The sequence below is a fragment of the Hyperoodon ampullatus genome, assembly GCF_949752795.1.
Source record: "Hyperoodon ampullatus genome assembly, chromosome: 14".
NCBI classification, from domain to species: Eukaryota; Metazoa; Chordata; class Mammalia; order Artiodactyla; family Ziphiidae; genus Hyperoodon; species Hyperoodon ampullatus.
The window spans coordinates 88,128,543-88,192,967 of NC_136927.1; the positions used below are offsets into that span (position 1 = coordinate 88,128,543).

The 64,425-nt window shown below is 59.3% G+C and overlaps 6 protein-coding genes across 6 annotated transcripts; 2 read left to right on the plus strand and 4 right to left on the minus strand.

Annotated features, from left to right (window-relative positions):
- Window positions 1-328: 328 nt before the first annotated feature.
- Window positions 329-1,905, plus strand: PPDPF (pancreatic progenitor cell differentiation and proliferation factor). Its single transcript, XM_079720201.1, has 5 exons — window positions 329-473; window positions 898-978; window positions 1,198-1,275; window positions 1,363-1,459; window positions 1,533-1,905. Exons 2-5 carry the CDS (start codon window positions 924-926, stop codon window positions 1,648-1,650), a joined length of 348 nt encoding a protein of 115 aa, XP_079576327.1. The 5' UTR covers window positions 329-473; window positions 898-923; the 3' UTR covers window positions 1,651-1,905.
- Window positions 1,906-3,441: 1,536 nt separating this feature from the next.
- LOC307063865 (protein-tyrosine kinase 6-like) lies at window positions 3,442-10,585 on the minus strand (the record flags this gene model as incomplete). Its single annotated transcript, XM_079720200.1, is given in 11 exon segments — window positions 3,442-3,622; window positions 3,856-3,935; window positions 3,937-4,017; window positions 5,154-5,335; window positions 6,598-6,759; window positions 7,598-7,673; window positions 7,675-7,728; window positions 7,730-7,753; window positions 8,286-8,446; window positions 8,734-8,855; window positions 10,386-10,585. Coding segments are annotated over 11 exon segments (1,323 nt in total).
- LOC307063150 (uncharacterized protein) lies at window positions 5,929-15,677 on the minus strand (the record flags this gene model as incomplete). Its single annotated transcript, XM_079719125.1, is given in 4 exon segments — window positions 5,929-6,410; window positions 14,085-14,358; window positions 14,361-14,724; window positions 15,237-15,677. Coding segments are annotated over 3 exon segments (1,017 nt in total). The 3' UTR covers window positions 5,929-6,410; window positions 14,085-14,146.
- A 1,239-nt stretch (window positions 15,678-16,916) lies between these two features.
- FNDC11 (fibronectin type III domain containing 11) lies at window positions 16,917-17,909 on the plus strand (the record flags this gene model as incomplete). The annotated part of the gene is made up of 1 exon (XM_079719660.1): window positions 16,917-17,909. One exon carries the CDS (start codon window positions 16,917-16,919, stop codon window positions 17,907-17,909), a length of 993 nt encoding a protein of 330 aa, XP_079575786.1.
- Window positions 17,910-29,470: 11,561 nt separating this feature from the next.
- GMEB2 (glucocorticoid modulatory element binding protein 2) lies at window positions 29,471-43,483 on the minus strand (the record flags this gene model as incomplete). Its single annotated transcript, XM_079718713.1, has 9 exons — window positions 29,471-30,371; window positions 30,886-31,008; window positions 31,297-31,434; window positions 32,058-32,129; window positions 33,954-34,111; window positions 36,524-36,627; window positions 42,204-42,331; window positions 42,886-42,983; window positions 43,353-43,483. The coding sequence occupies 9 exons, from the start codon at window positions 43,481-43,483 to the stop codon at window positions 29,713-29,715; spliced, it is 1,611 nt and encodes a 536-aa protein (XP_079574839.1). The 3' UTR covers window positions 29,471-29,712.
- A 17,500-nt stretch (window positions 43,484-60,983) lies between these two features.
- STMN3 (stathmin 3) lies at window positions 60,984-63,755 on the minus strand. The gene is made up of 4 exons (XM_079719989.1): window positions 63,668-63,755; window positions 63,250-63,425; window positions 61,858-62,049; window positions 60,984-61,339 (listed from the first exon to the last, which is right to left on the minus strand). The coding sequence occupies exons 1-4, from the start codon at window positions 63,747-63,749 to the stop codon at window positions 61,280-61,282; spliced, it is 510 nt and encodes a 169-aa protein (XP_079576115.1). The 5' UTR covers window positions 63,750-63,755; the 3' UTR covers window positions 60,984-61,279.
- Window positions 63,756-64,425: the final 670 nt, after the last annotated feature.

Below are 64,425 nucleotides of genomic sequence, written 5' to 3' on the forward strand. Positions count from 1 at the left end.
GGAGACAGGCCCTGCTCTAGGACTGGGGCAGAGGTTATTTAACCACCCCAAGCCCAGGCCAGGCCGGGATAGGCTGCCCGGGGAAGCCCAGGTCAGACGGACGCTGCCGGGCTGGACTTCCTCCAAGGGCGGCCAGCTAGGGCCAGGCCACGGGGGCGGGGCCGGGCGGGGCGGGGCCAGGCTGAGCTTGGGGCGGGGCCTAATAGGCCTCGCAGGGGTCCTGGGCGGGACTGGAGCCTAGCAGGGGCGGGGCCTCGCCGGGGCTGGGGCGGGGCCGGGATCGGGGCGGAGCTCGCAGGGCGCGGGGCGGTGCTGCCATATAAGGGGGGGCGCGTCCGCGCGTGCGCGCCCCGCGCGTCTGGGTCGTGGAGCCGTCGGCTGTGGTCTCCTTCGCAGATGGGCTCAGTGGCCTAGCGCCCAGGTCCCCGCCGTCCGTGATTGAGCGCCGAGGCCCGCGAGGGGTTGCCGCCGAGGTGAGGGCCCGGGCGGCGCGTGGGTGGGGTCTAGCGGCCCGAATGGGAGCGACGGCTGGCGGGGCGGACCGCTCGGCGTCCGGGAGGACCGAAGGGCTCGGGTGGGGAGGGGGCGGCGGGCAGGGCCCGGGGCGCGGAGCTGGGAGCGCGCAGGCTGCAGGCAGGGCTGCTTCCCGGAGCCCCAGGCCGGCGGCCCCGCGCACAAAGCGCCTTTGTTGTCCCGCGCGGCCTGTTCGGGCTGGTTAGAGCCGCCCGCGCGGAGAGGGCGGTCCCGGAGTTCCGGAGCCCCGCCTCGGCTCGGTAAACAAACCCGGCCTCCGCCCCTCCCGAGAGCCCACGCGGCTGACCCTGGGGTCCGGGTGGGGAGTGCCCTTCGCGAGAGGCATCGGTGACTGAAGGGGCTCCCCGACCCCCGCGTGCGCAGGTTTCCACCAGCCCACAAGCAAGAGCATGGCAGCCATCCCCTCCAGCGGCTCGCTCGTGGCCACCCACGACTACTACCGGCGTAAGTAAGCCCCTTGCCCGCCCCCCCACCAAGTCTGACCCGGGCTCCCCCACCCAGCTTGTGGTGTCAGCTCCAGTTCCTTGAGAATCCGTATCCGAGCGGGGGGTGAGCGGCTAAGGACCCCTGGCACCGGCCCTGTGCTGCAGGCAAAGCCCGCTCTTGGTCCGGTGGGCTGGGGGCTCAGTGCCCTGTGGAGCTGACCTGGCCTCTTCTCTCCAGGCCGCCTGGGCTCCACTTCCAGTAACAGCTCCTGCGGAAGTGCCGAGTACCCTGGGGAAGGCATCCCCCGCCACCCCGGTGAGCGCAGATCCACCCCTGGCTGTCCCCAGGGACTGACTGGAGGGAGTGGGCAGCAGCACCCTGACCTCACTTTGCTTCTCTCAGGTCTCCCCAGAGCTGACCCGGGACACTGGTGGGCTAGCTTCTTTTTCGGGAAGTCCACTCTCCCATTCATGGCCACAGTGTTGGAGTCCCCAGAGCAGTGAGTCCACCTTCTTGGGGGCCAGTGGGGGCGGGCAGTTGGTAGCAGCCTCTGACCACGTGCTCTCCTCCAGCTCAGAACCAGCCCAGGCCTCCACCGGCATGATCACCTGTGACCTGGCTCGGGAAGCCGTGGGGAAGCAGCAGCCTGGCGGCCAGCCTGGCCAAACCAACTACAGGCCCCCGTCCTGAGCGGCCACCACCAGCTGCCGGGCTTCCTCCCAAGGCGCTAGGCTCATCAGAGCCCCCCCTCCTTCCCCTCCCTGAGAGTGAGCAGGCTGCAGCCAACAGAAGCAGTTGGGTTTTTAATATCAAAACAGCAAAACACCAAAAAGAAGTTGAGAGAACTCCACTCTTTACTATCCAAGCCACATGAGAGCCTTCCCGGCACCCTCTGACCTGTGCCTTGCACCGAGTGGAAAATAAACTCCAAGCAGCCAGCAGCCACATGGTGTGTGTGTGAGCTCCATGCCACCCCCACCCCCATGGGAGAAGTCACCAACCCCTCAAACTTCTCACTTCCTGGGCGATGGGGAGCTGGCCCTCCTCCCTGGGCCTTCCCGGGGTCCCTCCCTAGGGGGCCACCTCTGAGATCTGACTCAGGTTCACGTGCGCAGACAGCTCCGGTGAGTGTGGAGCCTTGTATCTGAGAAGAGGTGGGGTGCCTTGCTATTCTGGGGAGCCGGGGAGAGCAGGCAGTCCCAGGGCAGCCACTGAGGTCAGGGTCCTCTGAGTGAGCCCGCCTCGGCCCCTGCTGCCACGGCAGGAGACAGGGTCTCTGGCTTGGGTCCGGAGCCCTCGAAAGACCTCGAGGAGGCCGTCCCCAACCTGGTGTGGAGCAGCTCACACGCCCTGCTCTCTCCCACGTGCCTTCCAGTAAGGGCGGCGTCTCCTGTAGCCTCTTGTAGGGCACACTCTGGGCAGGGCCCCCGGCAGCCAAAACTTCCCGGGTGAGGGGAAGGGGGTGTGGGAGGCTCTGGCGGGCCCCCACCCGGGCAGCCCAGCTTTGGGCAGAGTCCTACTCGGGAGCTCTGTGTGAGGCTGGGGAGTGGTCTCATCCTCTGCTGGCCTCCTGGGGGCAGGCGTGGGGGGTAGGCTGGTGGCGTCCACATGCCTCAGTGGCCGGCAGAGACTGGCCGGGGCCTGGGGGTCAGGAGAGGGCAGTTCAGTGAGGGGGCGGACAGAGGGTGTGAGGGCGGTGGCTTAGAGGGGTGGCCTCCACTGGTAAGCGGGCTGGGCTCAGCTGGCCACCCCACCCCAGCTCCGCTCTAAATCACGGGAGTCCATCCCAAGGCATTTGGGTGGCTCGTGGCCCCCAAAGGCTGCACCTTCTGTCCTGCCTGCCCTCAATGTGTCCAGGCACGGTTAGCCTGACCCCCACCCAGTCCTTTCGGTCACAGTGTCCAGACGTGGCCCCCAGACCCCCCGGTGGCAGCTGCCGTTTGCCGAGGCAGCTGGATAGGAACAGCGGCTGGCCCCAGGGAGCAGGCATCAGTGCCCCTGTTTCCACAGAGGACTGGGGGGTCCACGCCCCCTTATATCCAGGTCTCAGGCAAGGCCAGAGGGCAAAGGGAGTGCAGCCAAAGCCTAGGTCCCCACCACGCACGGCCAGGGAGGCTCAGCCCTGATCCTGACAGCTGGTGGGCTTTGGGTCAGGACCAGGGACAGGTCCACTCCCTTAGGAAAGAGGGGCGACCTGGCTCCTGGAGCCCCAGGGCAGGTGTTGGCTGTGGAGGTCCCAGCACTTTCCAGGAGCTGGTGTCAGGCGAAGAGGCAGTGTCAGCTCCTGGCTGCACTGGGCAACAGGCGGGCCCAGGGCTGCCCGAGCCCCTTCTCGGGAGCGTCCGGCTGGTTCTGGGAGCTGTGGGTACCTTCAGCAAATCCTCAGTAAATCTGGGCCAGCGCACTCCCATGATCCGAGGTGGCTCAGGCCCCTCACGAGGGCTGGCCTGGCCTTCAGGCAGTGGCAAGGAGGCGGCCGACTCAGAGCAGGTTCTCGTACCTTCTGAGGCTGGAGAGCTTTTCCCGCAGCCCTTTGAAGCGGGGCCTCTGCTCGGGGTCCCTGTGCCAGCACAAGAGCATCAGCTTGTGTGTGGTGGGCGGGCACTTCAGGGGGCAGGGCATGCGGTAGCCCGCCTCTACCCTCAGGAAGGTATGGACATGCCTGTGGCGGGCAGGACAAGAGGGGCTGTGGAGGCAGGGAGGCCAGTGCCGTCCCCCCTCCCCCAGGAAGCCTTGGGCTGTGCCCCCGCCCTCTGCATCCCTGGCCCTCACTTCTAACTCCCTCCCTCTGGACGGTGACGCCTGGAAGGCATCAGGCACCCAGTGAATGGTGCAGGGGCCGTGTCCAGGTGACGGCCCCCTCCCGCCCTGCCCGCAGTCGGCAACACTGGGCGCCCAGTACCTGGATAGGGCATCTGACCCCTGCTGAAAATCTCATGGAGGAGAACCCCGAAGGACCAGATGTCAGATTTGATGGGAGTAATGCCCTCGGGAGAGTGCCTCAGGGGCGGTCCACTTGTAAAGGATGCTGTGGTCATGGGAGAGGTAGACGTTTTGCAATCAGACACGCTGGGGGCGGGCCTGGGGGCCGCCTGCACCCTCCCTCCCCGCAGCGTGGACAGGCTCGGGGAGCCCGGTGCTTGGTGGGCAACTGTGCGGTCGGGACCCACACTGTGTCAGGGCTTCCTGGGACCCGTGCTGCCCGAGCTGAGTAGGCAGAACCCGCCCCAAATGCCAACAGGCCCCGCCCCAGAGGACCATAGTCGCAAAACCCAGCAGAGAGCTTCCCAGGACAAGGGGCAGTTTCTCCAGAAGTGAGCTGCAAGGAGACACCGGGAGGGGTGGTGGGTTAGCAGCCAAGCTGGCGTGATGCTGGAGTCCGCTCGAGGAGCACACTGGCATGGCTGACACTTAGCTCTGGGGCATCAAGATTAAAGGAACCCCTCAATTTCTCAGTGTGTGACTGGGAGTCCCGGAGGTGCTGGTATCACCTGCCTGCTGGGCCACGCTGAGCACGGAAGCAGGACACTGGCCAAGGGTGAGTGAGGGTTGGGCCTGCTCGCCCCCCCGGCCCTGCCGCCTGCGCGCCCTGCCCTGCTTTGCTGCCCACCCACTCAGCAGGGACTTCCCTGCCCCCAGCCTCTGGGTGCCCGAGCTGGCCCCATTTAGCTGTCCTCCTGGACTCATCCAAGTGCCTGCACTGCCCTCCCAGGAGCCTCCTGATCCCATTAAGACCCAGCTCCGGGGGCTTCCCTGGTGGCACAGTGGTTATGAATCCATCTGCCAACGCAGGGGACACAGGTTCGATCCCTGGTCCGGGAAGATCCCACATGCCGCGGAGCAACTAAGCCCGTGCGCCGCAACTACTGAGCCTGCGCTCTAGAGCCCGTGAGCCACAACTACTGAGCCCACGTGCCACAACTACTGAAGCCTGCACGCCTAGAGCCTGTGCTCCACAAGAGAAGCCACCACAATGAGAAGCCCGCGCACCGCAACGAAGAGTAGCCCCCGCTTGCCCCAACTAGAGGAAGCTCGTGTGCAGCAACAAAGACCCAACGCAGCCAAAAATAAAATAATTTTAAAAAAAAAGACCCAGCTCGGGCTCCACAGCCCACATCTCACCTGAGGGCGGGAGGCCCACGGGAACCTCCAGCTCCCTGCACCGTCTGCTCTCCGCCCTCCCCTGGCCCTACCTTGATGAGCCTGGCCAGCCCGAAGTCCCCGATTTTGCAGATGTTGTTTTCCCCCACGAGGATGTTCCTGGTGGCCAGGTCCCTGTGGATGTAATTCTGCGATTCCAGGTAGCACATACCCTCGGCCACCTGTGCTGCAATGCCCACCAGCTCCGAGGTGGGCAGGGTTTTCTCATCGGAGTCTGCAGGGGCCAGGGGAGGCCAGGGTGAGTGGGGCCAGCCAGGGCCAAGTCCTCTGCAGACTCCTGCGCTCAGGACTGGGGCTGGGACAAAGGGCAGCTGGCCTGATTTAAAATTGGAACTGTGGACCCACTGCAGCCCTTGTGGAGGGCTATTAGGTATCAGAGCTACCACAGTCTATACATACCCTTTGGAATTTCCTTCTAGGAATCCACACTGAAGCAATAGGAACTCAAAGACTTATGTACAAAGATGTTCATCACAGCATTATTTACACAGTTAAAAACCTCAAAAGGTTTCAACAACAGGCGCCTGCGTGGACGTGGCACATCCACGTGGTGGTGCACAGACCGTCAGGATTTCATTTCTGATGAACAATTAGTGATACAGGAAACTGCTTGCAGTGATCAAGTGAAAAGCACTGCAAATGTTGCCGTATTAAAATATACCCCCCGGGGTGAGATAAGGAGGGTGGGAGGGAGACGCAAGGAGGAGGAGATATGGGGATATATGTATGCATATGGCTGATTCACTTTGTTATACAGCAGAAACTAACATAGCACTCTAAAGCAATTATACTCCAATTATACTTCAATAAATTATACTCCAATTATTTATTTGTTTAAAATAAATAAAATAAAATATACCCCCAGATACACACATATGCATACTGGATGTCATTTATCCTGCGGTGCACATTTCTTCCCATTTCAGCGTCTCTGAAATTGGGCTGCATCTGCATACAATGGCGCCTCCAGGAATTGGCTGCGATTGTCTGGTTTGGGTGTTAAATGAAACAATGGGGCTTGTTATAGATGATGAGGTCTGTGCATCAACGAGATACGTGGTGTGTGAGCGTGCGTGTGCAAGTGTGGGTGTGTAAGCAAACACCCGGAGGAGGGACAGCGCCTTCTAGGAAGAGAGAACAGCAGTGAGAAGCAGGCCTGTGTGTGCCACAAGTGGGAGGGGTGGGCAGCCACGCCAAGCGTTTGATTTACATGGCCTCAGTTCACCGTAGGTGTAGGAATGATGAGTGGCTTTTCTTGTCTTTGTTCTTATCTGTATTTTGTCAAATTCCTGCAATGAACGGATGGTACATTTATCACAAGATATTTTAAATCCTTTCTTAAAACAGAAAAGGCAATCCCAGGCTGTCTGGTGAATGGTATGCGGGGGCGGGGGTCGGGTTTTCTTTTTCTTTCTGTGCCTGTTTCCTGTTCCCTCCAGCGGGCACGAGTCATTCTGGTCCCCCCACCCCGCTCACCCCGCAGCAGCTCCAGCAGGCTCCCCTTGGGCAGGAGCTCTGTGATGATGTACACAGGGTCCCCCACGGACGCCACAGCGTACAGTGCCAGGACGTGCCTGTGCCGCAGCTTCTTCATGGCCTGGATCTCCGACTGGAACGTGCGCTGACGCAGAAGGTCAGCTGTCGGGGCAGGGCGGCGGCCTTGCTGGGTGCAGCCCTCGAAGGAGCTGAGCCCCTGTCTCACCCCACCCCCCGCCCGCACACAGCAGCGGCTCAGGAAATGTGGGCGCCCTCCCCGACGCCCCAGCTCCCAAGCCAGGATGCCAGGGCAGACACAGCCTGGTCCCCGACGTTCACACAAGGGTCCCCAGGGACCACAGACACACACACACACACCCCCCATGTGGTTTACGCCTGCCCAAGACAGATGTGGAGCTGGAACACCCCCTCCCAAGTGTGTTCCCTTGCACCCCTGGGCCCCAGGTTCCTGAAGTGGGCGATCCCAACCTCTGGTGGGTCCCAAGAAGATTTTAGATGAACCTTTTCAGATTTCTAGCGATCTACTTATTTTAATGGATTTCCTTCCATTTATATTAAGAATTTAGGGCTTCCCTAGTGGCGCAGTGGTTAAGAGTCCGTCTGCCGTTGCAGAGGACACGGGTTCGTGCCCCGGTCCGGGAAGATCCCACATGCCGCGGAGCGGCTGGGCCCGTGAGCCATGGCCGCTGAGCCTGTGCGTCCGGAGCCTGTGCTCCGCAACGGGAGGCCACAACAGTGAGAGGCCCGCATACCAAAAAAAAAAAAAAAAAAAAAAAAAAAAGAATTTAAAATTCCCTTTTAAGATAAATGCATTTAGGTAACAGCATGAAAGGAGAATGCCACCCGGACACTGCGATAGGTGCCACAGGTGATCCAAGTTAGGGCGGCGAGTGGTTGGCAGGGCGTCAGGGTCCAGGGCTGGTGGGCTGCCCCACCCCCGTGAGTAAAGCCAGAAGTCCCTGGCCTGGAGCCCGCTCACCTCGGACGATCACCTTGATGGCCACTCGGACCTTGTCCTTCCGGAGCCCTTCGAAGACCTCCCCAAAGTAGCCAGAAGCCCAGCTTCCCGCAGAGCGTGAACTCTTCCCGCAGCCTCTCCCAGTCGTCACAAGTGGGGCAGGGGCTCTGGCTCATGCTGCAGGGACACGGGGCGGGGGCACCCGTCCTCGGGAAGTCAGCCCCTGGTCTATCCTCAAATGTAGGGCCGCGTCCTGCTTGGGAGAGTCCCAGTGTCCGGCATGTGGCCAGGCTCTCCCAGGGGCTGCCCCAAGCCTGGCTGACCCCTGCTGTGTCCTGCAAACAAACGCCACCCCCCTCCCCCACACCTGCTCTGGGCCAGTGACACTGGCCTGAGTGCCACTCACACAAAACTCCTGTCTGGCTGCTCGCCGGGGCACGTGGCCCAAGCTCCCACCAGCCCAGAGAGACTCAGGACGTAGCAGGAGCACAGCTGACCTCTAGCTGGCCCAAGGGTGAGAGTGACTGGGCAAAGGAGGACACGTCTCCTGCCCACCGTCCCCCCGTGCCCGGCTCTGTACAACCACGGTTCCCACGTAGCCAGAGTCCCTGGGCTGAGTGTCCCTAGGGGTCCCCCAGCCAGTCATGGAGTCAGGACCCACACCCACGTCCACCCGAGGTCGTGTCACTGTAGGGGGCAGGGGGCCTACCTTTCGGCGGGGCGAGGTCAGCCACAGGCCATGGGACAGGCTCTGGGCCTCGTGGTGGTCCACGAGCTCAGGCAGGCCAGGGAAGGACACAGCCTCTTTGAGGCGCAACTGGCCGTCCTGCCACCAGATCCTGTAATGGCAAACGGTCTGCTGGTCCCACACTGGACGGAGGGGACGCTCATGCACAGGCGCTAAGAGGGGCCCACTGGCAGGGGTTCCCCCAATGCGGAAAGGAGAGAACCGGCCAGACCCCAGGGAAGGCACCCAGGCCACGGGGCCTGCACCCACTGAGGGTCAGAGCTCCCAGAGCAGGGCCTGGACGTCACAGCACAGTGGAGGGGACAGGCCAGAGGGGCCGGGCTCTGCACACACGAAGGGTTTAGGGACAGGAGCCCCAAAGTCAGGCCCAGGTGGGGCTGCGGAGCGGGCAGGGGCGGGAAGCGGGTACCCGAGAGGACGCAGTTGGCGCCCGGCTTCTCGCTGACCCGTATCAGGAAGGCCCCCAGCTCAGTGCCCGCAGCCTGCAGTCGGTGCAGGGCTTCCGAGTGAGAGATCCGGCCAAAGAACCACCTGCGGGGCGGGGGGACCCTGAGCGGCACGGCCCCTGCCTGTGCCCCCCACCGAGTCCCAGCCCACACCTGATCCCGCACCTGCCCCCAACCCCGGCCCACAGCCGCCCGCTGACACCCACTGACCCAAAGGCCCCTTCTTTGCCCATCACCGACCCCAGATGTCCCAAGTGGCCAGTTCTGGACCCCAGGAAAGACCCTGGTGACCCAGAAGTGGAGAAGGCCCCTCCCACTACCCTTCCCGGACTGTCCCCCGTCTGTGGGGACAGAGTCCCCCATCCTGTGGGTACAGCAGCCCCCCACCAGCCTCGGAGGTGGCTCTGTGGCGATGCTCTTGGACCACATCGTTCTGTGACTCTGTGGCCACCTCGTGCACCCGGGCCACAGGCACGCCATGCTGTAGCACCGTGGGACCTGGGGACGCACACGCACCCACACACGTCCACAGGCATTCTCACACCCCAGCTCCCAGCGCCAGGGCAGGGCTGGGCCTGCGGAGTTTCCCAGGGGACCTCTGCTGCCAGCCGCCCCGCCCTTGCACCCTCGGCTCCCTCAGGCCCCGTTGGAACATGGGTCCCTGCACGGAAGACCACTGCCCAGCACTGAGCCCTGTGGGGTCTGCGGGCCACCCCAACCAATCCAGCACCTCTGGAATCTCTCCCATTTGCCCCACCCCCTGCCAACCACCCGGCCTCCTTCCACTTCTCGAATGTGCTGGGTTCCCAGGGCCCGGGGCCTCTGCACTGGCAGTGCCGGCCCCTGCCTTATCACTGTCGGGAGCCCTGCCTGAGATGGTCCTGTCTGCGCCGTGCTTATGTGTCTCCCCCTAGGAGGGGCAACCCTGCCCGTGTCGGCTCCGGCACACAGCAGGTGCTCAATCAGTGGCGTGCACAGGCACACGGGGGGGCCGTGGGAATCCCTCTGCCGGACCCCCCCCGTCCAGAGCTCAGGGAACCACCTGGGGTCGTGTGGACACACGCACGCTGGGCTGCGCCTGTGGCCCAAGCTTGCTGGGCCGCCCTCAGGCCCACAGTTGTCTCTGGGAGCCACCTTGCCAGCGATGGGCAGCCGTGCTGGTACGGGCAGCAGGTCTGTGGCCCACACCCGGGCGGGCCTGTCGCAATGGCCTTCCCGCTCCCTCTGACTAGGCCAGCAGGCTGCTTTCCGGTGTTTGGAAGGTGAGCGAAGCTTCACTCCCCAAAACGCCCGGGCTCTGCCTTGGACTCACTGTCAGCTCGCTGCTCTTCTCTGGGTCCCGGCACGGAGGAGGGGCCGGAGCCTGTGCAGCCCCCATCCCCAGATGTCACACAGCAGAAGCCCGGCCAGGGATCCCAAGGCCAGGATGGTAGGCCCAGCCCCACTGGGGGGGCAGGGAGATGGAGCCACGGGCCACTCCTCCTTGGCAGCCCAGGGTCCCTGCCCGCACCCAGAGCCCAGCCACAGCGGTGCAGAGCTCTGTCCTGATAGACGCCCTGCAGGGCCCAGGGACGGGCAACTTGGAGTGACCCACAAGGGCCGTGGGGAGACTCACGGCTCCAACCCCACCGTCTCCTTCTCGGCCAGGGCCCTGCCCACCCCGTCCAGCAGCACGGTCCACCGCCACTCCTCCTCCTTTCTGGCCACGTGGAAGAGGTCCCCTGCCCGGAAGCTCAGCTCCTCGGCTGTGTGGGCCTCGAAGTCCCAGAGGCCCACATACTTGGGGCCCAGGGGAGCCTGGCCCGGGGACCCCATGGCCAGGGCAGTGGCAGAGCTGGGCCGCCTGGCCTCACCGCCTCTGCTCCAGCGGGGAGCAGCATGTGGGCAGGCCTGACCCTCACAGGCCGTCCCCGCCCCACTGAGCCGCCGCTCAGTTCCGTGTGACAAGGCAGCCGGGCCAGCCACACCTGTGCCACCAGAGATGCCCCTCCCAGGCCTCCCCAAGCACCCTAGGCTCTACACCAAGGGCTACCTGTCTTCCCACCCCCTGGGCCAGGTCAGTCTGGGCGCTGCTGTTACCCACCCGCTGGGGGAAACCTGCCCAAGCGGCCACTCAGATGCCCCTGCCCGCATGGTCAGACCTAAGTGCCAGGAGGGTGGGGTCATCAATCAGACGGGGGCACTCAGCCAGGGGGCGTGGGACTCAGAGCTGGAGGGTAAAGGGCAAGGCACACCCTCCCCAACCTCCCAGGGCTGCTGGGACTGAGCCGGGACTCAGGGACGGCCGGGGGCGCTGCCTCTCTGCCCGCCCCCGAAGGAGCTCCCCCAAGGCCCAGGCGCCTCCTCCCAGCGGGAAGCTGGGGTGCCAGGGACTATGCCCCCTACAGAAGGGCTGTGAGGAGGATGACCAGGGGAAATCGCACACTAACCCTACTTGTTGGCGCTTTCCCTTTTATTGAGAAGAGATTATGGCACCACCTGCCTCACTTTGAGATCAGCAACAGGTATTTAACAAGCTCGTGAGCATATGGGGCAACCCGCTGACCAAGGAGGGGCGGGGCCCCGAGGGGAGGGGCGGAGCTGCTCAGCCTCCTCAGGCTCCCTCACCCGGCACGCCCACCCCTCACCGCCGGCCAGAACGGCCAGAACGCTCCGGGCCCCTCGGGCCTTGGGCTCCACCCGTGAGCCGTGTCCGGGGGGCCTCGGGGAGACGTGCCAGGTCCTGCCTGAACCACACGGGGAAGCGGGAGGGATCCGAGGCTGAGGTCTGGGCCCCTCCCAGGGCACCGGCATCAAACCTGTTCAGCTTGTGCTGATGACACGCCCCAGGGGTGTGCCAGTGACCCCCACGCACACCTGGCTCTCCTGTCACCCCGCCCAGCACGCCCCTCCCCTCGCAGGACGCCTGCCAGCTCTGCCCCCCGCACACCCCAGTCCCAGGACACAGAGTGAGCCCTTCAGTGTGTTCGGAGCCCCGAGCCCCACACTGCTGCTTGGTCTGGGAACCGCCCAGCACTGGGGGAGCCCAGCTCCAGCCCTCACCCTCGGGCCCCTCAGCTCTCCCAAGACAGGATAGAGGAGGGTCAGGGGCTGTAGCCCAAGTCAGAGCTGAGGCCTGGCTGCCCGGAGTCCCAAAAGGCTCAGGCGAAACCCTCCTGCCCCCTCCCCACATCTGCCTGGGTCAAGGGGACGGTGTCCAAGGCTCTGACCTACAACCAGGGTGGCTGGGGCCTTCCTGAAGTGGCCTGTCCTCACCTCCTCCCTCTGGGCTGCCTCTGCCCGAGGTGTCACCCCCCGCCGCCAGTTTCTCCAACCCTACAGATTCTGTTCCCTGAGCATCTGAGCAGCCCCGGCGGGGGGGTCACTTATCTGCACCTGAGGGTCCCAGCTTCCCCACCCGGTGCCAGCCCCCGGGTGGGACCTGTGGTCATGGTGAGGACCAACTGGCCACTGCGAGGCAGCAGAGCTGACCCTCCAGGGACTGAGGAGCTGGGGCGGCCGTGCATGCCTCAGCTGGACAGCAGTGAGCCTCTCTGTGGGGGTTGAGGGGTCTCCCCGGCCCGCCGGCCTGGGGACAGGAGCCAGGTAGCTGGGGCTGAGGACACCACGAGTGTGGCAGCCCTTGCATCTCTGCGCAGACACACAGTCATTAGTTCTTCCTCCCAGCAGCCCCTCCCCTCCCCCAGGACCCTGCCAGCCGCCTCCAGGAGCTGCTCTCAGGGTCCGTCCTCCACCTGGAGGGACCGTAGGCCCCTACCCATCAGAACGGTTGGCTGTGGGGTGGTGGCCTGGAGTCCTCTCAGAAGGCACCTTCCTGTGAATCAGGCTTTTCCCCCAGATGCAAATCCCCCAGGAGACTGTGGGGACGCTGAGGGGCCCCCAGGATGCTGGAGGTGGCCTGAGTGAAGCTGAGACCTGCTGCTGGTCGGCAGAGACTGAGCTTGGTGCAAGACCAGGGGCCCGCGTCAGGGCAGCTGAGCCTAGCTTTGCTAGCCCTGTTCACCAACCAGCTTCTGGCCTGTTCTCAGCCAGCATATCACCTCTTGGTGCTGGGGCTGGGAAGAGGCATCTCTGCCCCGAGGGTTCCCCAGCTGGCGCCCCCTCCATCTAGAAGTCAGGGATGGGACTTCCCTGGAGGCGCAGTGGTTAAGAATACGTCTGCCAATGCAGAGGACACGGGTTCGAGCCCTGGTTTGGGAAGATCCCACATGCCGCGGAGCAGCTAAGCCCGTGAGCCACAACTACTGAGCCTGTGCTCTAGAGCCCACGGGCCACAACTGCTGAGCCCACGAGCCACAACAACTGAAGCCCACGAGCCACAACTACTGAAGCCTGTGCGCCTAGAGCCCGTGCTCCGCAACAAGAGAAGGCACCAAAATGAGAAGCCCACACACCGCAACGAAGAGTAGCCCCTGCTCGCTGCAACTAGAGAAAGCCAGCGTGCAGCAACAAAGACCCAATGCACCCAAAAATAGATAAATAAAAGAAATAAATAGAAGCCAGGGATTACAGTGGCCAAGACATTCAGGAGAAAGACAGGTAAGGACCACACCCAGAGCGTGGATCAAATGTTTGAGGCCCATGTACTGTGTCCATAGCCACATGGCAGGGCCCTGCTCAGCGCTGGCACACAGCTGTGCCGGGAGGCTACCCTGTCCTGCGTACCCTGAGCCCGCGCCAAAAGGTCACCTCCTCTGGAAGAGTGCCCAGCCTCTGCTTCCCCCCATGATCACAGACTGGCATGCAAATAGACAAGTGTCTGTGCCAGCCTCTCCCCACCTGTAGACTGCCCTGGCCCTAGGGACCGAGGGCACTCAGGGCAATGGGTGGCTCCCCCACCTTATCCACCGCCCAAATGAGCCTCTTTGGGAGCAGTCCCAAAGGCCAGGGCCATGTCTGCCCCACACCTGGCCCAGAGCAGGGGGGAGGGGGCCAGGTGAGTGAGGACAGGTGAGAAGGGTGGGCGAAGACATCTCTGGGACCCAGCTTATCACCCCTTCCACCCCCGGGTCACCACCTCACCCCCTCACAGCACAAGCTCACTCCTGTCCTCACCGTCTCACTCAGAACTGCATCCCAGTCCCCAGTCCCCTGCCCTCCAAGAAATGACCCCGTCAGCAAAGATTGCTGGATGCCAGGCCTGAATCCCTGGGTGTGAGCAGGAGGGCCTGGCGAGTGTGGCATGCGCACACACCATCCAGCCAGCTCGCGGCTCAGCTTAACCACGCCTGCCAGAGTCACTGCCACTTTCCCTCCTAGCGGAATGAGGTGCCCAGGCACACCATCCCTGCACCACACCTTTCTGCTTGCTTACCACTGTGAGGCGGGGCCTGGAGGAGTGATGCTGGACGTGCAGTCCCCAGACTCTATCCTGGCTTACTCCTGTCTCCCCAGAAGGGGCGGTACGCACGGTTGGTTCCAGAGCGTCTCAGGGGCGGCCTTGGCCACGTAGGTGATGGGCACGAGACCCGTGCAGGGCCAGCCCGCGAGCCTGCGGGCGAGGATGTAGCCGCCCTCCTCCCTGAGGGCGTGCAGCCTCTCCGCGCGGCTGACACTCAGCTCCTCCGCGCTCCGCGCCGTGAAGTCAGCGCCCTGAAGGGCTGCGCGGGGGCCGGGGTGTTGCAGGGCTCCGCGGTGGGGGGCTCCGCTGCCGCGGGTTCCGGCTCCACGTCAGCGTGGGAGTCCGGGTTCGGGAACCGCGGCGCGCCCGCCGGCCAGATCTTGTCCCACAAGAAGGACAGGAAGGTCAGCTGCTTCCTGAGGAAGGGCTCCACGCCCGGCGGTGCGCCAGGCCCTGCAGGGGACGGAGAGGGTGCAGCAGCGGGGCTCGGGGACCCCGACGGGGAGAAACTGGAGGGGCGGCGCGACGGTGAGCGCTGGAGCCTCGCTGCGCGGCGCCCCTGCTGGCGCAGGGTGGGCGGGTGAGAGTCGCTCCAGAGGCCCCCGCCCGCTCCCTGCGGTGCTCACATCAGCGCAGGGTGGCCCTCCAGCTCCGGCCACACGACGGCCGCCGCTCTCCTCGACCTCTAGGGTGTCTCGCGGGCAGGACTGGTTCCCCAACCGCTCCGAGCCGCGTGCGTCTGGCGCGGGATTGGTCCCAGGACGGCGTCGGGGCGGGGCCTGGAAGAGGGTTTCCCGAAACCTGCGTCTGGGTGGGGCTATGGGGCGGGGTCTAGGTGGGTAGGGCTGTGGTGGGTGGGGTCTCGTGGGCTGTAGACGGGGACGCGGGAAGGTCCCTGTGGGGAAGGAGACGTCTGCGTCTTGACTGTCAAGGTCACGTCTTGACTGTCAAGGTCACGCTCGTGGTGTGATCTTGTAGGCCAGCTCCGCTAGGTGTTCCCCTTGGGGGAAATGGGCAAAGGGTGCCCATCTGTCTGAGCTGAAACCTGGGGGCGGGCCCGGGGCTGAGACTCGTTGGTTCCTTCAGTCGGGTCCTGGGGCGGGGAGCGAGCCCCTCGCGACCTGCCCGCAGCGCCTCAGGTCGAGGTCGCCCGACCCCCACGCCCTGGGCTCTCCGCGACCCCCCCCGCCCCCCAGCCCCGGGGGGCGGGACGTCACAAAGGCCCGCGGTCCCCATGGCAACCCGCGGAACGCCGCGGCGCAAGGCCGGGCACCCCGGCTCGGCGCGCAGTCGGCAGCCCTGCTCCGCCCACTGCAGGACGAAGGGCAAGTGGGCGCGGGGAGGCGGGCTGGGGGGATGGAGGACTAGGGTGGTGTGGCAGAGGTGGGCAGGCGGGCGCGGGCGGCGGGCGGTTGGGGGGAAGTGGGCCTGGGGCCGGGCGGGGGGTGGTGGTGGTGGTGTAGGGGGTCTCGGAGGCGAGGAGGGTGTAGGTCTCGGGGAGGAGGCTTCTTTGGAGGAGTTCACCAGCAGCCCCTCTGCCTTTTCCACCTGAGAGACGGTGGGCATCTGGAAACACCTCGGACCCGGACCCGTAGCCAGGTCTGGAGCTAGAGTTCTCTCCAGAGGCAGCTTGAATCTGCCCCAGGCTCCGGCCGCCGCCCAGATACCCTGTCTGCAGTGTCCAGGAGCAGGGTCTGCAGCCTCTGCCCCAGGAAGGTCAAGGCCTGGCATCGGGGGAGGGAGACCAATTGGGGCCCAGCCTCACTGCCCCTTAGCAGAGCAGCCTTGGGCGAGTCACTCAGCCTCTCAACCCCCGTTTGGGATTCATCCAACCCCTGACGCCACTGAGTCTGTCTCACTGCCCTTGGGGGTGGCTGGGACCTGGGACAGCAGCCGGGGATGCTGGTCCCTCCTGCAAGGAGCCCCAGCCTTGTGGTCAGGGCCTGCCAGCCTGGGAGCACAGCTCTGCCCAGCTGTGGGGTGCACTGGCCCCTCCCACAGACACTCAGAGCTGGGAACCCAGGTTGGAGAGGGGTGCAGAAGGACACTCAGGCTCTGGGGTCTACGGTGGGCTAGAAGCCTGGATTGAGAGCAAGCTACGAACTGTTCTAGCTTCAGGCACCCCATCTGTGGGGCAGGGTAACCATTCAGGGGCTTTACTCATGGACTCAGTGAGCTCCTGGAGGTCCTGAGGCCCCGGGACACAGCAGGGCTCGGTAACAAGGAACTGGCATGTTTCCCTCTCAGAGCTGAGGCCGGCAGCCACCCTGCCTCCTGGGCCAGGCCCCGGTCACCTGCTCTGCACCTGTAGTGGGGCGTGGAAGGTGTGCAGGACAGTGGTGTCCCCAGCTGGGGTCTGGTGCTGCTCAGACAGGATCACACTGAATCCTGTCAACACCTCCAGGGAGCAGCGTGACCCCCTTTCAGACACGGCCGCAAAGCTGGGCAGTGGCTGGGCTTTCCGCATGGGCCATCCCGGCCCAGAGCCCCCGTCTCAGCCCTGCCCTGTGTCATCACAAACGACCATCAGTAGAGTGTCGTGCTGGCTCCCGCGGTGTTCGCTTTTATCTAGATCTGCAGCCTGCTCACCTGGCCCTCCAAGCAGCCCCTTTCCAGAGAGACGAGCCCTCCCCACAGAGTCCTCCCCGCACCCCTCCCCAGCAGGCTAGAGGGCCCAGCATGGGGGCCAGTGGGCCTGAAGTCACCCCCACACAAACACTGCCCCGAGTGAGCCCCTGGGTGGGCGGCAGAGGCCAGTCTGACCGTCCCGCTCATACCCTGCCCTCCACCCGCTGCTCCCAGACCATGAACTTGCAGGTGACTGGCCTGGACCCGGACAGAATGAAGCTGGACAACCCTCAGTGCTTCCCGGACCAGGAGGAGGCGGAGAAGGCCGAGGATCAGCAGCTGCTGGAGCCTGAGACTTGGCGGACCCACGTGGAGCGCCGCAACGCTCTGCGCAAGTTCCTGACCTCGGACCTGAGCCCCCATCTGCTCAAGCGCCACCACGCCCACGTGGAGCTCCTCAAGAAGAGCTCCTACTACGTCAAGATCCTCCCCAAGCACCTGGGGCTGGGCAACCGGAACCGGCAGGTGCTGTCCACCATGTTCCAGTTCATCGAGCCCCTGAAGTTCCAGCGCATGAAGAAGGTGGGCGCGGACCAGGCCAAGATCCAGCTCCTGCTGCTCGGGGAGCTGCTGGGGCAGCTGGGCCACAGCTACTCTGAGCTGGACGCCCTGCTTGAGTCACCGGACCCTCGGCCCTTCCTGGCGGGCTGGGGGCTCGTGGAGCAGCGGCTGGCAGACCTGTCGGCCGTCATGGACAGCTTCCTGGCCACGATGGTTCCAGGGCGCCTGCACATGAAACACCACCTGGTGTCTGACATCAAGGCCACCAAGATCCCCCACATCCAGCTCATGCTGAGCACCAAGATGCCCGTCATATTTGACCGCCAGGAGTCGGTGGCCCACCACGACTGGGTCAGCCTGCGCTGGTATGTCACCCTCCAGCCGGCCGTGCCAGAGCAGTTTGAGCTGCACTACAAGCTGCTGGACCCACAGACACAGCAGGAGTGCAGGCAGTGTGGCATCATCACCGTGGCCGCCTGCGCCTTTGACGTCCAAAACCTGCTGCCCAACCGCTCCTACAAGTTCACTATCAAGAGGGTGGAGGGCAACATGCTGGTGTACGAGCCCTGGCTGGACAGCCTCACCCTGCAGACCAGGCCTAGGCCCCCTGAAGGGCCCGCCCCCCGTAGGCTGGGCAAGCTAGGCCCGGCCCTGACCACACCTTCCTAGAAATGATTTTTTAGTACTTATCCACTAATAAAGGGGAGTATAAACACACATAGACAATTGAAGAAACAAACCTACTTACTTTTTAAAGGAGGCGGCAGCCACATGAGTGTTTTTCCTGACTCAGCCCAGCCCACCCACAAGTCCCTGGCCCCCCCAGCTCCTGCTTCCTTTTCTAGGGGGCGCCCCAGGCTGGCCTTTCCAGGACACTGACCCCTGGAGCAAGAAGCCTCAGCCCTGGCACGGCGCCGCCACTACCCATGAGGAGAGCTGCTCCGAGGCTCTGAGGGGCGGCAGCCCCAGCCCCTCCCCCGTCCATCTCCCCCATCCCCATCACAATAACCAGCTGTAACACCTGGGCACAGGCTCTGGCCATCTTTCCTGCCTCTTACACTGGGATTCCTCAAGGGAGGGCAATACCCCCAAGTCCTGCCCAGACCCCAGTGGGGGCAGTCACTATCTGCAGTCACAGATAGGCCCCAGTACTGTCAGCCCCAGCTTCATCGAGGCCAGGGGGCCCAAGGCCAAGAGGACATTTTATTATTTTTTTTAAATGAAAATAAAAGTACTATCTTCTCCCCCAAAGAAGCTGAAGAACCCCCATTATGAGGTGGGTGAGGGTCCTAGCAAGGGAGCCTGGTAGGGTAACCCCCCCCCAGATCCACACAAATGCATACCTTCTGTTGGGGGGGGGCCTCCCTACAGCCCATCGCCCCTCCCCACCTGTCCAGCCCCAGACGGGCGACCTAGAGAGTCTGTCCTTGCCCGCCAGTGTGACCCCCAGCCCGGCCAGCAGCTCGCTCACTTCCTGAAGGCGACGCAGTCATCGGCGTCTACCTGCTCCAGCAGCTTGGCCCTCCGGGTCCAGGAGGGGCAGCGCCGTGTACCCTGGCTACGGCCGAGGAGGACGGTCCACGGGAAAAGGCCAGAGCCGCCCTCAGTACACTGCTGACCAGCTTTCCGTACGCACACCGTGATGGTCACTAGGACAGCAGGCCCCTGAGAAGATAAGGTGTGGCCAGGGCAAGGGGTCAGGAACAGGGCCCCTCCCCCACTGGGAAGCGGTTCGGTGAGGGGGGGCCTTAACTGGGTCGGAAAGGCCCAGCACCACCCACCCCAGCTATGGCCAGTGTCCTCTGCAGGGTTGGAATGGCCTCAGCCTGCGGCTCCCCCCCCAGGCCTCTCCAGCCGCCTGCGAGCTGCTGTATGCCACCCGGGGGGCCCAGCCACACTGTCATGCTATCTGTGGCATCGCGTGGCTATGAGGGGCTCCCTCCTGGATGTCCTGCAGATGGAGTTGTCCCAAGGCTCCCAGGGGTCCAGGGCAGAGTCACTGCGCTTGCTCCACGGAAATGTCCGGCGCAGCAGAGGGTGGGGCGTGGCCGAGAGAAGTCTGGGGAGGGCAGAAGAGCAGGAGCCGGCCAGGGGACCAGAGATGGGGGTTTGTGCTGGGTCACACTGATCCAGAGACCCGCACGCTGGGGTGAGGGCTCGCCAAGGGAGCTGCCCTCGGGTCCTGGGGCCTGGCACGCCGCCGTCCGGGGGACTTCAGGGTTGGCGCTTCCCTCCCCTGGTCCCGCCTCGCGACCTCACCGGGTAAGGCGGTGCTACTGCAGGTACCCGGCTGTGGGCGGCTCTGAAGCACCCTCCCGGTGTGGCCATGGAGGCCGGGGCACAGGTCCGCGTCCGCCCCGCCCCATCGTGCCCGCGGCTTTGTGCCTCGCTGGCCTCTCTCTCATCTGGACTCGTTGGCTGCCTGGCACACACAGCCGCAGGCTTCAAATCGCGCCCCAGACTTAAAAGCTTGGCCCTCACTGCGACGAGGCCCCGCCCTCTGCCCGCAGCCCCACCTCGCAGCTGTCTGATCGCGGCCCAGCCCCGCTTCCTGCGCCCTGCCCTCGGGGCTTCAACGCCTCTTCCTCCCCCAAGCCCTCCCTGACTCCAGGTTGATGAGGGCTTGGCTCCCTGCCTCGGGGCATGTGCTCCTTCCCCACGCCTCTGTGGCTGCCCTAGAAGAGAAGTGCCCTCTGGAGCAGGGCTCACCGGGCTGTCGCCACTGCGCAGAGGCCATGGGGAAGTGGAATGGCACTGAGAGCGGTTTCCCAGGTCAGAGCTGCCTCGGGAAGGGCTGGGGTCGGGGGCACAGGTTTCCACAGAAGGCAGGACAAAAAGGCACCCTGAGGGGCAGGGGAAGGTCCTCAATCCTGCAAAGAAACGCACACCCGGGCAGGTTGTCCCAAAGGCCCTGAGCAGGCCTGAGGGTGTGAGGGGGCTGCAGAAATCTGGGTGGAGCACATGACAGCCGCCTGGGGCACCTCCATCATAGCCCTGCACCCCCGCAGGGGTCTTGTCATCTGGTTCCCCTCCCAGGGCGCCAGCCCCTGAAGGACACAGGGCTGTGGGTCTGAGTTAGACAGGGCAGTGGGGCAGAGAAAAGGCGGCCTTTTCCAGGGACGCCTCCTTGAGTGCGGGCTGAGGACCCTGTTCCAGTAAAAGACACTGGCTTTTGGTGTATTTTTTTTTTTTAATGGGACTTCCCTGGTGGCGCAGTGGTTAAGAATCCACCTGCCAATGCAGGCGACACGGGTTCAATCCCTGGTCCGGGAAGATCCCACATGCCGCAGAGCAGCTAAGCCCCCTGTGCCACAGCTACTGAGCCTGCGTGCCACAACTACTGAAGCCCGCGTGCCTAGAGCCTGTGCTCCGCAACAAGAGAAGCCACCACAATGAGAAGCCCACGCACCGCAATGAAGAGTATCCCCTGCTCGCCGCAACTAGAGAAAAGCCTGGGCACCGCAATGAAGACCCAACGCAGCCAAAAATAAACAAATAAATAAATTTTTTTAAAAAATGAAGTGAGCCCCACAGACGGCACCCAGTGTGGTCAGGGACAGCCAGAGACCCAGGAGCAGCCCTGACAGGACTCCCTTCCTGACCCCAAACCTTCCCAGGGACACCAAGTCTCGTGCCGGTCCAGGACCCCCCTACCCCCGAGATGCTCCCTGTCACCAAATGTCCCAGCACTGCAGGTCAGCAGGGAGGGTGGGATCACAGACCCTACCTCCTTTCTCCCAAGTTTGCGCACCAGGTGCGGCCTGGCCTGCTCCCAGCCCTGGAGAAGCCGAGACAAGGAGGTGGCGACTGTGGCTGCGCCGGCTCCATGATCCCTGCTCGGTCAGGCGGGTGCAGGCGGCTGGGAGGTGGCCAGCATGAGCACTGAAGGCACGTGGGATCCTGCTGAGAGGGGCCCCCCAGGCAGCGGCAGCAGAGGGCTCTCCCTCATTGTCCTGGCAGCCTGAGGGTGGTGGGCGGATGGGGTCTCCAGGAAGACACGACGGCCCCTCTGGACCTGCAGACGGCAGGCCGGCACCAGGCTGTGCTGGGTCTCACAGGTGTCCAGGTGTCCACTCCAGAGTGGGCAGCAGCAGTGCGGGAGGAGCTGGTCTCCTGCCAGTGGGGGGAGGGGTCCGTGGAAGCCCCCACCGAGTGCCCCTCCCACCCAGGGAGCGGCCCCAGCCCTCCCCACCCCCCAGCAGTTCTTACCGATGACACAGAGCGCCACCTGGGCCCGGGTGAGGTTCATTTGTCCTCGTTGGCCGCGGGTCCAGGCCGCTCTCCAGGCAGGCGCAGACGGTGCTCACCAGGGTGCCGCGCCACTCGCTCCCTGGTGGGGGCTGGGGGGCGTGGTGAGGCCCCTGCCGCCCACCCACCTGACCCGCCACCCCCAGGCCCCTGCTGCCGCCAGCCTCACCCCGTCTCTGGGTGACGGAGCACACGGTCACGCCGGTGACACCAGCTTCCTCAAGTCTCTTTCTGATCTCCAACACCTGGGCGTGGTAGGGCTCGAGGCGAGGACGGCAATGTCCCCAGGGTCCACTGTCCCTCTCAGGGTCAGCTGTTTGGTGATGCAGACCTGAGGGACCAGGCGGTGCGGGTGAAGCCAGCCCTGGTGCCTGTCACGCCCTGGGCTCCTTCGACGCCTCTACGTCTCCCCCCAGGGAGCCACCCCTGTGCAAAGGGGACCAGGGAAGGTCCGGCTGACACCACCACTGCTGCCTGCTCTTTGTTGGCCTTGGAATCCTCGCCCCCTTGGTCCATCAACACCAGCAGGCTGTCCTCAGGGCTCTGCACATCGCCAAAGGTGTCAGAGCAGTTCTCCTTGCTCAAGTGGCCCAGGATGCTGGGCGGCTGCCTCGGGCCCTGCCACGTCTTTAATCTCTTTTTGTAGAACTCCACGGCAGGGAAAGCACAGACGCCCTCGTGCTGTAAGGCAAGTACCTGAGCCAGGGTCAGGGCCTGGCTGGCCATCGCCCACGCCGGGGCCAAGGGTCCAGCTGCTCACCATGCAGTACTGCGTGTCCAGTGGGAGGGCGTCCCTGTGGAACCTCTTGAACAGAGACCCGTCCAGGCCCAGGTTTTGCAGCTGCTCATTCTTGACCACAGGCCGCAGCTGCTTGTGGTCCCCAAGAAGAACCCCCTGGAGGGACAGGCACGCATGGTCCTGACCCCCCATGGCCATCACCGCCCCACCATGAAGCTGCCCTCCACGTGGTCCCTGCACCCCGGGCGGGAGGCCACACCCGGTGACATCTGCCCAAGCACCGAGCTCACTGCTCGCCTCACTTACTTTAGCCTGTGAGAAGCTCACCAGCAGGATGAGGGTCTTGGGCTCAGTGGCCGTGCCCGCCTCGTCCACGAGCATCTGCCAGACGTCCAGGTCCTTGAGGCCGGCGGAGGCTGCACGCGACATGGGGCACGTGGCCCGAGAAGCAGGCCCCTGGCCGATCTACGTGCTCCAGGCAAAGGCTGAGGCCAGGCGCCATGGTCCACAGCTGCAGGGCCCGCGCCAGGAGCCCACGCTGCAGGGCGGCGCTGAGCCACGCCTGCAGCGTATCCCCGTTGCCCGCTCCTTCTGGCGCGGCTCCCAGGCTCCCGAGGCCGGGGCTCCTTCTGGCGCGGCTGCTCCTTCGCTAGCTTCCAAGGCAGCATCCACGGGACGGTGCTGCGTGGGGCCCTCAGGGTGACCAGGCTGGCCCCTCCTTCTCTGCACCAGACACCCCCCAGAATCGCCCCGCGGGGCAGCCTAATCACAGCCTCAGGAGAGGCTACTGCAGAGCCCAGACCCCCGCTGACCCACCCCTGGCTGTGCTGACCCCTCACCTCAGAGTGGACAGTGAAGGTCCAGGCGTGCTGAGTTTGCTTCTCCTGGGCCTGATGCGCCAGGGGCTGGTTGCAGTGCATAGATACGCCTTCAGCAGTCTCAGCCAGCTGCACAGGGAAGCCTGGCCCCAGCCCTGCCCCCAGCCACTCTCTCAGCCTCCACTTACCACCAGGACCTCACTGCGGCTCTGCTGGTATTCGGCCAGCGGCCGGGCCTGGTAAGGCTCCAGCCCCTCCCGCCAGGTTGTGTGCTCCCTCAGCGCCACGGTCCCGGTGCGCTGGGCCCGCTCCTGCAGCTCCTGCTCTGAATGCGCCTTGGTGCACACGTCCCCGACCTCACAGGGGTTGGGCCTGGGGGGCGAGGGACGGGGGCGAGAATACATTCCGCAAGACGGCGCCTGGCACAGGCGGCTTCCCGACACCTCCCTTCCCCACCCCTCAGAGGCTGGGGAGGCGCTGGCCACACAGAGGGGACAGGGAACCCTGGGTCAAGCTGAAGGTGGGCGCATTCCACCGCCCCATCCTCACCTCGGGCAGAGCTCCAGCGTGGAAAGCCCAGCAGGCAGGCTGCGGCGCTTCCAGGGCACTGTCATGTCTAAGGGCAGCATCTGTGTATGCTCCATGGCGGAGGGCGCTGGAAGCGGGGAGAGCAGAGCTGGAGGATGGCTTCGGCCAGGCGCGCAGCTCACCCCGGGCCCCGCTGCCCTGCACCCGGGTCTTCAGCCCCAGACGGCTGCTGCAGTGCTCACGCTCAAAGGTCCAGACTGGCGCCTCCTCGGGGCTCCCGGCAAAGGGGCTCTGGTTGTGGTGGCGCCGGCAGCCGAGCCCCGGCTGTAGGAGCGGCAGACCTGGCCGCGTGAGCCGCGGGATGGTGGGCGGGCGGTCTGCCTCACGCCGCGCCCTGCTCCCAGGCGGCTGGCTTCAGGCGGGCCAGCGGGATCTCTTGGGGCAGTTGTGCTCCAGCCTGCTCAGGAGGTAAGTCTTTTCCATCAAGCCACTGGGTGCAGCGGAAGCAGCCCAGACACAGGTCCACCCGGGCGCGCAGGCCGGCCAGAGATAGCTCCTCGGCGGCTTTGCGACCCTGGCAGTGCCATCTCTGATGCTGGCCTGGCTCTGTGGGGCGGTATCTGAGGCTCAGCTGGTCCTCTGGGCTGTTCACCTGCGATGAGAAATCTGGGACATGAGGACCGAGGGGCCCTGCACGCCGGGCAGGGGCTCGGACACACACTGCCTCTCCCACAGGCAAGGGGACCGACGGTGACACAAAGATGTTTTATTTATTTTTATTTTTTTATTAGTTTCTGCTTTATAACAAAGTGAATCAGTCATACATATACAAAAGGTGATGTTTTAAAAGGAAATGGAGCGTCAGAGAACCCACCGCTCCAAAGGGAAAACTTGAGTCCACCTCCAGCAGGGGACCAGCGGTGCGAGCCCAGCCCGGGTTGACGGCCATAAACAGGGGCGGTTGGAGCCGGTTCAGGACCAGAGTCCAGAGATCGCTGACTCTCCCCTGAGCGATTGTGCCCCCAGCTGACTCAAACGTCTGAGTGTGGAAATTACCTCATGCCCCCCACTCCACTGCCCCCTCCCCCAGTCCCAGGGCCGCCCCCAGACCACAGCGGCCTCTCCGCCCCTGGGGTCGCCCCGCGATCCCTCTGCTGGTCCACGTGGGAGAGCCCCTGGGTCTCTGAGCAGAATTCCAGTCAGGCCCCGCCAGGGTCGCCGGAGGGCAGGGAGAGTGTGACCCTGGGCAGTTTGCTGAAAGGGCTGCAGGTCTGCGGGGAGAGAAACCCAGAAAAACAGAGCATGTGGAAGGGTGCTCCCAGCAGAGCTGGTGGGCGGCCCCCGCCCAGGAAGGGGCCCTTTCCTCAACGGCACCAGCCAGCCTGGGTGGGAGGGGACCTGCCCTCTAACCCGGAGAGACTCTGAGGTTATATCTACCCCCCTTAAATCCACCAAAGATGTCTGGCCTGTGCCAGGCATCACCCACCATTACTTGCCGTGACCTCATCCAGCCTCACCTCCTAGATTGTAGAGCTGCCTGGACAAGGGGAGGGCCGGCCGTGTAACCAGCAGAGACGGGGACGTGTCAGGGACCCCGTGCTCCTCCTGGCTCTCCTGGGAGACACCGGAGTCACAGACGCATCTCCCAGCTCCACCACAGAGACCCCCAGACTGTGCCATGACCGTTTTAAGCCACCACCTTTTGGGGTGATGTCTTGCACGGCAACAGATGACTGATATACCAACACCCACCCTCCCACAGAAAGCCCATTCACGTCCACCCATGTGGGTGTCCTGTTGGGAGGGGCGGCAATGGAAGATTCCCATTAAGTCAGGAAGTTGGCTGAGTGCCATGAACTGTCACGTCAGGAGCCTCAACGTATACAAACATCCAGCTACAGGAAAACATTCCAAAAATAACAGCAGAAACAGAAGACCTGTGGGTGAGCCTAACAACAAATATGCAAGAGAACTGAAGAGCTCCCGAGAGCCGCAATAGAACACCTCTGACGATGGGATGGATAAGGAGACGCAGTCAGTCCTTCCTAAATGGATCTAAGAGTTCAATGCAATTCCAGTAAAAATGCGAAGACGAATTAGAGGGCAGGTAAGCTGATTTTTTTTTTTAATTTTTATCTTTTTAGCATTTATTTATTTATTTGGCTGCTCTGGGTCTTAGTTGCGGCATGCATGCGGGATCCAGTTCCCTGACCAGGGGTTGAACCCGGGCCCCCCGCACTGGGAGCTTGGAGTCTTACCCACAGGACCACCAGGGAAGTCCCTGATAAGCTGATTTTAAAGTTCATTTGGAAAAGCACAACATAAACGAGCAAGAATAGGCAGGAAAATTATTACAAAGACAAGAACTAGGAAATTGAAGGAGAGAGAACACTCCCAAATTCAGCATTATCCTGATACCAAAGCCAGTTAAGGACACCACAGGAAAAGAAAATTACAGACCAATAATACCCCCGATGAATATAGATGCAAAAATTCTCAACAAAATATTAGCAAACTGAATTCAACAGCACATTTAAAATGCTGGGCTTGTAGAAGGGCTATACCACAGCATAACAAAGGCCGTATGTGACAAACCCCCACTTAACTCGATGGTGAAAAGTGAAAAGCCTTTCCTTTTAAGATCAGGAACAAGAGAGGGATGCCCACACTCGCCGTTTCATTCATTCATTCATTCATTCATTCATTCATTTATGGTTGTGTTTGGTCTTCGTTGCTGCGCGCAGGCTTTCTCTAGTTGTGGCGAGCAGGGGCTACTCCTAGTTGTGGTGCGCAGGCTTCTCATTGCAGTGGCTTCTCTTGTTGCAGAGCACAGGCTCTAGGCACGTGGGCTTCAGGAGCTGCAGCACACAGGCTCAGTAGTTGTGGCTCGCGGGCTCTAGGGCGCAGGCTCAGTAGTTGTGGCACACGAGCTTAGTTGCTCCGCAGCATGTGGGATCTTCCTGGACCAGGGCTCGAACCCGTGTCCCCTCTCCGCACTTGGTCTCTCCTGCCTGCCCAGGCGCTGACACTGCCCAGAGCCCCGCAGTGCGCTCTGCCCCTGGAGTGGCTATGCCCTGTTCACGGCCCTGGACACCTTCCACTCCCGACATGCCCCCTTGGGTGGTTCTCAGGCCACAGGAGCCAGGCTCAGAGGAGTCAGTGGGGTCCTGGGCAGGCCCCACAGCTGAGAACACAGGAGCAGCCAGTGGGAGTGGGCGGAGGTGGGTGGTCGCCCGCCTGGGCTGCAGAGCTTCCCCAAACACCTCGGCCACGGACACGGGCGAGGAGGACCCTGCGGCGTGGCCAGGGGCTTTCCTCCTGAGGAGTGGCGATGGGGGATGGTGGTCACGTGACCCCTAGAAAGGGCTGCGTGGAGATGCGAGAGACCGAAGACACAGAGGGACCCACAGCCTCTGCAAGGACCAGCCTAGGCGGTCAGCTCAGTCAGCAACTGCAGCTTCCGATCAGGACCAACCAGAGAGCCGATGTGTCCCCCAAACCGGTCGTGAAGGATGCCCCCTGCCAGCCCCCTCCAGCGAACCACACCGGCTTCCCTACCCCCACAGGCCTCCCCAGCGGCAGCACCGCCCCGAGGCGAGCCCCCTGCCCGTTCTCTGGCAGGGCTTGACGGCGATGACCCTGGGGCAGAGAATGGGTGCTGGGGACGACAGGCAGGAAGACCCCAGCCCTGGACGCTGGCAGGAGCCTCCGACCCGGACGTCCAGGGAGCCCCATTCCCACACCGGCCCTGCACCTGCTCCGGACAAGCGGCTCAACCTCTACCACGTGGAGGGGTCATCAGGCCATGGCCCATCAGCGCGGCAGCCCACGTTTGATTCCAGGACCCAGAGGCCTCACCGCTGCCCGTGAGCAGTTAAGCCCGACCACCCTCACGTGTGAGAACACAGAGCACAGCCCACTGGCCGTGGTCTGCTGGTCGTGGTGACTCCAGGCAAGTCCACTGCACGTGGGGGAGATCCAAGGCCAGACGCTCGACCTCAGGGCAGCAGAAGGGCTGTAGGCCCCTGGACCACCCTCTCCAGAGCAGGCTGGGGAGCGGGCAGGCACCGCCCCCAGGGGGCGCGTCCCCATGTCACCCACCCCCTCACAGCTTTTCATCACCAGACACACACACAAGTTATGAAAAACGTTTTTATTTTAAATCAAAGTACCAAGCAGATACTTGCAAAACAACATACAAAGTAGAACTCAGATGCCTCCCTTCCCCAGGCTCCCTCCGAGCCCCACAGATTCGGTCCTACCTTCCCAGACGCCCGAGCCGGGACAGCCTGCACGCGCCCGGTGGGTGGAAGGGGGACGTGGTGGGTGGCGACAGCGAGAAGGCCCGACCCCACAGTGGGCTGAGGTTTCCTGGAGGACAGTGGGCCCCTCCCCACACCACAGGCTCAGGGCCCGCCAGGCGCCGGTGTCCGCAGGAGCAGCTGTCGGTGGCTTCCGTCCCTGTGGCTCTGAAACCCACTTTCCTCCTGGTGCCACGTGTCCTGCGGGCGGGGCGGCTTCCGAGAGGTGGCAGGTCTGATCGGAGAGGCTCCAAGCACAAGCCGCCCGGTTCCACTCGCGACACGTTCTGATACGGTCTGAGCCGGACTCGGGACGGGCTGGGCGCCTCGTCCGCGGGCTCCCACTGCACGTGTATCAGAGACGCGCCTGGAAGAGGAGCGTGTAGCAAACAGGGAAGTGACATCGCACTGACACCAGCAGGCCCGAGACAACGGCCAACCAGACGTGACGGAAACAAAACAGCCTCGGTGCTTGATGCGGGGCGAGGGCGCTGAGGTGGGGTCCGGGCCACCTGACAGACGGAAGGACGGATGGATGGATGGACGGAGCCCAGTTCCCTTCAAAGTGCGAGGCGGGCAGTGGCTTCTCTCTGGGTCTCCACAGGTGACAGACAGGAGGCCCAGGGTGCCCGTGGGGACCCTCTGCTGCGGTGGCTCAAGGCCTGCAGGAAGGCCCCTCCCTGCTCTTCCTCCTGAGTCCGCAACCAGAAGACCAGAGGGCCGGCTGGCCCACGGACATCCTTCCCGCGAGCATCTGGGTGCCCCCACCTCACCCAGCACTGGCCCCGAACGCCCTGGGGCACCAGTGTTGGCCGGTGGGGTGCAGCCCGCCTCCAGGAGAGGGCCCCACCAGCACGCCGAACACAGGGGATCACGAGCCCTGATCTGAGGCGCGTCCCAACTGGGAGTGAACCCTCCAGAGCCCCTGCTTGTTCCTTCCACGCGCCCTCCTCAGGCCAAAGCCGCAGGGGACACCCACCATCTCGCTCCCCTGGGGGCCTTCCCGACAGTCCCTGTGTACAAAACACTCTGGAACCCAGAACAGATTGGGAAGCCTAGGCACTCAGCGTCGTTTAGGTTGAAAACACTATAAACCTGACTCTTCCTAGAAGCCTACTAAGGAGTTCACTTAAAAATACCCCCAGAGCGTGTGCAATGGCCCCTGAGCCCCTGAGCAACTGCCAGGCAGGAGTGGGGGCGGGGTGCCCCCCTCTGGCCTGTGCTGCTCAGGCCCCTCGGCCCCTCTGGCCAGGCAGGTGCCCCGGGGTCTGCACCCCGACCCCTGGGTGCCCTGCAGCCCCACCTGAGCCACCTGCAGACCTGCAGCACCACTGATGCCTGTTCCAGAGATGGGAGAACAGGGTGCTGGCCACACTAAACCTACAGAAAACTGTGGGAAGAAACCAAATCCATAGGATCCATGGGTTTCCACACTTGGGGACGGTTCCCAAGACATGTGTTAGTAACGGCCGACCCCAGCCGGCGGGCCGGGGCCCCGCTCCCTGCCCTGCTTCTGCTGCCAGCTGCACCTGGGCCCCCTTGGCCTCCCCGACCTGGCTCCTGACCAAGGCCCCACATGTAAACAGTATTAATAAGCAACAGATGGAAAAATATATTTCCCAAGAAAACAGGGGAGGAGGCTCAGAACCCGGAGACCCGTGTCTCAGGCTGCCGCCATGTCCCTCTCCTCTCCTCTCCGTCTGTTTTGGCGTTTCCTCTCTTTGGTTCAGCAGCCCCGTGTGGCCCGCCGGGCGCCAGCGCTGTGCTCCCGGCCAGCCACGGCCTGAGGAGAGGTGGCCAGCCCTGTGCCCACGAGGGGCCTTGCCTTCTGCCGACGGCTACTTGTGCTCGTGGCCCTCCGCCATGGCGGCCACCTCAATGGTGGCCGTGTGCTCCTCGGGTCCCGGGGCGGCCACGGCGCTCTCAACAGCTCCCGTGGGCACCGTCACGATGGTGCTGCCCCCCGGTGAAACCTGGGCCACGTTCTGCAGGGTGGGGCCCAGGCCGGGCAGGGTGAGCAGCTGCAGCGGGCTCACCACCTTGACCACAGTGCTGCCGTCCTGCATGGCGGCTGTGCTCAGGACCGTGAGGCTGGACGCGTCCGGGTGGATCTCCACCGTGCTGGGGAAGGTGGTGCCCGAGGAGGCCAGCACCGTGTAGCCCCCAAGCAGCGGTGAAGCGGGGGAGCTTGCCGGAGCAGCCTGGGGCATGGCCTTGCCCAGTATGGGGGAGGGCAGGGTGGACACCACTTTGCCCAGCGGCACGCTGGTGAGCTGGGAGACGGGCACACCGGGGGTCAGGGCGATCTGGGCGGACTGGGCGAGCACCTGCGAGGCAATGGCGGCTGGCCCGGATGTGGCCCTTGCAAGCCGGGGCCGCTTCACAGGCGGGGGCAGGGAGACAGGCGTCAGCGTCATGAGCACGTTGCTGAGGTGCTGCGACTTGTGCTTGAGCTCCTTGGCCCGACGGCGGTGCTCGTCACACTGCTGCTCCAGGGCTGCGGGGACAGCGACAGGGCGTGACTGCGGGGCACAGCGGGCACCCACAACCTGCCCTGGCCAGGGCCTGCGCTGACTTGGGGCCTGACCCGCATGTCCTCACAGTGATGCTCCGTCCTGTCCCCCACGGCCCTTGCAGTGACACTCTCTGTGGGGCTGCTCTGATGGGGACCCACTGCTCTGAGGAAGCAAAAGAGTCATATCCTGAGCAGCTGCCTTGCGCTGCCCGACGTGGGGACAGGACTTCCCTGTTCTCTACTGTGTTCCAATCATCCTAGCGCTCGCAGGAAATCTGCCTTGGTGACGTATTAAGATAAGGAGGGCACAGCACGTAAGCAGCCTGTCTCATGCGTGGCCACAGGCACCTCCCCAGGAAGGCGCCACCTCACAGGCAAATCGCGGGGCCGAGGGTGAATTCACGGGAAGTCTGGCTGGGGTCATCCTGGGGTCACCGAGCCCGTGCCCCCGCAGCTCCCGCGCAGCTGTGCGGGTCACAGCGCAAGGCCAGCGCACCTGCCAGGTCGCGGGCGTACTGCTCCCGAGAGCGGTCCATCTGGCACTTGTGGCTGGCCAGCACCTTCTTCACGAGGTCCAGCATGCCGAAGTTCTGCACGATGTTGTTGAGGAGGACGGCGTCTGCAAGGGCAGGGCGAGCACACGGGGAGCACGGGCACCCCACAGCCCCTGGTGAGATGAGGGATGGGGCCCAGCAGGTTCCTGATTCCCGGGCTCAGCTTCGTCCCGGTGGCAAGGAGGGACCTGGTGGGAGCAGGCTAACCGCCCACCCCCGCCGACGCTGGGGCTCAGCTCGGAGCCAGAGGAGCAGGCTGCACCCACGGCGTCCTGAAGCCGCCCACCACCGCCACCACCATGCGCAGAAGAGGCCTCCGGGCCCACAGACCAGGGCAGGGCAAGGCCGCTCACCTCGGAGCTGCAGGGGAGGGCCCTGGACCCGCTGCTGCAGACCCTTCATGGTCTCCACCAGCTCCTGGTGGAACTCCTGTATGACCTCGTCCAGCAGGCCTGCATCCTTCAGCCCTCGCCAGAAGGCAAACGTGTCATCTGTGAGAGAAGGAGAGGCTCAGAGATGGGGAGTCCTGCACAGGCAGCCCCACCGCCGGTTCCAACCACACGGAGGACCAAAGAACTGCCAGGAGGACACGGCTCTGAGGGGCAGCTGTGTCCCCCACAGCCACATGCGCAAGGCCAGTGGGTCGGCCCTGCGCTTCCTGCAAGAGGACGGCCCGGCGGTCTGCAAAGGCGAAGCCAGCCGCAAATCGGAGCCCCGCCCCAACACACTCCCCGGGTGAAAAGCCGCGGGAAGGCCCCGCCCCCTCCGTGAGATGCCCAGGAAAGCCCCGCCTCCCCACCTTGACAAGTCCTGGGAAGGCCCTGCCCCCGCCATGAGAGGCTCAGGAAGGCCCCGCCCCTGCCGCGAGACGCCCAGGAAAGCCCCGCCTCCCCACCTTGACAAGTCCTGGGAAGGCCCTGCCCCCGCCATGAGAAGCCCAGGAAGGCCCCGCCCCTGCCGCGAGATGCCCAGGAAAGCCCCGCCTCCCCACCTTGACAAGTCCTGGGAAGGCCCTGCCCCCGCCATGAGAAGCCCAGGAAGGCCCCGCCTCCCCACCTTGACAAGCCCCGGGAAGGCCCCGCCCCCACCGTGAGAAGCCCAGGAAGGCCCGCACCTCCTACGGCTGTGGTCCAGTCCCCAGGGTCCTCACAAGTCTCGATGGTGATAGTGGCAGGAGCCCCATTCACTGCAACCAAGATGAGCCCGGTGAGCCTCGCCTGCGACAGGCCAGCATCCCACCCACCACCCGCCCCAGCTCTGACTCGCTGCCCCCACCCGCATTTTCACAAAATTGACTGAGGTGCATGAGCACAACAGAGCATACATGTGCCTTGCGTTCTAATTTCACTGTTAAACATGTACAAAGAAGGAGCTGGAACATGCCTCCTCGCACCTGTCCACGTGTCCTCAACATTCTGCTGTCCTTGTCGCGGTCACGAGCTTCTACAGCCTGCTGGCCAGGGGCCCCAGGCCAGCCTTCCTGCCTGGCCTGCTCTTGGGGTCTCTGTCTCACTGACACCAAGCGTCCATCTCAGCAGCTACCATGTTTCCATTTTTGTAAATCAGAAGTGGGACTTAGAGATGCAAGCCACCCAAGCTGGTTCACCTCTGACTCTAGTGTCTGCAGGGTCCTGGACACAGTTTGGATTTGGCCATTTGGGGCTTAGAAACAAGCCTGGAAACCTAACCTCTGGGTAAGCTTTCTGACCTCATGCCAGCCTCTTTCACATCTGACGAAGACATCGTGCTGGGGTTGTTAGATGCCTGAAATAGCTCTTTCTTAGTCTGGGCTGATACAGAGCTTGTAACTCCACGAGAGGCAACTCAGGTGTTCTGAGGACTCTGGCTGGAGACCACCACGGAGGTGAGTTTAAGCAAAGCGACAGACCATCCAAGCCACCCAGGGACAACAGACTTCTAAGAGCTAACCCCCAAAACCCCATGTGGCCTTTACCGGACACGGCGCTCTGACTGGAGCGTCAGCGCCCGGAGCCTTCCTGGAGATCTGTCACTGCGGCCGCCTTTTACAAGGCAGAACAGAGAGTCTGGACCCAATGACCCGGAGGAGGCCCTGTTCCCACGGAAGCCACCGGCCCACCAGGAGTGCTGTCTCCCTGTGTCTCCTGGGGGCGGGGGCCTTGCCGTGACCCAGCCCCTCCCACACTGTGTAGTGCAGTCCCAGGGCCGGCCCTGACTGCTGGCAGCCTGCGTGTTCCTAGAGCTCCTGGGAGGGACCCCCAAACTGGGCCGGCTGCCAGGCCGTGCAGTTAGGGTGCAGGGACTCATTCGGGGTGAACCCCAGGACCTCACTTTGCCCCCGAGCCTCCCTCTCCATCCTCCCAAGTACAGGACAAGGCCCCTCGACCAACCACCGTCTGGTCAGCCATGAGGACAGTCCCTGGCCACACGGCAGCAGGCCCAGACTGACCTGTGGAGCAACAACTTAGGGACAATGCAATTCCCATCACAGGAAAGGTAGCGCCACCAAGTTATCAATGGGCAACATGAACAGGGAACTTGGGACCGGATTTCATGCTAACTTGTTTTAAAAAGAATCTCTGTATTCAAAAATCTGGAAGGAATTCCAGGAAATGTTTAGTCCTTCCACCAGTTAGAGCAACAGATGCCAACACAGAACATCATAAACACATCAACAAATCTCAAGTTGCAGGGAAGTGCACGAGCCGGAACCAAGTGCCAGGGGGAGCGGCCCCAGGGCAAGGACAGATGGCAGACCAGGCATGTGGGGCACTCCCTGAACTGGTCACAGGTTGGGGTGGGTACTGGACGTTTGCTCTGTTATTCTTCATACTTTTCTCTACATATGAATCATTGTATTTTGTAATAAAAATGGCTTAAAAAGAGGAAGTACTTCAGTCTTCCCTGTGGATGGAACAGCAATTCAGCTAGACTTCCTCGGTGAGGAAGGAGGTGGCTGCTGACCCCTGGGGCCTGGAAGGGACAGCTGAGTGGACAGGGAGGCCCCGCTTGTGGCTGGCCCAGCACGTACCGTCGGCCGTGGCGGGCGTGAGCGGGATGTACTCAGCAGGCGTGGGGCTGCCCAGGGATGCACGGGCCCCCGAGAGGTCGATCTTGGTGCTGCGGCAGGTGTTGGAGCAGACCCTGTCATGCTGGTAGAAGTCCAGCTCCCCGGAGTCCATGATCTTCCTGAGCAGAGGAGGGCGGGGTGTCAGCCGTGGAAGGCCTGCCCCGGGGCGGGCCCACAGTGGTGTGTCTGCGCAGGCAGGCTCCACCGGGGCTCCCGGGCCGGCCTCTCCAACACCCCAGCACAGCTCTCTCAGCTGGCATGGGAACGCCCGCGTGTGGCTCTGTCCACAGGAAGAGCGACCACAGTGGCTGGTGCTCCGAGGGAGGTGGCTGTCCAGAGACGCCGGTCAGCACTGAGGGGCTGGGCCTCTCCGAGACGCTCTGCTGCCTGCCAGCCCCGGCGGGGGACTCAGGGCCAAAAGAGGTGCTGATGGTGGCATACCCGCCTTGTGCGTGGCCCAAAAAGCGAGACCCTCCAGAAGCACCAACAGCACCAGTGCCTCTGGATTCTCGCTGTGTCACCTCCCAGCCTCAGTTTTACCAGGACGGCACCACATGTACCCTGCCTGCTGGAACGCCCCCAAGGCCCTCCTCTCTGGCCTCTCCCAGAGGTCCTGGACTTCAGTTCGGTGCATCTCGACTGGCCTGCCTCAACCCGCGAAAGGATCGGACGGCTCTGGGGCTGCCGCCCACCTCGGCCTTGGGGCAGCGTGAACGCGCTGGCTCCAGGGAGTGCAGCAGATGGCACCTCCCGGCGGTGCTCTTCCAATGAAACGGTCACAGCCGCACCACCAGGATACGCCCGGCGGCAGGTGGGGCTGAGAGAGGAAAGAGCTGGGTTGATGGGAGGGTGCAAAGCTGCTCCGGGGGAAGGAAGGGGCTCCCTAGGGAGAGTGACAGGGCTCCCACGGGCTGCAGGCACCCAGGGCAGCAGACATGCCCAAGGACAGCAAGAAGCCGCTTCCCCTGGGAATAAGCACAGGAAGGAGAGGGGCCCCTTCAGCAACAAAGCGACCAGATCCTGCCACTCTGGACACCATGAAAAACCATGGCTGTCTCTGGACAGACAGGCAGCAGGGGCCAATTCAGAGGGGCAAGCCGTTACCACCAAAGCAGGAAATGTTAAAACGTGGAAATTAGGCATTAACGTTCCTGGGGGTATAAACACAAAAGCCTAGTCTGTCCTCAGCCTTCTTGGAAGCGGCATCACCCTTCCCGTTTCACAGGTGGAAGGGAGGAGCTCAGAAGGCCACCCGTGACAGGCCACACCCACCAGGGCGGCTGGTGGAACGGGCACCGCAGAGGGCCCTACGGGAGAGCCTGAGCAGGACACTCCAGACACTTGACATTCTTGGAACTGATGTCGGTGTGAAGTAGCAAAGAGCCGGCCTGAAGCTTCCCACCAATTCCTACTCAATTTCAAAGGGAAGATGAAGTGTACAGGGAGAAAGGTGACTAGACACCTCACCAAGACCCCGCCACCGACAAGGGAAGCCGATGGGGCACAGGCCAGCAGGACTGGCTCTAGAAACAGGAAAGTTGGGGCTCTAGGCCAAGACCCCCTGAAAGCGTCAATGCTACGACTGTCACAAGGTCACAGGAACAGTGCAGCTTGGAGGAGACCAATGCTGCCAGTGAACACAGACAGTCCGGACAGGACCCTTGCTGGCAGACTGGCCATCCAGAAAGGACAGTGTCTGGACAACTGGACAGACGAATGCACAGCAGCTTAAAGAAGCGCAGGCTCTCAACAGGGACCCGAGTCTGGGGTGATGGCGGGAGGCACACGGGGGTAGGTGCTGCCTCAGGAGGAAGAAGGCTGGCCTGGCCACTGTCCTGATGCGCAGACAGCTTCACAGCCGGTGTCTTCCTGGTGACACAGTCACAGGTGCCTCGGTAAGGGACTGGTGGTGATCAAACCAAGACAGAAAGGGCTTCCCTGGGGGTGCAGTGGTTGGGAATCCGCCTGCCAATGCAGGGGACACGGGTTCGAGCCCTGGTCCAGGAAGATCCCACATGCCGCGGAGCAACTAAGCCTGTGCGCCACAACTACTGAGCCTGAGCTCTAGAGCCTACGAGCCACAACTACTGAGCCCACGCTCCACAACTACTGAAGCCCGCACTACTCCTAGAGCCCGTGCTCCACAACAAGAGAAGCCACCGCAGTGAGAAGCCTGCGCACCGCAACGAAGAGTAGCCCCTGCTTGCCGCAACTAGAGAAAGCCCAGACGCAGTAACAAAGACCCAATGCAGACAAAAACAATAAATAAATTAAAAAAAAAAAGCAAGACAGAAACCCCTGCAAGTCTGACAGGGTCACGTGCTGGCAGGGGTGTGGGCGGCCCAGCCCCGGGGACGCTGTCCACAATCCTCATGCAGAAAATGCCCCTCATCTTCAAAACGCAAAACCCAATGAGAAAGCAGTGGCCACAGTGCTCCCCGACATAGGGTCACCGGCCCATCCCTGCCCAGTCCCTCCCACTGGTCCCCCGCCCCATCCTGTCTCCCGCCCCACGCCCGCGCCCCACCCACCTGAGCATGATGCCGTTCATGCGGATGGCTCGCTTCCAGTCCTTCAGGGTGGACTTGCCGGCCAGGTGCACGAACTCCTTGGGGCTGATGACATGCTCATCGTACTGTGGAGGGAAGAGCAGAGCGAAGTCAGCCCAGAGCCTCCCCACGGCCCTTCTCTCCTGCCTGACACCACCCGCCCCCAGAGCTGGCCTGGGAAACGGGGTGGACGGCAGGGCAGATGCGGTGGAGCCGTGGGCCGGCTCTCAACCTGACATTCAGGATTCAGGAAAGAATCGCCATGTGAGACGAGCCTGACCCCTGTGCACAGGGGCTGGAGCGGGGAGCTGGCCTCCTCCTGCCCCAGCGGGTAGTCAGACACTGACCCCCAGCGGGGAGGGAGCTAAGTGCTTGGCGCTTCCCCCGAGCCACACACCCAATGCCTGGGACCCAAGGACCCCACACCACTCAGAAAGGCACAGCACTCTCTCCCTCCCTTCAGACAGCAACTGGCAAACCTCCTTATGCATAACTTATTCCACAAATAATATACACATATGTCACACCAAGGAACAGGAGACACAGTGCACAGGGTCAGCTGTGAATGTCCCTTCAGCCGGCCTGGCCCACCCCTAACGGCAGCCTTCACGGCCCAGGAGCACACGTCCACTTCAAAGTCAGGGAACTGCCCCCCGCCTCACAGGTCTGCTAGTTTCCCCCAACAGTGGCCTGAGAAGGTAAAGTATCCTATTCAGTCTTATTAAACAAGAAATTACCGGAACCAAAGAACCAACATAAAACTGCCTTTACTTAGAAAACAAAGGACTTCCCTGGTGGCACAGAGGTTAAGGATCTGCCTGCCAGTGCAGGGGACATGGGTTCGAGCCCTGGTCCGGGAAGATCCCACGTGCTATGGAGCAACAAAGTCAGTGCACAACAACTACTGAGCCTGCGCTCTAGAGCCTGTGAGCCACAACTACTGAGCCCACATGCCACAACTACTGAAGCCCATGCCTCTAGAGCCCGTGCTCAGCAACAAGAAAAGCCACCGCAATGAGAAGCCCACGCACCTCAATGAAGGGTAGCCCCCGCTCTCTGCACCTAGAGAAAGCCTGCGCACAGCTTTATTTAAAAAAAAGCAAGAAAACAAGCAGGCTGGGGATGGATAAGTCACTGGTCTCAGGAGAGGCAGAAACGAAAGCTCCAACTGTGGCCTGGATGCACAGCTGGACCCTGGCCAGGGTGCCGGCCGTCCCAGGCGTCCCCTTCCCAGGGTTCCCCTTCCCCGGCGGCTGCCTTTCGGGCGCCCTGCAGTCTGTGTCAGGTTGGGCCCAGGTTACCATGCCACTGGAGCAAAAGCACCTCAACTCAGCCACACTTGCTTTGTAGCACTCCACAGATAGTCATATTCTGCAAATTGGAGGTTCGTGACAACCCCGTTTTGAGCAAGGCTATCGGCACCGTTTTTCAAGAGCAGTTGCTCACTTCCGGTCTGTGTGACACTTTCTGGTAATTCTCGCAATATATCAAACTTTTTCGTTATTACTATGGTTGTTACGGTGACGTGTGAGCAGTGATCTTTGACGTTACTACTGCCGCTCCGAAAGCTCAGATGACGGCCAGCATTTTTTACCAATAAAGTACTTTTAAGTTAAGGTATGTACATCGTTTTCAGACATACTGCTGTGACACCATTAACAGAGCACAGTCTAGTGTAAACATAATGTTTACATGTGCGAGGAAACCAAACCGTGTGTGTGACTCTTCTTATTGCGACATGGGCTTTACTGAGGCGGTCTGGAACTGAACCTGCAGCGTCTCCGAGGTCTGCCTGTATCTCCAGTGCACTTGGTCGCGGCAAACGCCACCAGCCTGGGAAGCCCCTCTTGACTGGAAGCAGCTGTCCTAACTGCCTGAGCCCTGCACTCTTTCTCTGAGTCAGGAAGCCACTCATCCACTCAGTCAGCTGGTCGGGAGCCAGGCCTGAGCCTGGGCAGACAGGCAGAGTCAGAGTCGGAGGACCTCACTGGCCACTGCCCGAGCCAAGGAAGTCCACACTGGGCCCGGCCTCTGCCCCCACCACGTGACACCCTCTCTGGCCATCGCCTCTGGCCCTGCCCACACCCGGACACTGCAGCACCACCTGCCGGCCTGTCTCTCCCTTGCACCTTGTGCGCACCCCCATCCCGTCTCCCTCTGGGGGACCAGGCTCTCCTCTGCTGGTTGGGCAGGTGTGCCCCACTGTCAGGGTGGGCCAGCTGATCCCACTCACAGCCCTCCAACCATCCCACCACAGAGCGTGCAGAGCCTCCTAGGATGCGCACCAGCACTGCAGAGCCCATCACCTTAGACTCACCCACCTCCTCCACTCTCCAGGCCTCCAGCCACCTAAAAGCTCTTCTCTGGAACCACTTTCCCTCTGCCTGAAATCATTTGTTAGAATACCTTTAGTTACGACTTGCTGGTGGCAAACACAGTTTTGCCTGAAAATGTCTTTGTTTCTCCTAATTTCTGAAGACGATTTCACTGTGTGCAGCTTTCCTCTCCTGGCACAAGGAGACCCGCCCTGCGCCAGTCCCCTGGCTCCCTGGGAGTCTTTAGAGCTCAGCTGCCGGGGGGTCTTGCTCCACTGCTCTTGTTATTACATCTCTTTTGCTTCTAACTTTTAATTCTGCTGTGATTTCAACCTTATAAAATAACTGCAGGTACAGTCAGAGCCCCAGCGGCCCCTTCCCCAGGCTCGCTCTCCACACAGGGCCCAACTCTAAACGCTTGCGGGGTAGCCACCCTGAGTCCTTCACGCCTATTTTCTGAGAACAAGGTTCCTACATAACCACACACAGCTCTCAACATCAGGAAACTACCATTAATGTATTATTATCTGATCCACAGGCAATATTCCAATTTCACAAACTGTCCCAATAATGGTCTTTGTGGCAACTTTTCTCTGACGCAGGACATGGCCTGACTTCGCGCTGCACTGACCACTGCGTCTTGCCTCCTTGACCCAGAGCAGCTCCTCGGCCCGATGGTGTCTTCCTGACCTCAACATCTGTGAAGCATGCAGGTCAGTGTTTTTGTAGACAAAAATTGTGCCCCTCAGTTTTTGTCTGTCTGACGTTTTCCCAAGTAGAGTCAGGTTGTGGGTTTTTGTCGGGAATGCCACAGAATCCCTGCCCATTCGATCAGAAGGCCGGGATGGAGGCTGGTCCCGATACTGATGCCCAAACGTCATCACATTTAGGGAGTGATCTGCAGGCTTCCCCCTGCCGTTCCTGCTTTGCCTCTGTAAGCAGTACCTCAATGATGGGGGTACCTGGAGACCAAATGTCCGTCATCCAGCTTCCCCTGACTAGTTTCAGCACCCCCTTGTGGCACTCTGGCTCCAGCACCCCTTCTACATTTGTTAGTTGGTGTAAGAGTTTAACCTCTCCCTTGTGTCAATGTAAATAAATAACATGAAATACACTGCAATAAATATGGGCCCATAGATTGTTTTTACTTGAATCATAATCCATAACTATCATTCATTATTCTGATGCTAAAGCATCCCAGGAGCCAGTGGAAGGTCCTCTGCACTGGCACCCATGTAGATTTTGAAATGTGGCTGGTTTCTTCTTATTCATTCAGTTTAGGATCTGCTACGTCTCTTGAACTCTGGGCTGCTCTCTTTCCTAGGTTACGAACGTTCTCAGACGCTCTCTCCTCTCAGAATTCAGATAGATGCATTAGACTTTCTTGTGCTTCCATCTTCCCTCATGACATTTTGGGGGATCATTGTCTGGATAACTTCTTCACTTCTCTCTTCCATTTCACTAATTATCTCTTCAACTGTGTCTAATGTGCTGTAAAATCCATCCACTTAAGTGTTCAATTTTAATTCTGTTTTTCACTTCTAGCTTTTTTTTTTTAATAGTTATTTATTTGGTTGCACTGGGTCTTAGTTGCAGGAGGTGGGCTCCTTAGTTGCAGCTCATGAGCTCCTTAGTTGTGGCATGCAAACTCTTAGTTGCAGCATGCATGTGGGATCTAGTTCCCTGACCAGGGATCAAACCCAGGCCCCCTGCATTTGGAGTCTTATCCACTGTGCCACCAGGGAAGTCCCTCTAGCTTGTTGCTGTTGTTATTTTTAATTAATTTGTGTGTGTGTGTGTGTGTGGCTGCGTTGGGCCTTCATTGCTGTGCATGGGCTTTCTCTAGTTGCGGTGAGCAGGGGCTACTCTTAGTTGCGGTTCACAGGCCTCTCATTGTGGTGGCTTCTCTCGTTGCGGAGCACGGGCTCTAGGCGCTCGGGCTTCAGTAGTTGTGACACGCAGGCTCAGTAGTTGTGGCTCACGGGCTCTAGAGCGCAGGCTCAGTAGTTGTAGCACACAGGCTTAGTTGCTCTGCGGCATGTGGGATCTTCCTGGACCAGGGCTTGAACCCATGTCCCCTACATTGGCAGGCAGATTCTTTTTTTTTTTTTGGCAGGCAGATTCTTAACCACCGCGCCACCAGGGAAGCCCTCTTTTATTTCTTGAAGTAAATTAAACATAATTATTTTATATTCTGTGTCTCAAAATTCCAACCTGCAGCACTTGTGGGTCCGATTCTGCTATCTGTGGTTTCTGTGTGCACTCATTCAGGTGCTTTATTTCCTGTGTGCTCAGTGTTTTGTTTTGCTTTACTGTGAGCTGCTCCTTTTCTTGGAACTTTGTCTGTCAAAATCACTTGAAACCTGAGATAAAGATGAGTTCTACCAAAAAGGATTTTTCATTTGCTTTTGTCAGATTCCTGGGGGAGCTGCCAGCCAGGAACAACCTACGACTAAACTCTTAGCTAAAGGTGTTCACACTATACAGGCCACATGTGAATCCTCAAGAGGGTTCTCTCTTCCACCCGGTGCTAAGACATGAGACAGGAGCTTTCCATGCCCTGGGGGATAGAGGGGACGGGGAGTATGTGATTAGCATACTCTCTAACCCCCAACACTGAGGGTAGAGACCTCTGGAAGTAGCAGCATCACAGGGACAATCTCTGCCCCCAACAACACATGCAAGTTGGGAGCCCTGGGCTTCACCTTCTCATCTCCAGCCCCATGAGGCTGAGAAAATCAGTGTCGGGCAAAGGCTCTCAGACAAAAGCCGGGGTTGGTGCTTGGCCTCCCTCTATAATCCACCTTTATTCAGGCCCTGGGCATGACTATTTTGTCCTCTTTTACCAGCTTAAGGAGGTATCTAGAAGATGCATTACGAAAATATCTTAAGTGGCATTTTTGGCTGTTTTCAGCACAAGGTGAGTCTGGGTACCTAAACCATCGCGTTGCAGAAGGAGCCGACCTCTCCCCTCCGTCTCACTCACGGCTGCTGCTGAGTCTTTGCAAAGCATCCCTCTCGTTCAACCTGCCCAGCAGAGTCACTGCCAATCCCAGCGTCAGCAGAGCTGCCTTCCCAGCCTCTCTCCACAGCTTTGCTCCAGGAACAGAGAATCTCTGCCCTGAGGCTCTCCGTGTGCCCCAGCGACAATCCTGTCTGTCCCTGAAGGCTCCTTCCTTCTCCTCTGCTCTCCCAAGCACGGGATTTCTGCCTTCTGAACTGCCCCCCACAGGTCACACCCCCTGCTGTAGGGGTCTTCTTTTGTTTGCTTCACAGCTGCAGTACTGGGGGCCCCTCCCTGCAGCCTGGCACGCAGGCCTGTGCTCTGGTTGCACCAGAACCCTCACCTGAACACACTTCACATTGATGCCGGGGCACACAAACTTCCTCCAGATGAGGTTGGCTCTGCTGTCCCCGCAGGTGATGGGGTACACGATCTCGGCCTCCAGGCTCTCCTCCTCTTCAGCCATCTTCACTTCTCACCAGGCGTGTCGACAGGGAAAGGGGCAACATAGAAAATCAGTTACAACTTCTCCAAAGCACTTCCCGCAGAAGCACAACATTAACTACCAACCTAGAAACCAGAAACTAAAATCCAGGAGGGACTGAGACAGGACCAAGGTGGGCGGGGACATTTCTCATCAGCCCGAAATAAAGAGCCACTGAAGGAAACAAACATTACCTGGCACAATTCCAGAGAAAACCTATTCTTAACATTTGGAAGAGCTCTGAGGCCTTCAGTGTTAGGCAATAGGAAAAGACCAAAGGTGATAAATCATCTTCACTGCCACTCACTGACAGCTACACTAAGTAGAACCGCAAAACCAAGCTCTCCCCGCCAGCCACAGGCCAAGGCCACACCTGGAGACCCTGGAGCCAGGGCCTCTGTGGCGCCACCTCTGAAGAAGAGCCCACAGGAGAGCCTCAGGAACCTCTGACTGGCCCCCTACTGATGGGAGGACCGTCCCCTCGGAAAAGCCACCTCCAGAGTTGCCTGCGGGCGCTGCCACGAGAAGGCAGGCTCCCTACCTAGCACGGCCTCCTTGAGCTGCGAGGACGCTGTGAATGCGGCTGCAGCAGCTGCCGCGGCGTTTTCCGTCTCCATGTTACCCTCCGTCAGGTCACTCCTGGAACAGAGGGGAGGAGAAAGGAGATGTTAACACCCGCAACGACAGCCGGCCTCGCGCTCTGCTGCCACTTCTGCCCGACCTTCCAGTCCAGCCCGAGGTCACGGCGCGGCAGGCTCAGGGCCACGCGCTGCCTGTCACCGCGCTGCTGACCCCACAGGCGTTGCTCCTTGGCTTCCCTTGGAAAACCCAGTTCCTAACTGGCCCTACTGTGTTCTTGTCAGAGGAGAAGTTACCGTGCGCTTAGGGACACGAAGCTGTGACCTTGGTGTCGGGAGAAGAGTCAGGGAAGCGTTACTCGCTCCTGGCCGGGTGGCGGCTCCGCGTCCCCTGGCGCCCCCTGCCCCCAGGCCGGGTGCCCATCCTCACCCGTGCGGGCCCAGGTTGGTGGTGACCAGCACGGTCTTCACCTCCTCCACGCCGCTGCCATCCGCCGCCGTATCGGGCGTCGTCACCACCACCACCTCCTCCATGTGGACGCTCACGTCGGGGGTGGCCATGGCTCAGCGGACAGGAGGCGCCAGGGCACCGGGCCTGCAGGGCAACAGGGGGGCACAGGGTCTGCATGGGGACCTCGCTACCTTCTGACAGAAGCGATGCAAGAGAAGGGCTCTTCCAGGGCCTCGGGCTCTGGCAAGGATGGAGTGAGCACTGAGAAAGGAAGCCCTGGAAGAATCTCGGAGCCATGACAGGCCTGAAAGCCCACTGGTCACCTGCGGGGGACGGGGAAGGAACCAGAATGTGGGCAGACACCTCTGGAGGTGGGTCCCACGCCCTGAACTCAGGGCTGTGCACAGAAAGCCTGCGGAGGGACTTTCCTGGCGGTCCAGTGGTTAAGACTCTGTGCTTCTACTGCAGAAGGCATGGGTTCGATCCCTGGTCGGGGAACTAAGATCCCGCATGCTGAAGCACGACCCAAAAACAGACAAAAGAAAGCCCTTGGAGATGAATCCTGTCTCTGGTCTGGGGGACCCTCCCAGGCATTATTTTGTCTTCGCTGGCTCTGCCCTCCAGCAAGCCCCAGGCCCTCTAAACTCCATGACAGTCACGGCCAGGCAGGCACCGAAAACTCCGGGGACCCAGAGGCCCCCCACTGCTCTCCATCCTGTGGCGCTTGGCTCAGGGCAGACCAGGTACTGATGCGTCGTAGCACAGAGGACACGTAAGAGACCTGGCTTTTAGCCAAAGCACAAGGAAGGGGGTTCTGGGAGTCAGAGAGTATGCAGGAGACTGCGGAGAGGAGGGAGGCAGAAAGGGCCTGCCCCCAGCTGTGCGTGAAGGCCTGGGTCCCTCCGCACCTGTCCGCGTGTGGACCTGACCCCAAATGGCAACAACCAAAGATGTTGAGGACCGACCTCCAGGATCGACCCCCACCCAGGTCTCAGACTGGCCTTGGGTGGCACCTATGGGACAGATCCAGAGAACACTGCACAGGCTGGAAGGCTGAACTGACTCAGGACCACGCCCGCCCAGAGGGGGCTCAGAACCCACAAGCCAGGTCCATTTCCTGCTACAACAAAATGCTCCATCCTCCACGGGGTTTAAACGAGAGCCAGAATCTCACAACACAATATTCAATGTATCCAGAATATGATCCAGAATTATCTAACACACAAAGAACCAGGAAAGTCTGACCAATTCTCAAGGGAAAAATTATACAAGAGAAGCCCATACAAGGCGACCACTAGAATCCACAGTGACCTCAGAGCTGCGGGCGCTCCTGCTTCACAAGTGGAGCCAGCCGTCCTTGAAAGGGCTGCCGCAGGAACCGAAGTCACAGCCAAGCGGAAATTTGAAAATTAAAAAATGTAATAACAGAAATAAAAAAATCTACCAGGTGGGCTCAATATCAGAATGGAGATGAGAGAGGAAAGAGATACAGCAATGAAAATAAAGATAGATCAGTACAAATGATCTAATCTGAACAACAGAAAGAAGATGGAAAAACAAAATGAACAGAGCTTCAGGGAATGCAGAACAATATAAAAAGTTGGCCATCTGTATCACCAGAGTCCCAGAAGGAAAGAAGGAAAAAGTGTGATGCTAAAAAAACTCTGAAAAAATAACAGCTGAACACTTCCCAAATGTAGTGAAAAATATAAACTTACACATCAAGAAGCTCAACAAACCTCACAAAGGATAAACTCAAAGAAATCTACACCCAGAACATAATCAAACTGCCGAAAACTAACGACAATGTTAAGAACATTCCAAAAGCAGCAGATAAAAAGGTATGTATTTCCACATGAGAACAACAATTTGACGGCCTGTGGGACTCTCTCCTCAGAACCACAGAGCCCGAGGAAGGGACATTTTTAACGTGCTGAAAGAAAAGAACCTCGGCCCAGGATTCTGCAACAGTGAGAAGATCCTTCAGAAATGAAGGCACAATAAAGACATTTTCAGATAAAGGAAAATTAAGAGAACTGGCCACAATCAGACCTAATGCAGTACTTCAGACAGAAGGAAATTACAGCAGAGGGAAGCCTGGAACTTCAGGAATGAAGGAAGGCAACCAAAGTGGTGAATATCTGGATAAACACAATAAATGGTTGTTCCCTTCGGTTCTTTAGGCGTGTCTGACAGCTGAAAGCAAACATTCCACCCTGCTGGTGGGACTCATTGTGCACAAACATAGACCACCTCCAGCTTCAAAGGGGATGGTGCCAGGGCCTACACGGTGGTCCCGCTTCTCTATCCCTCTGAAGGGGGAGAACACTGTTCTAAGCAGACAGAAAAATCAAGTCCTTCAACATATGAATGGGGGAGCAAACTGCATATTCCATGGAATGACCTCTGGACGGTCATCCAGAGACAAAAGAAGTGAGTACGAAGCCACAAAAAGACACGGCAGGGACTTCCCTGGTGGCACAGTGGTTAAGAATCTGCCTGCCAGGCTTCCCCAGTGGCGCAGTGGTTGAGAGTCCGCCTGCCGATGCAGAGGACATGGGCTCGTGCCCCGGTCTGGGAAGATCCCACATGCCACGGAGAGGCTGGGCCCGTGAGCCATGGCCGCTGAGCCTGCGCGTCCGGAGCCTGTGCTCTGCAACGGGAGAGGCCATAACAGTGAGAGGCCCGTGTACCGCAAAAAAAAAAAAAAAAAAAAAAAGAATCCGCCTGCCAATGCAGAGGACACGGGTTCGAGCCCTGGTCCGGGAAGATCCCACATGCCATGGAGCAGCTAAGCCCGTGTGCCACAACTACGGAGCCTGCGCTCTAGAGCCCACAAGCCACAACTACTGAGCCCACGTGCCAAAACTACTGAAGCCCACATGCCTAGAGCCCGTGCTCCGCAACAAGAGAAGCCACCGCAATGAGAAGCCCGTGCACTGCAACGAAGAGTAGCCCCTGCTCGCCATAACTAGAGAAAGCCCACGCGCAGCAACAAAGACCCAACGCAGCCATAAATAAATAAATTTATTTATTTATTAAAAAAAAGACACGGCAGACCCTTAAATGCACACTGTGAAGTCACAGAAGCCAGCCTGAAGAGACCAGTGGTTGCCAGAGGGTTGGGGGGTGGGCAGGAGGATGAATAGGCGAAGCACAGAGGATGTTTAGGGCAGTGAAACTACTCTGTGTGATACTGTCGTGGTGGATATTCACCATCACGCATCTGTCAAAACCCACGGGATGTACAACACCAAGGGGGCACCCCAAGGTAAACTATGGGCTTTGGATGGTTCTGATGTGTCAATGTAGGTTCATTCTTCGTAAAAAACATACCCTCTGTTGAGTGATTTCATTAATAGGGGAAGCCATGCACGTGTGGGGGCAGGGAGTACATGGGAAGTCTCTAAAACTCTTTCTCAATTTTGTTGTAAACCTGAAAGTGCTCTGAAAACTTAAGTCTTAATTAAAAAATATAAAAATAAAACATACACTGTACAACACCAAAAGTGAACCCCAATGTAAACTATAGACTCTGGCTGATGACGGGTCAACTGGGGTTTGTGATTGTAACAAACATACTACTCTGGTGAGGATGTTAGTGCTGAGGGAGGCTGGGAAGGGGGCACATGGGAACTCTGGGGGCTCCTGCTCAACTGTGCTGTGAACATAAACCTGCCCCCAAATGAAGTATGTATATTACAATACAGCGAATAGAGAATATAGTGGAAAATGCAAAGACAAGCTATAGGTGGAAGAAAATGCTTGCAAATTGCCATGTCTGACAAAGAACTTGCATGCAGAATATACAAAGAACTCAACAACAACAACACAATTTAAAAGCAGGCAGGAGTGGGGCCTTCCCTGGTGGTCCAGTGGTTAATAATCCGCCTTCCAATGCAGGGGACGCGGGTTCGAGCCCTGGTCAGGGAACTTAGGATCCCACAGGCCACAGAGCAACTAAGCCTGCACGACGCAACTAAGACCCGACGCAGCCAAATAAACAAATACATTTTTAAAATAAATAAATAAAAGTAGGCAGAAGGTTTGAATAGACACTTCACCAAAAGAGAAGTCCAAATAAGCACACAGAGGGACTTCCCTGGTGGTCCAGTGGTTAAGACTCTGCACTCCCAGTGCAGGGGGCCTGGGTTTGATCCCTGGTCAGGGAACTAGATCCCGCATGCCGCAACTAAAGGAGCCCACATGCCGCAACTAAGACCCAGTGCAGCCAAATAAATAAATAAGTAAATAAATATTAAAAAACAGTAAACACACAGAAAGATGCTCGACATCATTAACCCACAGGAAAATGCAAACTAAAACCATAACGATACTACCACACCTATTAGAACAGCTTAAAAAGCGCCAAAAAAAAGCTGGCGATACAAAGACTGTGAGGATGTGCAGCAACTGGAACTCTCACACACAGCTGCTCGGTGCGGCCACTCTGCAAAGGGTCTGGATGATTCTCAGAAGGCTACATGTACTCTTATTACATGACCCAGCAACCCCACTCCTAAGTATCTGCCCCACAGAAACGAAGACCTGGGTTTCTTTCAAAACCTGTACACACAATTCTATGACAGCTTTATTCATAACTGTCAGAAACTGGAAACAACTCAAATGACCTTCAATAGATGAAAAGAGAAACAAACCTTACAAAAGAATACTCCTCAGCAATAAAAATAAATAAATAAATAAGCTACTTGATATGTGCAACAAGCTGGATGGATCTCCAGAGAATCATGCTGAGGGGGTTACACACGCAGACCCTGGAGGTATCGGCCACCACAATAAAGTGAATGTCACCATAAAGTGAGGCACGTGACATTTTCCATTTCTCAGTGCATATAAAAGTTATATCTACACTATATTATAGTCTATTATGTGTACAATAGCATTATGCCTAAAAATGACATACATACCTTAATGAAAAAATAATTTATTGCTAAAAAATACTAACCACCATCTGAGCCCTCAGAGTCTTAGTAGTGACATCAAAGATCACGGATCACAGATCACTGTAACAAACATATTAATAATGCAAGAGTTTCAAAAATTCCAAGAATTACCAAAATGTGACACAGAGACCCAAACTGAACAAATGTTGTTGGAAAAATGGAGCTGATAGACTTGCGCGATGCAAGGTTGTCACGAACCTTCAATTTGTAAAAAATACAGTATCTGCGAAGCACAAAAAGTGAAGCCCAATAAAACAAGGTAGGCCTGTAGGCTGTATGAGTCCACTTACATGACATTTTGGAAAAGACAAAACTCTAGTGATAAGAGAACAAATCATTGGTGCCAGGGGCTGGGGGAGGAGGATGAGGCATAAAAGGACAGCACAAGGGAGATTCTGGGGGTGATGGGATTGTTCTGTATTCCGATCATGGAGGCAGCTACATGATGAATCTATACAGGTGTTAAACTCATACAACTGTACACCAAACAACCATAAAAGTTTACCATTTGCGAATCTTTTAAAAAAATTAAATTGGCCAAAAAAAAAGCTACTGTATCCTGGCATATATGGTCAACTGATTTTTGCCAAGGGTGCCAAGACCATTCAATGGGCAATGGGGACAGTCTCATCCATATGTGGAGCTGGGACAACTGGACATCTGCAGGCAAAAGAATGAGGCTGGACCCTTACACCACAGACAAAAATTAACATAAAATGGATCAAAGTTCCAAACGTAAGAGCAAATACTGTAAAACCCTTAGAAGAAAACACAGGGGAAAATCTTCCTGACACTGGATTTGGCAAAGATTTCTTTTTCTTTTTCTTTTCTTTCTTTTTTTCGTTTTTTTTGGCCGCACCAGTACAGCTTGTGGGATGTTAGTTTCCTGCCCAGGGATGGAACCCAGGCCCTCAGCAGTGAGAGCGCAGAGTCCTAACCACTGGACCATCAGGGAGTTCCCTGGCAATGATTTCTTGAATATGACACCAAAAGCACAGGCAATAAAAGAAAAAACAGATAAATTAGACTCCGTTAAAATTAAAAACTATTGTGCATCAAAGGACACTCTCAGGAGACTGAAAAGACAACCTACACACTGGAAGAAAGTGCCTGCAAAGCATGTGTCTGCCAAGGGATTCACATCCAGGATACAGCTCAACGAGAACAAAACAACTTAAACCATGGGCAAAGGACTCAGAATAGACATTTCTCCAAAGGAAATATGCAAATAACCTGTAAGCCATTGAAAAGATGCCCAACAACCCTAATCACTAGGGAAATGCACACAAAAACCACAAGGAGGTACCACTTCACACCCATCAGGATGGTTATTATAAACAAACAAACGTAAAGTACATGTGGTCAGGATGTGGAGAAACTGGGAACACTGTGCACCACTAGCAGACAAGCAAAACGGTGAAGCCGCTGTGGAAATCAGTCTGGCAGTTTCTCAAAAAGCTACATGTAGGGGGGCTTCCCTGGCGGTCCAGCAGTTAAGACTCCGCGGTTCCACTGCAGGGGGGCATGGGTTCAATCCCTGGTTGGGGAAGTAAGATTCTGCAAGCCGCACATTGGCCAAAAAAAAAAGACCACTTTAAAATCGGCCTTAAAGTAACATTGCTCCGTGGTGCTTGGCTCTCACCGAGGTACCGCTGCTTCACCGGGTGGACTCCAAGGGGGCCAGAAAGCCACGCTTGAGCTCAAAGCTGCAGAAAGGCAGGGACCCACCCTATGGGCGGCTGTCCTCACCCACATCTCAAAACCGCACAGAGCGCTAAGCAGTGGGAACACACAAACCGGAATTCCTGCCTCTCCAATATCAAGTTTTCAAAATTCTTCTTTCCCAATTAACCTTGAGGTAAAGAAGATAGGAGGAAGTATTTCTAGAGTAGCATTCTTAGGCATAAATATACAAAAACAGGACAAAAATGTGAGTGTGCGGTCAGTACATTGGATTCAGATCTGACTTTCTGTGTCTTCCAAATAATCACAAATATTTTCTTTTGATAAAAATACCACTAGAAACAGAGCAGAGGTCACAAAGCAGTGGCCCATGGACACAACTTTTTTTATATATATTTATTTATTTATCTTGGCTGCGCAGGGTCTTAGTTGCAGCACGCCTGATCTTCATTGCAGCATGCGGGATCTTTAGTTGTGGCCTGCAAATTCTTAGTTGCAGCATTCATGCGGGATCTAGTTCCCTGACCAGGGATCGAACCCAGGCCCCCTGCATTGGGAGCACAGTCTTACCCACTGGACCACCAGGGAAGTCCCAGCACAATTTCTTTGAGTCTCACTGTGTTTCAAATTTTTTAATTAGTTGCCAGCTTTTTCAAATTTTACAGGGTTCACATTTTAAAAATCCAGATTTCCGGCTTCTCTTGAAAAATGTCACAAGAATTCATCCCTAGAGGTGGTCCCCCTAGTCCCGCATTCCCTTGAGAATCTGGGCTTCCTGGCCCTGCCCTCCTGGGGGACGAGGGGGGCGCAATGCACTAGCTGACCAGTCTCGACCACACCCTGCGTCGCACCCAGCCAGGACGCACCCGGCTCTTAAGTGTATGATGTATATGTACAAATCCCCGCCCCACCGTGCCCCCCGTCCAGTATGTCTTCCCAAAGTTTTACACTTCCTACAAAGAAACAATTTTTGAACAGTTTGCTTAATTTATCTTGTTACATTTGGAATTTATTTAATCCATTTGGTTTTACCCTAAACGGACTGACCTACACTGTTGTACACTGTTGGTGGGAATGTAAATTGGTGCAGCCACTATGAAAACAGTACCCAGGTTCCTCAAAAGACTAAAAATAGAACTACCATGTGTTCAGCAACCCCACTTCTGGGTGTATATCGGAAGGAAAACAAATCAGGATACCCAAGAGACACCTGCACCCCATGTTCACTGCAGCGTTATTTACAATAGTCAAGATGTGGAAGCAACCTAAATGCCCACGGACAGATGAGTGAATAAAAATTTGGTATACACATACAATGAAATATAACTTAGCCTTTAAAAAAAAAGGAAATTTTGCCATTTGTGACAACGTGGATGGATGTAGAGATCATTCTAAGGGAAATAAGCCAGACACAGGACAAAATACTACATGCTACCACTTACATGAGGACTCTATAATAGTCAAACGCGGAGAAGCAGACAGTGGAACGGTGGTTGCCAGGAGCTGGTGGAGGGGGAATGGGACACATCAAAAAGTACAAAGCTTCACTTATGCGAAATGACTAAGTCCTAGAGGTCTAAGTTACAGCATAGGGCCTATGGTTAACAATATCGTACTGTATACTTAAAATTTTGCTAGTTCAGCGTTCTTATCACAAACTAATAAGAGCGGGAATAAACTTCTGGAGGCGATTGACAGGTTAATAGCATAGATTGTGGTTTTATGGGTGCACACTTAACTCATCAAGTTATATACTTCAGTTATGCACAGATTTTTGTAAGTTAAAAAAGACTGATGTAACTGAAACTGTATTTGCAGTGTTAGCAAAGAAAGAAAACGTTGATTCACTGGAAGTGTCGCTCGACTACATGAACTATAAAGTTAAATATGTAACAGGTCATTACTGGCAATGGACCCATATTGATTGGTTCCTACCACGGGGTTCAAGCAAATACGGGTCTCACTAAAGGGTTGCACGCACGCGGCCCCCAAGGGAAAGGGGGGGCATTCACCAGGCCCCCACGAGAGAGGGTGTATCCACAAGGCCCCCAAGGGAGAGGGGCATCCGCGCGGCCCCCACGGGAAGGGGGGGATTATCCACGCGGCCCCCAGGGAAGGGGAGAATTCACGCGGTCCCACGGTAAGGGGGGGTTATCCACGCGGCCCTCTCCACGCAGCCCCGCCTAGGGCCCTCCCCGGCACCCGCCGCCCGCGGCCCGCCGCCTTCCGGCAAGATGGAAGCCGCGCCGCCGCCGACGCGCCTGACGCGGGCCCGTGACGCCCGTGACGCCCGCCGCGCGCCGCCGCCCCTCCCCCGCTCCCCTCCCCCCGCCGTAACGTCCTGACGCTCCGCAGGGACCCCTGACTGGACGGCGGCGCGCGGCGGAGCGAGAGGCCTCGCCACAGGGGGGGCGGCGGGCGCTTACCTGGGCCGCGGCCGGGCCTGCGCGGGCGCCAGCGGGCGGGCGGCGGCGGCGGCGGCGGCTGCGGCGGCGGCGGCCGCGGGCTCCGCTCCTTGTTGGGGATTCGGCGGCGGCGGCGGCGGCGGCGGCCCGGGCGCGCGCTTCCTAGTGACGCAGGCGGCGGGGCCGCGCACGCACGGGCAAGGGCGAGTCCGGATATTTATTTGGCGCTCGGCCGGGAAGCGGGAGGTGCCGAGAAATAAGTCCCGGCTGGGCCCGACGCGCGTGCGCGCGGGCGACGGCAGGGCCGGAGGTGGGTGCTTCGGCTCCTTAGCTGGGCGGGTGCTCCGCGACCCGCCCGCTGGCTCACCTGCCGGGAGTGGCGGACACACCTGCTCGGCGCGGACTTCCCGGGTAGAGGGTGCGTAGGGGGACGCGCTTAGGGTTGGCGAGAAAGGTGAGTGACCTGCCCGCGTGTGCAAAGGGTCTCCCCAGAGGCAGGCGGGAGGGCTGCCCCGGGAGTCGTACAGTCCGAATCCTGCGATTATCATGGCTTATTTTTGTAGCAAGCGTTAAAAACGGCTTTGAACATCCTCACTTCTGGATCCGCGCGGCTCCCCCCGGTGTTCCTGTGTCGACCCCCAGCCGCGCTGTCCTGTGCTGTAGTCACTGGCCACGTGTGCTCATTTCAATTTACGTTAACTGAAGTTAAAATTCAGTTCCTGCGCAATCACAGAGGCATTAAAAGACACCCTGATGAAGGGTTAGGAACGACCTGAAAACTCTCTTTTTTAATGACTGGAGTGCAAAGTCCCTGCGTTTTCCAGAACGTGAGAAGGTTAGCATCACTCAGCTTTCCTGGAGTTCCTTTGGCTTGGGAGCGAGTACAAACAGGCCTTGCTGTTTGATTGAAAGGTGCAGTGGGGGCCCAGGGGGTGGTGAGTGGGGTCACCTGCCCTGCCCAGGCCGGGGCACTTGTGAGGCATCCTGTTCCTGCCCCAGGACTCCTGGAGGAAGCGCTGCAGCCGTGGTGGGGTTGGGCACATCCCCACATCTCCCTGTTCTCTGTCTCCCCACTTGCACCCGGCAGTCAGGGGGACCCAGAGGGTGGCTGAGGCTGGCTGTTCTCAGACCAGGGAAGGCACGTGTGAAGTCTCGTGTGTGGTGTCACTGCTCTGGCTGCTGTCAGCTGCGGGAGACTCGGGTGCCCAGTGAAAGGCTGCGGGGTCTGCGGGTGCTCCCTGTCAGGAGACAGAGAAGGCAGAAAACAAATGCCTTCTTTAGGACCAAGCCGTGAACCTGTGTTCATAAGTAGGTAGGAAGACTACTGAAGGCCATTTCCCAGACTGGGAAGTTTCAAGTAAACTTCATTTCAGTGATGTTATAATTGGGAGAGTTAACGCTTTCATTCTGTTTTCAATAATATAGAGTGTACTCAAGCAAGTGATGAAAAGGTCACTGTTTTTAAAGATTAAACTATTGAGCCTATGTCAGTGCAGCTATTTTATTATCTGGTAAATACAAGAGCAGGTGTGTCTGGTCTGTGCATATCATTTATTTGAGTTTCCCTGTCCTCACGTTCCGGAAGTAAATGCCCATAAAGTCAAAGGGAGAGGGCTTCCCTGGTGGCACAGTGGTTAAGAATCCACCTGCCAACGCAGAGGACACGGGTTTGAGCCCTGGTCCGGGAAGATCCCACGTGCCACGGAGCAGCTAAGCCCGTGCGCCACAGCTGCCGAGCCTGCTCTCTAGAGCCTGCGAGCCACAACTACTGAGCCCAACTACCGAAACCCATGTACCTAGAGCCCGTGCTCTGCAACAAGAGAAGCCATCGCAGTGAGAAGCCCACGCGCCACAAGGAAGAGTAGCCCCGCTCGCCGCAACTAGAGAAAGCCCGCGTGCAACAACGAAGACCCAACACAGCCAAAAATAAAATAAATTTTAAAAATTAATTAATTAAAAAAAAATGTTAAAGGGAGAAAGCTCAGAAGGATGCAAGAGGCAGACCAGGCCAGGTCCTGCTGCTACACAGTTGGGATGAGCTGTGGCCGCTGGCCCTGGAGTCTGGGCACCCCAGACTCCCCATTCTGAGTTTCCACTGCTGCGTGGCCTCCACGTATTTCTACCACAGGACCTCAGGCCTGGCGTTTGAATCTGCGCTCACCTTTTCTGTCTCCGAAGCATTGGGCTCTGCTTGGCTGACAGGATGGATTAGTTCCTCCTGGGGTCTGGGGTGGTGATTTCTCCCCTGTGCTCCCAAGGGGAGGGGAGCTTCCACTCTTGGTTTACTACAGAGGAGAGTAAACCAGGAGAGACGGAGTGTCATCATGGGCCCAAGGATGCCGTGGGGTTGTCATGCCCCACCCTCTACTTCGTCTCCACCACACACAGCCCCTGACCAGACTGGAAGCAGGACCAAGGCAGGCCCAGCTTACCCAGCAATAACCTGTCCCTCCCTTCCTCCACTCTGCAGGCCCCGAGGTCCAGGACCTCCTGCCTGGGGGAGGGTGACGCACTGGGAATTACAGAACCGTGCACAGGTAAAAGGTGTGTTTAAGCTCAGGACAGACCATTCAACCCGTGTAAGAATATGAAAGGTTTATTGATATGGTTTCCGATGCACAGTGCAGCCAACCTTTAAGAAACTACCCCTCATCTAGCTTTGGTTTAGTATTAAAGACCAAGCTATTGAAATAGTTTCTTTTTCCCACCATATATCTGTGTGTGGCTAGATTTTTTTTCTCATATGCTTCAACCATTCTAATTCTTTTTTAAGGAAAACGTCACTTTTTCATTATAAAATGTTAGCATGTAATGGGTGTATCATTTTTTCGTGAATTACTGTTTTTTTAAATAAATTTATTTAATTTATTTATTTTTGGCCGCGTTGGGTCTTCATTGCTACGCGCGGGCTTTTCTCTAGTTGTGGAGAGCGGGGGCTTCTCATTGTCATGGCTTCTCTTGTTGCGGAGCACGGGCTCTAGGCGCACAGGCTCAGTAGTTGTGGCGCACAGGCTTAGTTGCTCCACGGCATGTGGGGTCTTCCCGGACAAGGGCTCGAACCCGTGTCCCTTGCATTGGCAGGCGGATTCTTAACCATTGCGCCGCCAGGGAAGCCCCTGAATTACTGATTTTTTAAAATATGTATTTGGCCGCAGCGGTTCTTAGTTGCACCATGCGGGATCTTTAGTTGCAGCATGCAGGATTCAGTTCCCTGACCAGGGGTCGAACCTGGGCCCCCTGCATTGGGGGCACAGAGTGTTAACCACTGGACCACCAGGGAAGTCCCTTAATTGCGTGTTTTTTGTTTGTTTGTTTTAATTTTTGGCCGCACCACACGGCTTGCAGGATCTTCGTTCCATGACCAGGGATCGAACCTGCGCCCTCAGCAGTGAAAGTGCAGAGTCCTAACCACTGGACCACCAGGGAATTCCCTGAATTAGTGTTTTTTTAATTTCTGGGTTTTAATTCCCAGTGTGGTCCCTGTCAACCCGAATAGCCCACGTAAACAGAGCTCTTTGGGGGTCCTCCATAAATTTTAAGATTATAAGAGGTCCCTGAAACCAAAAAGTTGGGGAAGTTTTCTCAGAAATCCTAGTACATCCATGAAATAGATGATTGTCCGACGCTTGAAGCGATGTTTGTGAGGACGTAGGAGAAGTGTGAACACGTCACTGCGCGGCTCAGAGGTCTGAACTCGGGCTCACTTCAGCACCTCTTGAGGGGTAAGTCCTCTCCAGGGGAAGGAGTTTGGTGGATCAAGACTTTTGTCTTTATACTTTGTAGTGTGCAGTGAACATGTATTATGTTTGTAACCAGAAAAAATGTTAGTGTCATAAGATAACGCCTACTCTGTTTTCCTCGTAGTGGACCTTGTGAGGTTAAAAACTTTTTTTTTTTGCGGTACGCGGGCCTCTCACTGTTGTGGTCTCTCCCGTTGCGGAGCACAGGCTCTGGATGCGCAGGCTCAGTGGCCATGGCTCACGGGCCCAGCTGCTCCACGGCATGTGGGATCTTCCCGGACCGGGACACAAACCTGTGTCCCCTGCATCGGCAGGCGGACTCTCAACCACTGCGCCACCAGGGAAGCCCGGTTAAAAACATTTTAACGTGCTTTAAAAAATCATAAACTACCATATGTAACATAAGGTTTTATTGACTCACATGCAGTTTCTCACAGGGCAGTGCCTGGGTGTTCAAATCCATCACTGTTCTCTGGAGTGAGACACACAGATGTAATAAGCACTCACTAAACTCATGTTGAATACATAAATTAGTGCATGGATGTTTTAAAGTTACGAATTATGTACCTACAACTGCTGCCTGGGATTGACTCGTGTCCTCCAGAGATGTGGTGACGTCACAAGTCCCAGGGCCTCAGAATGAGCCCTTATTTGGAACTAGGGCTGTTGCAGGTATAATTAGTTAAATAATGAGGTCGTGTTGGATTGGGGATCCCTAATCCAGTGACTGGTGTCCCACAGGGACAGACACACAGAGGGAGAGGCAGGGACACGTGTGCTGCGTCCACAAGCCAAGAGTAGCCGGTGTCCAGCAGCGCCCGGCCTCAAGTTCCCAATCCCTGGGGTGGCCCCCACTGCGTGGAGGCTGGCACTGCTCATCACAGCGCCAGCCACCTGCGGGGGATAGAAGTCCAAACACTTCATTCCTGGCATCCTGACATCCAGGTCGCCAAGGAGAGTGCGATGCAGCCGAGCACCGACAGGACGAGCTTTACTCAGGAGAGAAGAGACCAGGTCGGCTTCCACCGTGGGCATCGTCCCCACGCGGGGTCCTCCCCTCGCTGCTGGCTTGCGCGCACCCATCTTGTGCTGCAGGAAGGACCTGACCCCTCCTGAGGAGTCCGACATGCTGAGCGCTGGGGGTGCATCCATCTCACAACCAGAGGGAGGCCCACACACAGGCTCTGTGGGCCCCCATCTGTTGAAAAGAAACGGTGCTGTTCTTAGTGGCCCTTCGGGGGGCGGAGAGACTGCCTCTCCCGACAGCTGAAGCTGGGAGGCCCGATCCTGGCCCTCCCCTCCCCTCCAGTCCTGAGGGAGGTGGCCTGGCAACACCTGACTTCCAACTGAAAGGAGACACCTCTGTGGTTTCAAGGCCCCTAGTTTGTTGCACACGTTACAAGCAGTCGCGAAAACGAATACAGCTGCCAAATAGCACAATTCTTTTTCCTCAGCAGAAAGAGAAACAGCTGCAGTTTGTACCCACTCTTGCCACCTTCCCTTCTACTCAGCCACACCTGAGCTTGCCCGGCAAGGATGCGTGAGGGGCTGGAGGGAGGCCCCGCTGGGACAGGCGTCTGTCTGTGCTTCCATCTTGCCTGCCTTGCTGGACACCCTGTTTCACGGTGGGGGCCCACTGCCGCCCCCAGGCACCGAGCCAGCACCCACTGTGTCCAGAACTCACAGGGTCATCAAGGCAGAGTGTCTGAGGTGGTTTTAAAACCTGTCCCCAGAGTCTGTGACATTCCTTTCCAAAGGTGGGGCCTCACCCACCCCCCCACCCCACCCCCGCCTTGAGGGTAGGCTGTTCTTAATGACTCACTTCTGCCTCTGTGACTAGTTCACGCCCATGTGAGCCAGCCGACTTGGAAATGGGTACTCCAAGCCCACGCAGCCTCCAGACAACCTCCACTGGTGTCCTGACTGCAGCCTCCTGAGAGGCTCTGTGCCAGAACCACCCAGCTCCTGGAGTCCTGACTCAACAGAAATGATGTTGGTTGTTTTCAGCCACTGCTTGGACTCACTTGTTACACAGCAGTAGGTAACAAATACAGCTCTAACTGGCTTCCCAGGAGTCCCCGTTTGTTTGCTGCTCTTTGTTAAGGAGAAGCGTGATTGCTTTTCTGCAAAGGATTCCCCATCATCTCCCACCCTCAGAGACTCCATATGGTGACTGCCCCTCAGTGCCTTACCAGGGCCGCCTAAGAGGTAAGAGGCCCTGACCTTGACCAGCTGCTCTTCTAGGAGTTCCAGGGCTGTGCGCTTCTATGTGGTGAGCATGTGTCTGTGAACCCAGATGACAGGCATGCAGAACTCACGCCTCATAAAAATATTTTCCATGTATTTCCTTCCACTCCTGCAGATTTCTGATGTCTCCACCTTACTGGAGGCTGTGTGTCCTGGGTTCTGACTTTCCCACCTCTCCCTGGACAGGGCAAGGTGGGGAGATGGTGAGAGTTCCCTGGAGCCTGGGGAAGTAGCTAGGACTGCCCCAGGAGAGGGCTGTGGGTTTGGGGAGAGGTGAGTGGGTCTCTGGGTCCTGGGGAGCAGCCATCTCTCCAGGGCCTGTACCTGAGGTCCGTGTGGGGACCTGAGCATGGCTCAGCGTGGACGTTACGAAACATGCCTTGTCCCCAGCAGAGGGGTCCCTCCCTGCTGGGCACCCCAAGGGGCAGTTCGGGTCCCCTAGGACAGACATGTCCACCAGTGTGAGTCACGATGTCTGCTTGTCTCTTTTTGCCACTGCAGGTCCCCATGTTGGGGCCAGATCTGTGTCTGTGAACCGTTAGCTGCCCAACGGGGTCCACAGAGCCATGGGACACACCCTGGGATTCTAGGACCACCCCCCATCCAAGCAAGTGGTGAGAAGGGCAGGCCGCAGACCTCAGACCCCGATCTTCCTCTGCAGCGGCAAGCTGAGAGCCCAGCCCACAGGAGGGCACCGCCCTGGGGGAGCTGGGGTGGCCCCACCTGCAGCGGAGGTCCCAGCCTTCTCCCTCCCACCCCCACTGTCTCCTGGGGCTCCAGAAGGGAAAGTGGGCTCGCGTGCTGTTTATGTGCTCTTTTCTTAAAATCGCCATTGTCACGAGAACTGTTCGCAGTTGTGGTGATGACACACAAGGGTGGGGTTTCCAGGGGGACGCTTGCCCAGGCAGTGGCCTCGCAGCTCATCTGACCCCACAGATGCAGGACACACGCTGGGACAGTTCAAGCGTTTCTTAAACACACACATTTTTTTTAATCGTTCATTTGATTTAATTTTTAAGTTCACTTTTACTACGTGGATGAGATGGGTGTGTATTACACTAGGGCTTCCGCTATGAGAGAGGTGCCACGGCTCAGAGAAATCCAACCCTCAGTCCCTTTCCGCTCCCCTTTCTGAGTCCCACAACAGCCACCGGTGGGCACTGCTGGGTTCCAGTCCTGGCTTGTCACTCCCTCGGGGGCTGTCTCAGTGGGGACAGGGAAGGGGGGCACAGGTCCCAACTTCCCCCGAAGCCCACTGCAATGGATCAGTACCCACCCATGCTCCCTGGCTTGGCTCTGGGAGGTCACCAGCAGTGTCCCCATAGGTTTCTGCAGAACGAAAGCCAGGGGCACTGAGGGCTGCAATCATCTGGTTTCTGAGGCACTGGCTCTGGGTCCTTCCTGCAAGAAACGCCTCATGCTTTCCACCAAGAGGCTGGCCAGCGAGGACTCGGACCCAAGCACCCAGTCGTGGGGCTGGTCTGCCATGGAGAAGAGGAGGCTGCTGCTCTGTCCAAGCAGGTAGCCGTCCTCGAAGGCTGGCGCTGGGGGGTCTGGAGGTCCCCCCAGACTGAGGGAGGGGGAGGAGGCCAGCCGAGGAGGGTCTTGGCAGGAGATAGAGCCAGGCCTCCAACCTGCAGGCTGGCCAGAGTGGGCCACCAGCCAGGAATGGAAGGATGGAGCAGGTGAGGAGGTGGCTTGGGAACCCTGTCCCCTGCCCCCCTGACATCTGAATCTTCAGGCACTGGTCCCCCACCCCCCAGCATCTACTCAGGGCTCCCAGAGGGGCACTTGTGGCTGCCACCCACTCACACTGGGCCGCCTGTCCAGAGGTGCACCCGAAAGCCCTGTGGCCAGGAGCAGTGTGGGAGCATCTTTTGACCAGAGCAGAGGGCACACGGGAGGAGGCTGAGACTCCAAAGGGCTATAAGGATGGGTCCTCCAAGGGCATCTGCAAAGCCTGGAGAAGGAGAGGAAGGGCAGTGGGAGGCTGGCTTTCCCCGCACAGGTGCTGGGCCAGAAGGAAGAGGGCCCTTCTGGGAGGAGGGGCCAGCATGTGTCCATGCTGCCCACAACCCTCTAGACCACGGCAGCTTGCTCATAGGTCCCTGGTGGAACATGCCCACTCCCCTGAAGACCCAGGCCAAGCCATACCCCACCACCACTCCAGCCAAGGGCAATGACCGAAGCCTCCCAGGCCAGCCAAGGGTGCCAACCTCAGGCCAGGGGGTCTCAGAGGGCCCCTGTGCCACCACATTAAAGCGTGCTGCAGCTCATACCCACCAGTTCCAAAAAGCACCACCGCACACGGGGTTCCCAGGGCTGGCCAGTGACAGGGTACCTGGCCCCCACTGCCCAGAGGTCCTTCTCTGTCCAAGTCTGTCTTCCTCCGCCCCCTCCTGCGTGCCCAGCCCCTCTCCCAGGGGAGGACATCCAGGTGGAGGTGGCCCTGCCTGCCGGCAGGAGCTGCCTCAAAAGACAAGCCCTAAGTGACAAGGTGCTCACAGCACAACCCAGCACAAGGACCTGCGTGTTCCTGCCACCATCAATGGATTTATTGAGGTCGCCACCACGTCCACTAAGAGGGCTGCCAAGAGGGGACCCAGCCACTGCCAGCCTGGGGCCTGAACTGCGGGGCTGTGTGCCACGCCCTGGGGGCTCCACAGGAAGAGCCTGTGGTCAAAGCCTTGCCACGAGGGCTGGACAGCTCGGAATGCGGAAAGAGAAGCTGAAGCTGGGAGAACAGGAGGGGAGGAGGAACGGGAGCAAAAGCTGCATCTAGACAAAGTCGAACAAAACAAAACCGAAACCCAGTTGTGTTCTTGTCTCATCTCGGGATCCAGGCGCCGCGGTGTCCAAACGGCCGCTTAGCCGGACATCTCCTCCCGCTGCTCCTTGTTCCTGCGCACTTCGGCAGCGTGCAGCTCCTGCGGGACAGGCGGGGTGGGCGGGGCCCTGCAGCCGGTAGGGGCGGGGGCCTGCCTCCCACCCCTCCTGGGCTCTGGGGGCCCTGGGGTCTTTTCCTCCCTAGACTGGCTCGGTCCCAGGTGCGGCAGATGCGACCAATGAGGACACCTTAGTGACCAGGAGCAACAGAGGGCAGGGGCAGGCCAGCGTCACGGACTGAAAGTGCGGCTTGAGGGTGGGGGCTGGCCCTCAGTGAGCCTGGGGTGGTGTCCAGACCGGAGCATTGTGACTCAGGGAATTTCTCCGGGAGTGCAGGCTCGGGGCTCCACCGGAACTAACCTGGTCCCGCTCGCAGGGAGGCTGCTGCGGCCTGGGCAGGGGCTCGCCTCACCCTGGCTAGCCCCAGTAGGACGGGGCGTCACGGGGAGGCCGGACTGCGGGAGCGCTGCTGGCGTAGTGGGCAGGGACCGGCCAAAGGCCGAAAGAAGGGGCTCCTGGGGGCCCCCTGCGTCGGGCCCCGCCCCGCCCCGGCGCGCACCTTCTCGCGCAGCCGCTCACGCAGCGCGGCCAAGTGCGCCTCGCGGATCTCCTTGCTGAGCTCCATCTTGTAGTTGAGCTTCTCCTCGGCCATGCGGCTGAAGTTGTTGTTCTCCTCCAGCGCCTTGTGCAGCACCTCGCGCTCGTGCTCGCGCCGCTCCGCCAGCTGCTTCAGCACCTGCGCCTCCTGCGTCTGCGCGGGCGGCCGGGCGGGCGAGCGTGAGGGTCGGCCGGGCCCACCCCGCCCCGTCACGCCTCCCTGCGCCGCTCTCCGAGCCCCGCCCAGTGCCCCGCGCCCCGCCCCGCCGCCCCGCCCAAGCCCACCGCCTCCCGCCCACCGGACTCGTCCTAAGGGAGTTCGGGGCTGCACTGTCCTGCCGTCAGGTGGGGTGACCACCTCATCCCAGGCAAGCCCTCCCTGTCCACCCTCGGCCGCAGAGCTGCCCCCTCCCCGCTGGGCTCCGGGCGCCCCCCCTCCATCCCGCTCCAGAGTCCGAGCTGCCCTCGGGGAATGTGGGAGGAGCGGAGGAAGCTCTTGCGGGCTGTCGCGGAGCCTTCCCCGTCTTTTCCTCAAACGTCTGCCCGCTGAGCACAAAGTAGGTGCTTAATACACACCGGGTTCTGAGCTCCCTAAGGTGCTGGGGGCGGTGGAGGGGTCCCAGGGCCGCTAGGGAAGGGACGAGTTGGAACGAGGAGGGTGGGGCTGCTGGCGCCACTGTCCGGCCCTGCTGGTGGCCGCGGGAGTTGACCCGAGGCGCCCAGAGGTAATTGGCCTCCCTCAGCCTCCTTCAGAAGGCTGCTGGGCTCCACCAACGTGCCAGTCACTACTAGTTAACCCTGAGAAGCCTGGGTCCCCAGGGCTCACCGGTCCTGCCGCAAGGGGGATAGAGCTGCTGCCCCTGCCCAGTGGGCTTGGGCACCAGGACAGCACTCCTGAGAGCACGTGCTTCTCTGCGTGTGTCTCGGTTTCAGAGGGGCTGGTGTGAGAAAGGGCGGGGAGGGGCCTGCTTCTCCCAGGGGCCCCCTGAGCTCCGAGCTCATGGAAAGCCCTTCCTTCACGCTCCCCTGCTCAGGAGGCTGTCGCCCAGCCTCCTCTCCCAGGGCCCCTCCTGGGGCTACCACCTGACCCTCCCCGCCTGCCAGCATGGCCAAGGGTGCCCCTCCCAGCAGTATCTGGTTCCTGTCTTCCTCCAGCTGGCTGCCAATGAGGAATCCTTCCTCCCCCCTGTCTCATTCTGATGGCTCAGGAGGTGGCCCCGGGACCATGAGACCCTCTCTGCTGCAGGCCCACAGCCCATCGAGTGCTTGGAGCACCCCGCACCTTGGGGACGCGGTCTGTGGCCAGCAAGGCCCCCGACCGTCTTTATCAGGACCCAGAGGGGTGGCTCCTTACCTTCCTCCGCCCCTCGGCTGCCTCCAGCCGCTTCTGCAGCTCCTCCAGGGAGGTGTCCTTCCTCTTGGGGGGGGAGGAGAGCATGGGACTCTCCGGGGACAGGTCGGAAGGGGACTTGAGGATGACCTCAAAGCTCTGGCCGGAGGCCCTCTTGTCCAGCTGCTTCACCTCCATGTCTGCAGGGCAAGAGCAGATGGGGGCTTCAGGGGGGCTGCTCAAGGAGGGGGCAGGCCGAGCACACACCCAAGTCAAGGGTTGAGAGGAGGGCTGAGGCTGCTCACGTGGGACTCCCAGGACCGCCCCCCCACAGGGACCCCTCTCCGGAAGGCAGCCAAGCGGGGGTTCACAGACGCCACGGGAGGGGGTAGCGAGGTCAGGGGCAGCAGGCCCTGGCGGGGCAGCAGCCGGGCACACTCACCCCCGTACTGGTAGATGGTGTTGGGGTGCGGCTGTGAGTAGAAGCAGGAACAGAGGAGTGACAGCACCGACAGCTCCTTCATCTTCCTGTAGGCTGCGGGTGTGAGGCCGGCCTGAGCAGGCGCCGTCCCTCGCACCTCCAGCCCCACCTCCCCGGATGCCCAGGCCTCCCTGCCTCTGCCCCCGTTGCTGCCCCCATGCGCCTGTCTGGGAGCCCGTTTACCTCGCTCTTTTGTGTCCCACATCTCTGACTCTCTCTGTCCCTCCCTCCCTCCCAGATGTTGGCTGTCTTTCCCTGGGCATGCCTCCCCGTGGGTGTCCTGCGTTGGTCTTTCTGTTCCTGTCTCTGAGTCCCTGCCCGCCCCCCCGGTCTGTCTTTGTCTCTCTCTCCCTCCTTTTCTCTCTCTTGGCATTTCTGTCTGTGACTCCGTTCGTCCCTCGGTCTTTGTGGCTCTCCATCTGTCACGACCTCCCTTTGGATCTTTACGTCTCCATGACTCTCTGTCACTGTGTGTCTTCCCGACTCTCCCCCCCGCTGCCGCTCCACGTACTTCTCCTTCCTCCCCTTTCCCTCTCATGGACACTTGCCCGGTTGGTGGAGAGGTTAACGGTGGAGAGGTTAACCCCCACACTCGTGACTGGGCCAGCACAAACGTAGAGCTTCTGCAGGCAGCACTTTCTTGCGCTGTGCACTTAGGTGAAGCCCTCAGACCCTCCTGTCTGCCCCCCAGCCCACCCCCCATTTGCCCTGTAGTGCGC

Bases quoted from the DNA above. Each gene is read 5' to 3' on its own strand.
- PPDPF (XM_079720201.1), top strand. From the start codon at position 924: ATGGCAGCCATCCCCTCCAGCGGCTCGCTCGTGGCCACCCACGACTAC. The intron at 979-1,197 runs GTAAGTAAGCCC...TCTTCTCTCCAG, and splicing joins CACCCACGACTACTACCGGC to GCCGCCTGGGCTCCACTTCC. The intron at 1,460-1,532 runs GTGAGTCCACCT...GCTCTCCTCCAG, and splicing joins GTGTTGGAGTCCCCAGAGCA to CTCAGAACCAGCCCAGGCCT.
- STMN3 (XM_079719989.1), bottom strand. From the start codon at position 63,749: ATGAAGGAGCTGTCGGTGCTGTCACTCCTCTGTTCCTGCTTCTACTCA. The intron at 63,426-63,667 runs GTGAGTGTGCCC...CTTGCCCTGCAG, and splicing joins CACCATCTACCAGTACGGGG to ACATGGAGGTGAAGCAGCTG. The intron at 61,340-61,857 runs GTGCGCGCCGGG...CCTGTCCCGCAG, and splicing joins GTGAGCGGCTGCGCGAGAAG to GAGCTGCACGCTGCCGAAGT.